The sequence below is a fragment of the Magnolia sinica genome, chromosome 18 (genome assembly GCF_029962835.1).
Source record: "Magnolia sinica isolate HGM2019 chromosome 18, MsV1, whole genome shotgun sequence".
NCBI lineage: Eukaryota > Viridiplantae > Streptophyta > Magnoliopsida > Magnoliales > Magnoliaceae > Magnolia > Magnolia sinica.
Window position 1 is genome coordinate 56732986 of NC_080590.1, and position 72089 is coordinate 56805074.

General features: G+C 38.0%; 3 long non-coding RNA genes across 5 annotated transcripts in view; all 3 read right to left on the reverse strand.

Annotated features, from left to right (window-relative positions):
* LOC131233470 (uncharacterized) overlaps positions 1–829 on the reverse strand; it is a 4978-nt gene extending 4149 nt beyond the window's left edge. The window contains exons 1-3 of one of the 2 annotated variants that reach the window (XR_009165257.1): positions 687–829; positions 532–629; positions 391–446 (exon numbers count right to left, since the gene is read on the reverse strand). This is a non-coding gene — a long non-coding RNA (uncharacterized LOC131233470). Of the gene's footprint in view, positions 1–390; positions 630–686 lie in introns of both variants that reach the window. The other variant, XR_009165254.1, reaches the window with a different exon arrangement.
* Positions 830–17178: 16349 nt separating this feature from the next.
* On the reverse strand, positions 17179–51143 carry LOC131233473 (uncharacterized). The gene is made up of 2 exons (XR_009165261.1): positions 51093–51143; positions 17179–17565 (listed from the first exon to the last, which is right to left on the reverse strand). It is a non-coding gene; the product is annotated as an uncharacterized LOC131233473 (long non-coding RNA).
* A 5541-nt stretch (positions 51144–56684) lies between these two features.
* LOC131233472 (uncharacterized) lies at positions 56685–58138 on the reverse strand. 2 transcript variants are annotated; one of them, XR_009165260.1, is made up of 3 exons: positions 58025–58138; positions 57753–57915; positions 56685–57490 (listed from the first exon to the last, which is right to left on the reverse strand). It is a non-coding gene; the product is annotated as an uncharacterized LOC131233472 (long non-coding RNA). The 2 variants fall into 2 exon arrangements; XR_009165259.1 differs by having other exon boundaries at positions 58014–58119.
* Between the last annotated feature and the right edge of the window lie 13951 nt (positions 58139–72089).

A 72089-nucleotide genomic window follows, 5' to 3' on the forward strand; every position in this document is an offset into this window, starting at 1 on the left:
GAATTTCTTATACACAAATTATATAGAATAACTGAATAAAAGAATACTTATTCCATACACAAACTATGGAATTACTTCTACCCAAATAAGATTTCTCCTGGGCATTTCATCAAACATCTAACAAGCATCATCCAAACAACCAAACTTAATAAGCCCATTTCATCAAATATATAACAAGCATCATGTAATCATACATGCCTTTCTTAAAACAACTTAATCTAAATCCTTCATTCTTAGTGACACAAACCATACTACATAAGGCCATAAATAAAAATTAATGCCTTCCCAAAAATCAAAGCCAATAGAAAAAAAAAACAACATTGGATGTAATAAAAAATCAAAGGAATCGTGGCCTGCAAGATGAATCAACCAGATCTATGAAGACCGTACCTGTACAAATGCCGGCATGAATAAAAACCTTGAGCATGAAATTTTTTTTGATGAGGCTAGCATTTTAATCCAAAATTAGAATAGATTTCCACTCCATTAACATCGATTTCAAGAATCATGTGATCAAATCAGAACCCTAACCCTTATCTCAACCCCGTTCGTCAATGCACTCAATGTATTCAACCCCTTGTATGCGGAGATGGGTTACCGAGTTGCTACAATTAAGCATAGCTAGCAGTCTGATCGAGAGGAAGAGAGAGAGAGAGAGAGAGAGAGAGAGAGAGAGAGAGAGATACCTTTTGGGGTTGTGAACTTGTTGTAGCCCGCGAGAATGGCAGCGAGATTGAGAGAGGGAGAGAGGGAAAGAGAGAGGGTGGGGGAGTGAGAGAGGGAGAGGGCAAGGGCGAGTGAGAGAGGGAGAATGAGAGGGAGAGTGAAAGCAAGGGCGGGAGTGAGGGATTTTCAGGGTATTTTACCCAAAAAAGACCCCGTCAATGCTTTTTGCTAGCGCGCCCAATTTGGGCGTCTTCTCACGGACGGACGCAGACGGTCCGGACAGGGGCTCCATGGGCCTACCATGATGTATTTGGTTAATTCATTCTAATCAATAATTTTAATAAATTATTTTAGTTTATGACACCAAATTTCTGGTATATTTAAGGCCCAAGTGGACCACACGATAAGAAGCAACTGTAATTTAATATCCATGTTTCCTACCTTGTGGTCCACTTGAGCCTTCGAAATAGCTGATTTTTTTTTTTCATCCCCTAACGTAATATTTACAAATTATATAGATGGCTTAGATATAACATATAGTTTTTTTTAGGCCTCATAAAGCCCCTTACAACACCATTAATTATTAATGGTGTATCACCTTTTTAGCTACGGATTAAAACCGTAGCAACTATAGCTAAGGTTTATATCCGTAGTAAAAAAGTGACGTTGTCTGAATCCTTTGCCCCTTTTTTTGGTAGTGTTCAAGCAAAGGCTGGAGAGTCGGTTCCATGATGTAGAAGATCTTCAGAGCAGTTAACAGGAATTTTAGCTTGTCCTGCCACCTAGTGAAATTTGAACCATCTAATCGGTCCAATCGGATCAGATCCTAGTTCATCAATTTGACTGATACAACGCTTTCAATGTTCATAAATCACGCTTTAAGATTGTTAGAAAATATTCTGTTGGATACACCAAAAATAAAATAAAATAAAATATGAATTTTGTTTCACTAGGATGAATCACGTAAAATGATATGATGTCCTTAAAGTGCAAAGTGCACCAACTAGTGCCACTACAGCTACACTACCCACACCCTCGCCTTCGTCCACGCCCGTGCTTGTGCCAGAGCCTGAGTGCATGCGTGCGTGTGTGTGTTCCAGTGTTACGCACTGGAACACGCAACCCAAGCATCTCCATCTCTAAAACATCTAAGTAAGAATACTACCCACACATCCACATATAAACCCCAAAAAGTTTTCTAACAATTTCGATGTGGGAGTAAAAGCACACATTGCACTTTTTAATTTGAAATTTTCGAAAACCGTTTTGACGGCAAAATCCCAAAAATTTGAAAATTTGAATATTTTCAAAAAACCACAATTTTTAACACCCATAGCAGCATAATTTAAAGTGCTCCCAACTCCATTAGGGCATTTAGTCACTATAGTCCATTGATCTAGACTGTTCATTATGCCCAATGTTCATGAGCTACCCTAATCTTAGTCTTTGCGTAATTCAATCAAACGCTAAACTGATTCCAGTCTTTGCTCAATTCAATTAAAGATAAGGCTACGTGTGTTAGCGAGGCCCGATATTCGGCTGGATAGCATTTGCGATTATGATACTGTGGAAATGCCAAAGTCGTACTCAACTCACCTCAAGTTTGATTGAACATGGTGCCCCATTCGATACTAAGACCAAATTCAAAAACTTAACCACCCTCTCAACCACCAGTTGTAACAATAGTTTGGCAATTTACAGGAGGGTAGGGGTTAGTCCTTCTGAATGAATTCTTTACCTTGTGTCTTAACAACTTCTTCTTTTACCAGTAATTGCAACCTTTGTATTTTTCAATGGAACAAAGATGAACAAATATTCAAACAATAAGAGGCTAGAAACAATGTCAATTTTATTGATGTATAATGCTCAATACAAACGATAAAGAAATAAATAAACTAGAGAAAAGAAATAGAAATTAGAGATAAATACTTGAATTGCCCGTGTGTACAGATGATCAAGGTGAATGTTTAACAGGATATAACTAGGGTTTGATCTTCCAAGTAAGGACTCAATTAATTGAGATCTGGCAATTGAAAGTTGTAGAAATTTATACTACTCCTAAGTGTACTACAATGATGGCGGTAGACAATAGCGATCTAAGCTATCTAATGTAGAGTAGGTCGCGGACAATTGCATGGCCAAGATGGATCAGAAAAGGCCTAGTCGACGATAAAAGTGATTCAAACTATCGGACCTTATATCGGGCACATCTCACAATCCGGAATGAGTTATCGGGCAGAAAAAACATGATTTTGGGGTAAAACGATCTACTTTAGCCACCCAACCCTACTATGCCGGGTTCCGCATGCCGAATTTTTGAAATAACCCTTGATTGATGGTCGTTTACCTATTTTAATTCCCTTTTTACTATAAATAGTAAGTTTTATTTTAATTATAAATCTTCATCCGTTGGGCTTTAGGAGTTGCACCCAACATGAAAAGAGCTTAAAATAATTAGGAGAACAACTTGGTGAAGCTAAATAGGACAGTTACTATTTTTGGCCGAAAACCTTGCGCACTAGTAGACATCACAACCGTCTATAAATAGTTAGTTATTATTTATAGTAAATTGTGAATTCTAAGAGTTTTAGTTGTAGTTTGCTTCTGGTTTCTCCCGTTGCTTGGTATCCCTATTTAAAGGGTTGTGAACTCCTTTATTTCATTCACTAATCAATTTCAAATTTTATAGAATTTATTTGCTATTTTGCTCGCTTTCTTTCTCATGGATTTGTGAAGCCTCTGTGAGGAGTACAGAGAAGTTCCATGGATTTGGAATAGTTATCCTCTTGAGGAAGACGGTGCTCGACCTCATCACGTTCATCCATGTGTTAATCAGTATCAAAGCGAGGATTCCCCTCGGGCCAATGGAAAACAACGAAGGTATGAGCAAAAATCCTGTGGATGGTGAACCAGGGATTTGTGATCTTGCAGAAAGAATGAAAGCTTTCCACCGGTAGAGTCAGTTAACCATGCAAGGGCTACATGCAACCCTTTACCATCTTACAAATGCGCTACTTCCGCCCTAAGCCCTAGGCGGTGTTCCACCACCTATGGTCACTCCACCGTCCATGGTTGCTGTATGACACAACCTTGATTTTTGTAGAGCACTACCAGTGGCAAACCATAAGGCTATACTAGATGATTCAAGTTCTAACGACGAGTACCTTAATGAAGGTTTTGCCCAACGACCAATCCATAGAGGCGATCATCTAGATCGTGTTGAAAGAGACTATCAAGGTAAGGCTGAACTTCTTAGTTTTAATAGTTTATTACGCATAGAAGATTTCCTCAATTGGTTAGCTGAAGTAGAGATAATTTTGATTATATGGACGTGCCAGATCATAAAAAGGGAAAATTGCTAGTGTTTAAATTAAAATCTGGTGATTCTGCATGGTGGGAGCAATTAAAACTCTCACGAGCCCGCCAGAACAAGGTGCCCATCTCATCATGGCCACGGATGAGACGTCTTGTTCGATCACGATTTCTCCCCAGTGATTATGAGTAGATATTATTTCAGCAATACTAGAATTGCCGATAAGGAAATTGAACCGTCACATATCATACTAAAGAATTTCAGCAGTTGGCAATACGGAACGATCTGTCAGAATCTAAGTCACAGAAGGTTGCATGATTTATAAGAGGGTTATGATCTACAATTCAGGATTGAGTTCAGATGCACTCAGTCGGGACCATGGATGAAGTAGTTCGGTTGGCAGGTAGGGCATAAATGTAGCTTGCAAGAGTTTCGAATCGGCCTTATCGTTCAACTCCACCCCCTATAATGGGCCCCGCGTAGGATCCAGTGCTGGCACGAGAAAAAGAACCAGTATGAGAAGATCATCAACCTCCTACAATCGCAAACCATGATACAGGGAGCGGCTCATCTAGGCTTTAACGTATAGCACCCACAATAGCAGGCTCGAGTAGAATTTCAAATCCTTACGTTCGACTAAGGTCGAACAATTGTTACCACTGTGGACAACCGAACCACTTATTAAGCACTTGTCCTCAACGTCCCATAGCACACTTGACCATAAACGAAGGGGGCACTGAATGTGAGGCCATAAAAGAAGACCCTACCTTTGATGAACATGAACAAGCCACTGAGGAAATAGAAAATGAAGATGAATTTACGGGCGAGGATCGTAGCGAATCTCTAATTGTGAGGTGATTACTATAGACCCCACGAAAGGAATTACATCCACAACAACATAATATATTTCGTACATAGTGCACTGTTAATAGAAAGATCTATGATGTGATCATAGACTGGTAGTAGCGAGAACATCACCTCAAGAGTGATGGTGGACAAGTTGCAGCTACCAACGATAAAACATCCTTCCACTCAATTGGTTAGATAAAAAAGGTGGATGAGACCAAAGTAACTAAATAATGCACTATCTCGTTTTCAATTGGTAAAAATTATAAGGATCAAATACGTTGTGATATGGTTAATATGGAAGCATGCCATATGTTACTCGTTCAACCCTGGCAGTCAGACCATGATGCGACCCATCGAGGATGAGACAATGTCTACATATTCGTCAATGATAGTCAAAAAATAATCCTTGCTCCTATGGCACCAGAGAACCTCCCTGAAGCCTTTAAAGTGGAGGGGAGTTCCCTCTTAACCATTCAAGATTTTATGGAGGAATCCAAAGAAATCGGTAAGGTGTACACCATAGTGGTAAAGGGCGATGAATCACAATCCTCAAACATTCCTTCAAGTTTAAGACTATTACTAAACGAATGCAAAGAAGTTTGGCTTGAAGATTTACCTGATGGATTGTCCCGCATGAGGGACATCCAACATCACATAAACCTCATCCCTAGGGCTAGCCTGCCCAACCACCCTCATTATCAGATGAGTTTGAAGGAGTATGAGATACTTCAAAGGCAAGTGGAGGAATTCATTCGCAAGGGTCTTTTGAGAGAGCATGAGCCCATATGTCGTACCAGCATTATTAACGCTAAAAAAAGATGAAAGCTGGCGCATGTGTATTGATAGCCGGGCAATCAACAAAATTACCATAGAAAATCGGTTCTCAATACCACGGTTGGACGACATGCTCAATATGCTAGAAGGGGCCAAGGTGTTCTCTAAACTACACCTAAGGAACGGGTACCATGATTCGTATCCCACCAGTGATGAGTGAAAAACGACATTCAAGACCAAGGAAGGGTTGTCTGAGTAGTTGGTCATGCCCTTCAGCCTATCGAACGCACCAAATACTTTTACACATTTGATAAATCAAGTTTAAAACCGTTCACTGGCCAATTTTTGGCAGTATATTTTGATGACATATTGATATATATCCAGGATAAGACGGATCACAAGAAACATCTCAGGCAGGTGTTGCATGTCCTACAAATCAATAAGTTGTACCTCAACTTAAAAAAGTATAGTTTTTTAACGGACAACCTATTATTCCTAGCATTTATTATAATGTCCATGGGCATCCGTGTGAATGATGAAAAGGTGCGAACCATTAGGGAATGTCCGATCCCAACAAACATTCATGAGGTGAGGAGTCTTCACGGGTTGGCGACCTTCTATTGTTGATTCGTGTGAAATTTTAGAACAATAGTTATGCTTATTACAGATTGCATGAAGAAAAGACCGTTTCAGTGGACCGATGAAGCTGACAAGAGCTTTCATAAGATCAAGCATCGTTTGTCCACAAAACTGCTCTTAGGGCTTCCTAATTTTGACAAGTTGTTTGAAGTTGAGTGTGATGCTTCATAAATTAGAATTGGAGGAGTATTATTATAGGAAGGTAGGCTGGTAGCCTTCTACAACGAGAAGCTCAATGAAGCCCGAAAGAAGTGGTAAACATATGAGTTGAGTTGTATGCAGTTGTTTAAGTGCTGGGACATTGGCGGCATTATCGGATTCAAAGAGAGTTTGTTCTATACACTAACCATCAAGCATTAAAGTTTATTAATAGTCAGACTAACGTGAATCATGTGCATGCTAGATGGGTTACATTTTTATAAGAATTCACGTTCATTCTGAAGTACAAGTCAGGGCAGCAGAATAAAGTGGCTAATGCACTTAGCCATCATGCATCACTACTTGTTACAATGAGCAACGAGGTGATCAACTTTTACTATCTCAAAGAGATGTATGCCAAGGACGAGGCTTTCAAAGATTCTTGGGATAAGTGCCAAGAAAGCCACCTCAGTGACCTTCATATATGCAATGGTTTCTTCTTCAAAGGGAATCGATTGTGCATCTCCTAAAGTTCTTTGAGAGAGCAGATTATTTAGGAGCTACATGGAGGTGGCCTTGGTGGACACCTTAGGCGAGATAAGAAGTGAGCTCTTATGGAAGAGTGGTATTACTAGCTGTAATTGGTACATGATGTGGAAAAAGTCATACAATGTTGTCATGTTTGTTAGACCTCTAAGCGGTAATCTTAGAATACGGGCCTCTATACCCCGTTAATTGTGCATGATGGTCCTTCGAACGATTTATCTATAGACTTTGTACTTGGTCTCCGACGAACACAACTTGGCATAGATTCGATGTTCGTGGTGGTAGATCGTTTTTCTAAGATGACGCACTTTATCCCATGCAAGAAGACCCTCGATGCAACACACATAACGAATCTATTCTTCAAGGAGGATGTATGACTACATGGGGTCCCTAAGACCATTACTTCTGATCATGACACAAAGTTCATTAGCCACTTTTGGTGGACTTTATGGACTCAATTCGATACACAACTTTAATTCAGTATCGCCTACCACCCATAAACTGATGGGCAGACCGAGGTTGTGAATCACACGTAGGAAACCTCCTTCCCTGTATTTTAGGAGAAAAACTGAAGCAGTGAGATTTGGCCTTATCTCAAGCAGAGTTTACATTCAATGACATGGTGAACTGCTCGACAGAGAAATCACCGTTCCAGATTCTCTACGGACGAGTGCCTCGCCACACACTTGACTTGGTCCCTCTGCCCAAGATCCCAGGCACGAGCATTGTAGTAGAACATATATCAGACATAATCATGGGCATCCATGCAGAAGTGCAAACCAAACTACATGCCTTGAACGAGAAGTACAAGGAACGAACGGACAAGTGTCGGCGACAAAAAGTGTTTGAGGTGGCGATCGCGTTGTGGTTCATTTACACAAAGAGAGATTTCCAACCGGGACGTACAACAAGTTGAAGAATAAGAAGATTGGACCCGTCCCAATCATCTAAAAGATCAATGACAATGTTTATGTTGTTGATCTTACAGATGGCATGGTGATCTCACAGACTTTCAACGTCGCGGACTTGACTGAGTATCATGAACCAGAGCAGGACAAGAACTCGAGGATAAGTTCTTTTAAAGTGGAGGGGACTGATATAGAGCAGGTCACGGACAATTTCATGGCCAAGATGGATCAGAAAAGGCCCGGTCGACGACATAAGTGATCTGGACCGTCAGACCTTAGATGGGGCATATCTCACAATCCAGAATGAGTTGTCGGGTGTAAAATATATGATTTGGGGGTAGAATGACCTACTTTAGCCACCCAACCCTGCTATGCCAGGTTGCGCAAGCCACATTTGTGAAATATCCCTAGATCAACAGTCGTTTCCCTATTTTAATTCCATATTTACTATAAATAATAAGTTTTAGTTTGATTATAACTCTTCATCCATTGGGCTTTAAGAGTTGCACCCAACATGAAAAGAGTTTGGAATAATTAGGAGAACAGCTTAGAGAAGCCAAATAGGACACTTACTATTTTTGGCCGAAAACCTTGCGCACTAGTAGACATCACGACCATCTATAAATAGTTAGTTATGAATTCTAGGAGTTTTAGTTGTAGTTTGCTTTTGATTTCTCTCCCATTGCTTGGTATCCCTATTTAAAGGGTTGTGAACTTGTTTATTTCATTCATTCATCAATTTCAAATTTTATAGAATTTATTTTCTATTTTGCTTGCTTTCTTTCTCGTGGATTCGAGAAGCCTCTATGAGGAGTACGGAGAAGTTCCGTGGATTCAAAACAGTTATCCTCTTGAGGAAGTCAGTGCTTGACCTCATCACGTTCATCCCTGTGTTACTATCCTAAACCTCAAAAATTTTATAGCATTGTCGAATAAAAGTAGAAAGAACAAAACTAAGCTAAGATAAAATAAAGATAACATTTCTCTATGAAGATAGATTGTATTTAGCATGGGATCGGAGCTCTTCATCACGTTCTCCTTTTATAGCTTCTAAAGGTAGAAAAATTCATGTTGGGTTTCCTTTTCGATATGGGATTATCAACAACTATAACACTCAATTCTTCTTTGATCATTCCTGTCTGGCTAAGAGATTCAGTATATCAGAAATCATTTTTAGATCTCTTACAAGCATGGCTATGGAGGTCTGTGTATCTTATGAGATTGGACACGTTTGACCCGAATAAAGACCGAATCCATTGGTTCTCATCTGCTATGATATTGATCTAATTCCTGAATATTCATAATGTCATGAGGGCACTAAACGTCTTTGGAAAGATCTACCATTTTGGAAGGACTGCGAGATACGACATTACCGAGCATATCTAGATTCATGATGAGATCCTTGCATCAATGGGTCTTTTATAAACGTGTTGAATGCATTGCCTTAGTCATGCGCCACATGAATTAAGGCTACGTATCATTTGTCTCTTTGTCTTTTCTACAAACATGCTACGGTTCTATGCCACTTTACTTTTGCCTGGCGACGTGTCGTTGAAGGATATGGGGTAAATGATATCCTCGGGCGTGAGTATGATTTTTTCATTATTAGGCATGTGGTGCCGATACGTGGGGGTTTTTTATTGGTCCATGAAGGCATACTAAAAATGGGTGTAAATAATACCCTTTACATCCCTTTACATCAGAAGATGTGATCAGATGTTTGACGTTTGAAATTCGGTAGTCTCTCTAACGCATGATACATGGTGGTACATGGTTTGCACTCATATATTGTACGCTTTAATGGCTATATCGAAAAGCACTTGTCATGATTGCCATCCTTTAATCTGAACTTGAAAATCGACGACCATTTCATTTTTAAATGATTTCATTTCTGTCCCAAGTATCTTTGCACTTTTTCTGTCATCTTTTATTCCTTTTCTCCTTCTCTACAATTCTGTTTCATGGCTTGTTCTTCATCTAACAACTTTGAATCTAGATCAGCGGTCATGGAAGTCTCAACTCCTAAAATGCTCGGCCCAATCATCACTCATCTTGGAGACTTTATTTTCCTTGACATTCTCATTCCTTACAACTCTCTACTTATTAATGGGCTTATACTTGGCACATCATTCAATCCGGCCATGATTAATGACCTAACCTCTTTTTTTATTTTTTTTCCCTATATATACTGAGGGGTGGTTTCTCCTTCAAAGTCCCTATTTAAGATGGTCTCTCTAGCCTCCTTTTGCTTCTAGGAACATGCTTTAGCCTAACCCAACTCTTGATTGGATCCTTTGGCTAGGTAGGTTTTAGTTAGCAATTTGACCACGTTGGAGAGATGTCGGGATTTTTTACTGCATTCAACTTTCCTATTTTGATTCAGCCATACATTCTCACTTGTTGGCTATGACCATTTGTTTTTGGAGTCAATCATCCAATACTTTCACTTTCCCTATAGGTTCATAAGTCCCACCAACCTTGATGTCTGCGCCATTACTAGCCTCCTAGCCATGGGAGAGTACATCAAACCTACGAGTTCTTGGTCCACCTCTCCCACTAACCAGGGTGACAGTGTTACTTACACCACTTATCTTCATGAAGAGATGGGTCAAGGCCTTATCTCCCACTAGGAACATTGCACCTTCTTTCTGATGTAGCTATTGTAAGTGCCTTGATTTGTCAATAACATATGTTTGCGTGTCTTAAGTCGGTTGAGCCCCACAAGAAGAGGAAGACAACCTAAGACTTGAAGACTTGTAGCATCAAGGCATGAAGACACTGGTAAATTAAGGTGGCTTTATGAACTTAGCCCTAAACCCCTTTAGTTCCAAAATAACCTACCTTTAGATGAAATAATTCAATAGGAAAACCCTGGTTTTTATCATCCCAAGCCTTAGGAATTAATTTAAACAAGTTCATCTAGGCTCATAGAGGTTAGGAGCTTTTGATGATTAGGAATCAAAGAACTCTAATCAAATCGACAGTTCCATTGATTTGACCAAAACTGCCCAAAAGTGCCCAACAACCGAAACAATTAAATTTGAGACTTGTTAATTGAATCGACAGTTCCATCGATTTGAGTTGATTTAATCTACAAACCTGTCGATCGAATTGGCAATGCTATTTATTTGAGTTGATTGAATTGAGAGGGTCGTCGATCGAATCGATGACTAGCCATTATAGATCAGTTGGAGCAATTTTTTAAATAAATTTGGCATTCAGACCTTTGTAAAATGCATGGATTTTTTTATGGTTTTAGAGCCATTATGTATACAACTCCTATTTTCCTCACCTAAGCTATAATACATTTAGTTCATATCATCTTCCTTATGATTTGTCACTCTATATGAGCATTTTGTGCTCTAATTGAAGATGTACATGTTCTCTTACATTCTCTAGAGGTTAGACACCAATTCTATAGAAAAATTCATTGTTTATCATCCTTTATAATATTCATCTATGTGAATCCCCTCTTGGAATAAACTATACCTTAGTTGTAGGAGATTCAACACCTATCCAACTCTCTCATCACCTTGGCATCCTCAATAGGAAGATCCATTGCAGGGTTGTTGATCTCGGACCTGAAGAAGATCCACTTCAAAGATTATGGGATGTAAAGAGAAGTTAATTCAACATTGAAGAAGCATCTTAAAACTTGTGTTATCAAGGGGCTCATCAAAACTTACAAGAGTTTTTGTTTAAAGTCCATTTATTTGAAGTCAAAGTCCTTATGTAGGCCATTGATGGGTGTGTACATGATTTGTTCTTATACAGAACCATTCAAAAGTTTAAGACCCATACTCGATTAAGTCCTCATGTAGGACACCGACGGGTGTGTACGTGATAAGTCCTTATGTAGGTCACCGATGAGTGTAAATGTATAAGTCCTTATGTAGGCCACTGGCAGGTGTGTACGTGGATTAGTACTTATGTAAGACTAATCGAGTAAGACCTTTTATAGGCCACCAATGGGTGTGTATGTAGGTCCTTGTTTAGGATTGTAAAGGTTAGTGTGAACCTATTAAAAACCATATGAGATGGTGAAATTCAGAAAACTCGAGTTTGAGTTCCTCATCTGGAAATGGAGTAGGCAAGTAGCCAAACCACTATATATTTTTATCTTTTTGATTGATGATGTCTTTCTATTTATGCTTATGATTTGATTATTTCATTTTATATGGATACATGAATAGATTGTATGATAGGTGTTTATTTGAGTGCACATACTTGATATCGATATCTCACATCATAGACTACTTTACACATATAATTGTATCTTTTATAGTGCCAAAGCTCTCAATGCTATATACTATGCGATTTCCCAAGATGAATTTAAAATAATATGTATATGTGAAACAAGTAAACACGGATGTGATATTTTAGAAACCACCCATGAGGAAACTAGCACAGTTAACAAGTCCAAGCTTTATCTCTTAACCACACAATTTGAGAATATTATAATAGAAGAGCATGAAACTTTTAAGTATATAAACTTAAGATATTTGTAACTCCATTTAAGGTTTAGGAGAAGGGATCCCGAAGGCCCATATTTGTAGAAAAATTCTTAGGTCTCTACCGGAGAGATTCACATTTAAAATAACATGGATAGAAGAGTGTAGGAATATAAATTGCATGAAAGTAGAAGAACTCGTATATTCCTTACAAACATTTGAACTAAACTTTAAGACCATCTGTAAGAAGAAACTCGCTGTCCTAAAGTTTTCACATAAGAGTAAGAAAATAAAATCTAAGGAGAATAGTGATGATGATGATGAAAAATGAAAAAATGACCTCATTGACTAAAGAATTCATGAGGTTTTTAAAGAAAAATATAGAGAAAAACTGTGACAACTAACAAGTAGTGAAATAAAAAATGGCTACTTATTGTATTTGTTATAAACTGAGAACATAATACAAAATGAAAAAGAAGGAAAAAAATGAAAATAGTGTGAATGCCATTGATATAAAATTGAAAAGCTGGAAAAATAAGTGAAAAGGAGATAGGTTCGAAATCAGTAACTTGTGTTGACCTGCACACTTTGAATTAATGGTTATGCTTAATATTATGGAGAAAAGGTTTACTTTTATATTTATGAGTGGATGACACTAAGTAGACTAGGAACTTAATGTTTGGATACATTTTATTGATTAATTGATAAGGGAGAACTTAGTTCATTTGTTTACTAATGATATTAGGTTCTATATTATCAATCTTTTATTCTTATATTTTTGAATTTTACTCAAATGTTTAGGATTGCACAAAATATTATTTTCTGAGAAAAGTTTGAAATTTTAAATTTTGGAAGATTAATTTCCGCATGTTTTTCTCAAGACTAGTAAAATGCTAGTTTGGGGGGGTGTTCAATGTGAAATATTATATATTTCACCCTTATTATGCATTAGTTTTATTAGCATAAATGCGCTTAATCGATCTAATTACACATGTTTTCATATGTACAGTGATTTGGAGAGCTAAGGTGAAAATAACAATTAAAGAGAAGATTTAATGCTTAAAAGAATGACCAAGCAAAGATTTGGAGATTTAAAAGTAATGAAAAATTTATATGCCAAAGATCTAAGAAAACTAAGTGTAAAGGAGAGAGAAAATACAAGCAAAATTACAAGTCTTATAACATAAATAACAAAATATTTGGTCCCACCTAAGGTCATTCGGTTTGATCAAAAGTGCACAAAACAGTCTAGAAAGAATTGTGATTTTCATAATTAATTCGGCTAGACACTTTGATTCGACTGAAGCTAAGTTTGGTCTTATCGAATAAAGGTTCAGTGCGACTTAAGGGAGACAGATACTTCATATATATTTTATATGAAATTCTGCTGCAACCAAGAAATAATTTGATGCGACCAAAATTATGTTCAGTGTGTGAGACTCGTATCCTAGTCTGTACCGTTCCGTAGACTGCCGCAATCCTCCCGGTCGAATTTCGGTAACCCGCGACCTGTAATCGGCATTTGTGCATGACCCTAAGTCGTATCTCATAAATCTAAGTCTGCTCGACCCGAAACTTTTACTAGTGCAACCGCATCATTGTCACGATTTCAACACCGCGTCTTGCGCACCGTTGCCATACCTAAGCCAGGAGTTGTGGGCCCGTGTTTATTTCGAGGAGAACGCTGCACATTTGTAATCTTAAGAAGAGAATCTCTACAACCCATCAAATCAATCAATCAATATACAAGTCAAGTACACATCCATCACTCACCCATCCCTCTCTCAACCAAAGTCAACTCTTAAGTCAAGTACACCCATCACACCCATCCTCTCTCCTTACATCACTCTCCCTCTCTCTCATTTCTCTGTTCACTCCCAAGCAAAAAAGAGAGCAACCGTCCAAGGTTTTTCAAGGAGAGAAAGAAGCTAGGTGTGGCCCACTTCCTACCCCTCTAATCTCCCATATCCACCCTTTAATCCTCATCTTCCACCATCAAAGGGAAAGCCTAGGAGCTAAGGAGTCCAAGAAGCCTAGAAGAAGCGGACGGTGGGTGATTTTTGGATTTCCATCCTTAATCTCTATTTGAGGTCCCACATGTGGTGGGATCCATCTTGTTGTGTGCATGTGCATGGAGGAGCTCATAGTGGCGGAGCTCCTCCCATCTTCACCAATCTCTCTCTCTCTCTCTATCTCTCTCTTTCTTTCCCATGTGTTGTGGACCCCACGTGGTCTGTATTCTATATCCATGCCGGCCACCCGGGTGACTCACCTTGCGAACGTCCAGGCAGTGGCTCACCGTGATGATTTTATCCACGCTACCTGTTCAGCAGGGCCACCTTGCCTGTCCATTTGGACAGGTCCTGGATGAGAGGAAAATACAAATGCCAGCTTGCATCCAAGCTGGTGGGCCACACGTGTGGTCCCACCTGATGAAATCCACACCGTCTAGACTTTGGAAGGTGGGCCCCATTGTAGTCAGCAGCTTCAATTGCTGCATTGGTGTCAGTAATTGAGGGTCCCATCATGAGGTTGTGTTATATCCTAACCGTCCATCCGTTTGGACACATGGGGCCCACCCCACACGTGTGACACGTGTGGGCAGGTGGGACCCCACCTTGATGAATCTGTTCTAAATCCTCACCATCCGTCCACCATCCAGGGTCTGGACGTTGGACCTTTTTAAAAATATATATATAATATTATATTATATTATATATATATATATACATGTATGTATGTGGTGGGCCCATGTGGGACCCACCTGCTGGACAGATTGGCTGGTGTACCTCACACCAGTTATATAGTTGAGGTATTGACGTCAGAAGGTTTTGTGGATCCCACTTGAATTTGGATACACCTCATGTGATGCATGGGACCCACCGCTGATGTATGGGTCTTATCCACACCGTCCAGATGAGTGGACGATGGGCCCCACCGTTGATGTGTGTATTTTATGTTCGCGCCATCCATCTGTTGGGCCCTCCTATGATGTATGTGTTACATCCAAACTGTCCATCTAGATGGTGAGCTCATCTTAAGGCTTGAGACTAAAAATAAGAAAAATCTATTTTTCAAGTGGATCACATTGCCAAAAACAGTGGGGATTGAACATTTACCATTGAAACCCTTTCGGGGTCACAGAAGTTTTGGACCAATGTGGAATTTGTCTTTTCGCTTAATTCAGGTCCTTGTGACCATATGAACTGATTGGATAGAAATAAACGTGATGGTGGGCCCCGACCCAGTGAATTGTTTAATAGCGAGAATCATTGTCATGCCCTAAACTCAGAAACCGTGCTCACAAAATTCCCGATCGCTGAATCCGGTGCCGACATCCTCCGTAGTACCCCATTCTCAGCTCTCAGCGTACATGCGCCAGATTCCGATCCTGGGATCCTATAAGGAGGATTTTCTAGCATACATTTATCTCGTAAGAAGCATAACTACAAGTATACCCAAATCACAAGAACAACATCGTCATCACATATACACTAATATAAACTTTGAATACAATGCTGAAAGAGAAATACATATGTCAAAATAAAACCAAAGCTCCAGAAGTCAGCTACATGCTCTAAGCTCCACGCTGCTGTAACCTAACATCACCTGCATGCATCTATCGTGCATAAGCTTATAGAAAGCTTAAAGGGTAGTGTAAGTGTGTGCACAAGGTAAGTGCCAAGTATTCAATATAATGCCATAATCATACAACATCGAAAATACTAGTAATATCATAAATTATACGATATTAAAGTAAGCAGATATACTGACAAGTCCATAATATATCAACTTCATCTGGGATATACAATGAAAAGACATAATAAGCCAATGTCATATACTGAGAAATTAATGTAAATTGGCTATGTAATTTGGAAACATAATGAACCAGATATCAGATATCGAGGATGCAATACAATATGCAATTTGGAAAAACTACGAATACCATCAACCTCATCTAGGTCATATAAATGCAGAAACATAGCAACTCAGAATGTCATATGTTGAGGACGTAATGCAATATGTAATATATGGTACGATTGAAATGACCAAGCTGTAGTATGAATTCGGGATGATAGTACATGGTATCGCAGGCTATGGGGCCTATCACAAAGGACTTCTATCCAAACCAATTCCATACCTAATTTTAGATAGATAGACTCAATGTGGTAAGCTCCTGATCTCAGGTTAGTCGCGCCCCCCAACCAAAATCCTGGCCATTGCGAAAGTACACATAACATTATTTGCGCACCACCAGCCCAAGTGGATAGTGGATGAATAAATGATTATAATACTAAGTATGCAACTCCTGCTCCACAAATCAGTACTGTACATCTCTAGGATTATCATCGCACTACAAGAAAAATGGGCAAAGGCTACGGCCAAAAACCGTAGGAAAAGCCCTTTTGCTACGGATATGATCCGTAGCACATCCGTCGCTATTGGTGGGGTAGCTAAAGGTCTAGCAATAGACTATATCCATAGCAAAAGATACCAATAGCTACGGATTATATCCGTAGCAATAGATACCAACATTTACGGATTATATCCGTAGTAATAGATACCGATAGCTACAGATTATATCCATAGCAATAGATACCAATAGCTACGGATAATAGCCGTAGCAATAGATACCAATAGCTATCAATGATATCCGTAGCAATAGATACTAATAGCTACGGATTATATCCATAGCAATAGATACCAATAACTGCGGACAATATCAGTAGTAATAGATACCAATAGCTACGGACTAAAGCTATAGCTATAGCTACGGATTTTATTCGTAGCTATTTGTTAAAAAATTATAATAATACGACCTGTTTCCATTACAAGAACCTATTGTGATTGATAACTCATCTAAGCTTAATGTTGATAGAAATAGTACATAAAATGCAATCAGAAAAAAAATGATGCATTTATTATAAATAGTAATCAAATCATACAATGCATCCTACATTCACATTTCTAAATAAACAATACTTCACTTTGCTTAACCTATCATAAGAATTACAACTAAGGCGTGCCCTCATGTGCAAGAAATAAATACACTCCAACACAATAAACACCCTCCATACACATTCAATAATGCTCATGTTTTTACAGAATTTTCTTCCTTCAGATGGTCAATTTCAGCAAATGCAGAAGATAGAGCTTCTTCTTCCCTTGAAACTGCATATGTAACTTTTGTGGACTTCGACACAAGATCACTTTCAAGTTCTGAAACCCTTCCCTTGAGAAAATGAATTTCATCCTCCACTGACTTCTTTAGCTTGTCGGCCTGCATAAAACAGCATTTGTAGACACAATCAAACAAACAAGCGTTTGTATACATCTCAAAAGGAAGAAAGAGAAAAAAAATAACACATATATATGAAGAAATCAAAAATGTACCTACAAATCTTTTAAACTATGGTGAAATCCAACATGAGTAATGTGTTCATACCTAGGATGGACTTTGAAACTCAAAACTTAGGTTTAGGTTAAGGTTATAGGTTTAGGTTTAGGTTTAGGTTTAGGTTTAGGTTTTAGGTTTAGGTTATAGGTTTAAGTTAGGTTTAGGTTATAGGTTATAGCTTTAGGGAATTAAGAATAGGATAAGGTTTAGGTTTAGGAAATTGGGATCGGGTTTAGGTTTAGGTTTTGAAGTTTAGGTTTAGGTTTACGTTAGGGAGTTGATATTAGGATTAGGTGTAGGTTTAGGTTTAGGTTAGGGAGTTGAGATTAGGATTAGGTGTAGGTTTAGGTTTAGGGATTTGAGAATACATTTAGGGTTTAGGTTTAGGTTTAGGTTTTAGGTTTAAGTTAAGGTTAGGTTATAGGTTATAAGTTTAGGTTATAGGTTATAGGTTATAGGTTATAGGTTATAGGTTAAGGTTTAGGTTATAGGTTTTAGTTTAGGTTAAGGTTATAGGTTTAGGTTTAGGTTTATGTTATAGGTTTAGGTTAAGGTTTAGGTTTAGGTTATAGGTTAAAGCTTTAGGGAATTGAGAATAGGTTAAGGTTTAGGTTTAGGAAATCGCGTTCGGGTTTGAGATCGGGTTTAGTTTGGGTTTTCAAGTTTTGGTTTAGGTTAAGGAGTTGAAATTAGGATTAGGTGTAGGTTTAGGTTTAAGGATTTGAGAATACATTTAGATTTTAGGTTTAGGTTAAGGTTATAGGTTTAGGTTAGGTTTAGGTGTAGATTATAGGTTATAGGTTATAGGTTATAGCTTTAAGGAATTGAGAATAGGTTAAGGTTTAGGTTTAGGAAATCAGGTTCGGGTTCGGGATCGGGTTTAGGTTTGGGTTTTCAAGTTTAGGTTTAGGTTTAGGTTAGGGAGTTGAGATTAGGATTAGGTGTAGATGTAGGTTTAGGGATTTGAGAATACATTTAGGTTTTAGGTTTAGGTTTAGGTTTTAGGTTATAGGTTTAGATTTAGATTTTAGGTTTAGGTTAAGGTTAAGTTATAGGTTATAAGTTTAGGTTATAGGTTATAGGTTATAGGTTAAGGTTTAGGTTATAGGTTTTGGTTTAGGTTAAGGTTATAGGTTTAGGTTTAGGTTAAGGTTTAGGTTATAGGTTTAGATTAAGGTTTAGGTTTAAGTTATAGGTTAAAACTTTAGGGAATTGAGAATAGGTTAAGGTTTAGGTTTAGGAAATCGGGTTTGGGTTTGAGATCGGGTTCAATGTGGGTTTTTAAGTTTAGGTTTAGGTTAAGGAGTTGAGATTAGGATTAGGTGTAGGTTTCAGTTTAAGGATTTGAGAATACATTTAGGTTTTAGGTTTAGGTTAAGGTTATGGGTTTAGGTTAGGTTTAGGTGTAGGTTATAGCTTTAGGGAATTGAGAATAGGTTAGGTTTAGGTTATAGGTTTTGGTTTAGGTTTAGGTTTAAGTTATAGGTTATAGGTTATAGGTTAAAGCTTTAGGGAATTGAGAATAGGTTAAGGTTTAGGTTTAGGAAATGGGGTTTGGGTTTGAGATTGGGTTTAGTTTGGGTTTTCAAGTTTAGGTTTAAGATAAGGAGTTGAGATTAGGATTAGGTGTAAATTTTGGTTTAAGGATTTGAGAATACATTTAGGTTTTAGGTTTAGGTTTAGGTTTTAGGTTTAAGTTAAGATTATACGTTTAAGTTAGGTTTAGGTGTAGGTTATAGGTTATAGGTTATAGCTTTAGGGAATTGAGAATAGGTTAAGGTTTATGTTTAGGAAATCAGGTTCGAGTTCAGGATCGAGTTTAGGTTTGGGTTTTCAAGTTTAGGTTTAGGTTTAGGTTAGGGAGTTGAGATTAGGATTAGGTGTAGGTTTAGGTTTAGGGATTTGAGAATACATTTAGGTTTTAGGTTTAGGTTTAGGTTGTAGGTTTAGGTTAAGGTTAGGTTATAGGTTATAAGTTTAGGTTATAGGTTATAGATTATAGGTTAAGGTTTAGGTTATAGGTTTTGGTTTAGGTTAAGGTTATAGGTTTTGGTTTAGGTTTAGGTTTAGGTTTTAGGTTTAGGTTTAGGTTAGGTTTAGGTTTAGGTTATAGGTTATAGGTTATAGGTTATAGCTTTAGCGAATTGAGAATAGGTTATAGGTTTAGGAAATTGGGTTCGGGTTCGGGATCGGGTTTAGGATCAGGTTTAGGTTATAGGTTTAGGTTTAGGTTATAGGTTATAGGTTTAGGTTACAGGTTTATCTTTAGGTTTAGGTTAGGTTATAGGTTATAGGTTTATAGGTTATAGGTTATAGGTTAAAGTTTAGGTTATAGGTAAAGGTTTAGGTTTAGGTTATAGGTTTAGGGTGTGGTTTAATTTAAGGGTGTGGTCCCTGCAAATACAGATATAAACACGGCCTGTCCAAATGGCCAGCCCCTCCAATGCTGTCCATAGGAAATGGACAACTTCATCATGGTGATACCTTTCAAGGACCCCCGCTCAACATCCGGATAACTTCGACGTACATCCGAATCTGCTTTATCAATTTCGATATAATACATAAACACGGGCCTGTCCAAATGGCCAAGCTTGTCCATAGGAAATCGACAGCTTCATCATGGTCATAACAGTGGTTCCCACCTTCCAGGGACCCCCGCTCAACATCTGGATAGCTCCGACGCACATCCGGATCTGCTTCATCAATTTCAAGATAATATATAAACATGGGCCTGTCCAAATGGTCAGGCCACCCATATTGTTGTCCATAGGAAATGGACAGCTTCATCATGGTCATAACAGCGGTTCCCACCTTCCAAGGACCCCCACTCAACATCCGGATAGCTCCGACGCACATCCGGATCTACTTCATCAATTTCGAGATAATATATAAACATGGGCCTGTCTAAATGGTCAGGCCACTTCATCAATGAATCATATAGTATGAAGGAAAGAAGACTCACCAATTTAGCTAGCAAGGAGAGAAAGTGTGAGTGTTTGGAATGTCGCCCTTTCTTTGAATAATGGATGCATATTCCACAATGCAATATGAGAATGAGTAAGTTTTTTAGTTTCTCTGACAATGCATATGGGCACAGATTTACAAATAAAGATTTTAAAGATTGTAAAAAAAAGTAAATGATTATATTAACTTCCAAGTATCGATTAAGAAGAAAAATGTAAATGATGATAGGAAAGAAATCTCGATATATTAAATCATTGAAGGACAATGAGACATACCAAGACTATGGGTGCCCAGAGAAAGATAACTGCACCAATGTTGTACATAGCTGCATTGACAGAAAAAAAAAATACAAATAGTAAGACTCATGAGATGAAATATGTACAAATAGTGACAAGACTAGCTGGTAATGACAGGAGGCTAAGACATCAAATTCTTTATAAAGAACAGGAAAAAATAAAGATAAAATAAATTGTTAAAAACCATTTCAATATTGAACCTTGTAGTGACAACATTGATCTGTGGGGTTAAAAATACATCAGCCTGCATATAAAAATCTCAAGTTAGTTAGGCCTTTGAGGTCCTCAAATGATAGTAGAAGAAGCCAGAAAACTAGTGAAATTAACCATCAAGCACTTTAAAAATCCCATTTTGACACATGTGAGGCAGTTCCCCTATTCAATAGTGGAGATTTAAAGGAGCATTTAAAAAAATAAAATTTTGAAAGATTTAAAGGAGATAATTGCAAAATGATCCACAACAATCCAGAACTAAACATACAGAAGTTTATTGAGGCAACAAGAAATGCATGAAGATGAAGTGAACTGCAGCTTCAGATCTAGAACTCATTGGTTGTCATTTTCAAAGCCACCCATTTCTTTAGACATTTATTGCCACCTGATAAATGTACCAGCTTGATTCTTGGGGATCAAAGGGGCGTTCATCCATAGGGGCCACCTTATGAATGTCCAGGGTTGTACATAAATGTGTGTTGGAGACATATCTAACTGATGAGCAATGAACTTCATTTGAAATTTTGTCTAATTGGCTGATTAGATTGTGAGATCTCTACATCAAACGAATACCAAAAGTAGAAAAAAATACAAAGGGCCTATTTGGATGACTCATTGTGGTCCAGGCAAGAAGTTAGAAAACAAAATGATCTGTTATAACATAATTCATTATGCTCAGAACAGTAGATCATTGGTTTATAACCTCACAATGTATTTATAGTAGAATTTTCCAGCACACTAGAGATCTCCAAGCTCAATATAAGAGTCCTTTGGAGGGGTGAGTATTTGGCTAGTGAGCCTACCAAAGCTCAATTCCATAGCTCACTGGTTAGGATTGAAAATTGGGCATGTACTGGGACCCAATTTCTAGACCTACCTCAACTCGGCAAACCCAAACATTTATCCAACAGCGCCTGTTTATCTGGATTGGATAAACATGATTAAGAGTGTTGATAAACAATTAAAGATCCCCACCATGGGACAATTGGGTTGGACCAGTTGGGATTGGGATGAGCCTGGCCCAAGTTTCATCCTAATCCATGGGTTGGGCAGAGACCATCTATAATTTCATTGATATAATTGAAAATTACATCTAGGGGACCACAAATGAAACTAGGAAAACCTAACAAATTCATACAAAATAGCAAGGAACCATAACAAAAATCATCCAAGATGAAAGATAGGTGAACCCAGTCTAACAGGAAAATTAAAGATAAAATCAAAAAATTGAATCTTGCTTACTGTTGCAAACATGTTTTGCCAAACAAATATGGTACTTGTTTACCTTTCCGAAATACATGCAAAAGAAAGCATCAAATGACCTTGCTTTTGTTAGATAAATAATGTTGGCTACGAACTCTGAAGTTGTTGCCATCATATATACTCCAACAGTACGACCATTATCACAGTCATCCCATCGTAAATTGCCAGAAAACCATGACATATCAATTTCATCTGTAGGCACTTCATCCATAACTACAGCTGACAGACAATACTATGATTAGAAGATCATTGGATTGCAGAAATGAGGATCTTATGTGAAAAGGCCAAGCTATATGTCCTAGAGGGGGGGTGAATAGGACAATGCCAAATAAAAACTTATAACAGCGGAATTTAAAAGTAAATGATAGCCAAAGTAAATTACAATGCAGTAAATTAAAATGACCTCAAAATTCAGATCTTGAGAGGTTGATACAAACGTTGTTCTAAGGACAACCTTACACCAAAAACAAAGTTTATGGTAGGACAACCTTATTTCTAGAAAGGTCTTTGTATCAAGTCTCAAATCGAAGAGGAATATAAAAAGAAATACAAACTGAAATGAAATAACTTGTAATTAAAAATGTATTGTTCTAGGGACAGCCATACACCATAAAAATGGCAGGGCAACCTTGCTGGAACAACTTTCAAAATGAAATTGAAAATCAAGCTTATAAAGGAACAACAGAAAGTAAATTCTAAGCTATTACAACATTCTCACAAAGCTTGAAATAATTACAACATTCACCACCATACATACATCCCACAAAAATTAATTAAAAGATTAAAAGAATAAATCAATCAACCACAACTCAAGGGATTATAGTGGTTCGCCTGTGTGTTCACTAACTGTTATCCAACAGCCACACAAAAAGCTACTCCACTCCTAAAATCCTCACACAGGGGATATTAGCGTTCACTAAAGATAGGTTTTCCCAGGTTCACCCAAAACCCTTACAATTGTGTCTTTATATGTGGGCTTACACAATTAAAAAAACCCCCACTTCTGAGTTTTCCTGGCTTTCCTCAGATAACCAAAATAACAAGATTTTTCTGGCAAATCTTGAAAGAAACCAAAATAATAAGAAAGGAATTTACAATATGTAAAATACATGAATATCTTCTTCGTTGTAGCAGCCCGATAGAACTAAATCAAAGTAGATGATTGAATGTCCAAGTTCAATGTCCAGTACTCGATTACAATGGTTCTAGTTCTAATAGATTTTAAATTAAACCAAATAGGGCTTGCCTTAATTGATTTTGATTCCAAAGAAAGGGAATAACAATTCCTCTTTTCAAATTAGATTGGAATAGTAGAAACAAAATCAATTAAAATAAAGCTAAGGAAAGAAGATATTAAATAAGCACACTTAGCTTGGATGGAGCACAGAATTATCTCTCAGAAGTTCGACGAAGATTGGCTTGAATACTATAATTAAATCGATGATTTCTTCTGAGATTCGTGCACTATTTATAGGTGAGAAGATCTTGTCTTCGACTAGTCTAGAGTGCTCTTCGACTAGTCGAAGCTCTAACAGATATTTGAAAAATTCGGCGGGATATGCTCAGACCGTTCTACGACTGGTCGTAGCTCTCCTACGACTGGTCGTAGGTTTGCTTCGACTGGTCGTAGGACCTGCAAAGGTTCCCTGGACTTCGAGTCGTAGATTTTACGACTGGTCGAAGATCAGTCGACACTGTTCCTACGACTGGTCGAACAGATTCCTGAACTAGTCGAAGGCTAACAGATTTTATCCGAAATATGTAACAAACTTACGACTGGTCGAGGATTTTCTTAGACTGGTCGAAGCAAGTCTAGGACTAGTCGAAGAAGACCTAAGACTAGTCGAAGAACAGACCAATCACATGTAAAATAACATTCGACTTATGTATCCGAAATGACCTACTTCTAAGGTCAACCTATGGTCAAACAAACCTTAATCATGAAGTATGGACATTGAAACAAGAGACCATGAAGAATGAGCCTTGAAGTCTTGATGTAGATTAAACCTTGAAGTAGCTCAATCTTGAAAGTGACTTGAGTTTCAGCTTGAGTCTTGAGTTCAGCTTGACTTTCAGCTTTTTCAATCAAGATCTTGAGTCTTGTACTTGAGAGCTTTGCTTGTTTATGCATGTTGATCCTTGAGAGAGCTTCACTTATGCAAGTTATGTATAACAGAGTATAATAGTGATTTTGGCACTACAAATTTGACAACACACAGGGATAGAAACTATAGCACTTACATTATGTCAAATGGACTAAATAGAAAGGCTCCAGAGTAAATATAACCACCCTGCCTGCTTGACAACACTCTCAAGCCTAATTGTGTGTGCCTGCAATATGAATGAAATATACATTCAGACAATGAAAAAGTCCAATCAATGTGAGAGAAGCAGAATACAAACCTGTATAAACATGTATAAATAGGTTGGAAGTGGGGGTAGGAGAGAGTCTGCCATTACGATGCCAACGCATGCATGACATCCACACACATTGAAGAAAAGGAGAACTAACAAAATGTAGTGCCTGGGAAATATATAAAGTGGAATTTGAAGAGAACACTTACCAGAGGTCAACAATGGCCCCCACATGTAGAATTCCTTAAAACCTAAATGGTATGCTGTACAAGCTTTAACAAACACTTCAAAAACCAGAACATGACATAACACAACATGCCAAACAGCCAAAGATACCCAACACCACACATTCTTCAAAAATCAAAACATGGACATGAACACAAACAAGCCAAAGATGTAAACACACATGCACACAATGATGTATGTGTTATATCCACTGTTATCCATCTTACATGATCATTTTATGGAATGAGACAAAACGAGGCAGATCCAAAGAAGAAAAGGATCATATCACAACTAGCAGTAGGGATTGAATGCTAGCATATACCCTGTAGGCAGACAGCCCAATGATCGCAACTGCAGCCCCGGCTGTTTAATGGAACAAAAAACAGTTGGTATTCAATAGTAAAATACCATGTGGTTCTAAAAGTGTGACTGACATGATGTGATGGGCTAGTGGTAAAACCAACAACACAGAAAGGAACTTGCAATATACTAGACACAACATAATACAATGAAGTTAACTCCCATTTGCATATGAAAGACCGCAGTAGATTATAGAAACACAACAGTATAATTTGTTCATATGTATTAAACCAATCTTCACCAGAAATACCATTATCCCAAGAAGATACATGTGAACCATGTAGCAAAAATTGTAAGCAAAGATTAAAGAAAATAGTTGCTTACTTGTGCTTCAACCCGCAAGTGCCTACATACAGTTCTCCAATAAAGAGTGACCTCTGCTTCCATTAGCTGAATGCTTGGGACACATTGTCCTGACAAGGATATTCAACAAACGATTTAAGTAAACAGAATTACAAAATACTGACATTGAAATGGCATCAATCCATTTTTGATAAACCATGTAAATGGTAGGTCTCAGCTCACAGTATGCATGCAAAATACATCAAGGGGGCTGGGTCCACCATATCGGATAATATCTAGTATCCAAATGGTGCAAACTGGAGTAAGTCCAATCTACATAGGTATAGAAAGGATGAATAGCAAAGATGTTTTCAAAAGACTGTAGGAGAACAATTCTAACCCTTCGCACATTTTTCCTAACCACCCAAATGTTTATGTTTTCAGTAAGTGTCCACTAGAATTATAGAATTTTGTTAATCGACAAGACACTCATCAGACTGTCCCCACTAGGTAAATGCACTGATCTAAAGAAAAAAAAAAGGTTGATCCACTCATCAAGCAGACCGAGGACAACATATGTACGTTATTTGCAGACTTTTTCCCTTTTTTCTTTTAACCATCCCTTTTCTCCAATGATTATATATATATATATATATATATATATATATCCCTTTCTTCCATACACATGAAGCCACCTAATGAATGGACCCACATATTCTTGGGGCAAGATATTCACTTGGTGGACCCACCCATCTAATGAAAAGCTGGGATCTCATGCACATGGAATATGTTACCACCTGTGCCTGCATGCGAAGAGGAATGTAGAGAGCCATATACAGGATTAGCAACCTTTGTAGACATGGCTACCAATCTTGTTTCACTTGGCAAAATCCAACTTGGAATTGGCCAAGAGTAAACTGTAAAAGTCAACTTGGCTGTGATTACTTGGTAAGTGGTACAATGACCAATGAGGATACAACTACCAATGAAAAATGAGTGTGAGGTCTTATGCATGCTTTATACTAAACATAATCTGTAACATCTTCTAGATTGGCTTAATTATGTGATACTTTAACTGTATAAACAAAGTAGGAAACTGTGAGACCTACTTATTATAGTGAACTACCCTCATGGTTACATTACTAACTAAAGAACTCAAGCTCTTCTAAAACCACATGGTAACACAAATGTCACTAGTGATTAATTGGGCTTAATTTTTTCAATTAATAGAAATGAAAGAATAAAAAAAAAAAAAAAAAAAAACAAAAAAAAAACAAAAAAAACAAAAAAAAACCTCACATTCCTAATCAAAGCAGCCTAAATTACAATTAGAATTCACCTAAATCGGCCTGATCATCTATTTACAATGAGTTGTTTATGTGAATTATTAGCAGTCATGGATGATAGCTCATTATATTATTAGCAGCCATGGATGATAGCCCATTTCCAATAAAATAAATATGGGCCTTTCATATCCATAACCATTATATGGCTAGTCAAGATCTGAAAAAACATGATTTTTTTTTTTTTGTAGTGATTGGCAATGAAGGGTGGGACCAGATCACAGATGGTTTAGATCAATGATCAGAATATTTATAGTGTGATAAATATGGGTGTTAATTTCACTAACCATTGAATGGGTGGTGAGGATTCTCCAAATAGAATTTTTTATTAGATGTGCAATCAAGAATGAAAACTAAATGATGGACAGTCTAGACCAATGATCAGAAGTGTGATCAATATGGGCCATTCATTTCTCTAGCAATTATGGATAATACATGCAAATTTTGCACACATGAGCAACATTAAATCCTCCACACCAAGATGATTGCATGATATGCAGTTGACATTGAGAGTTGTAGTTGATTAGGTGATGGCATGGGCCTCCAATTTGATATGTTCCTTAAGGCCCTGTTTGGTAGACACCTGAAAACGATCTCTCTTATTTAAGTAGCAATTATGTATTGGAGATCTTGATCTCGAATACATAACTACTGACAACTAAAATGAGATTAACTCAATTTTAGGCATCTGCCAAACAGGGTTTAGGACTCTCCAATCTTTTTAGAGAATCAGAAAGATTGGGTTGTCAGTTCTGGTTGACCAGCATCCACACGGTTTTATTAGGATTGTACTCAAATAATTAACTTTTTTTGGGAAAATATTACTCAGATAATCATCTTTAGCTTTCATTTGAGAATCGAAATTAATCAATCTTTATAAAAAGAAAAAAAGTATAGATCAAACAAATCATAAGCAAACAATCCACCAGCATATATATATATATATATATATATATATATATATATATATATATATATATATATATATATATATATATAATCAAACAGACATGAAATCAACCAACCAAAAAATAAAAAACAGATCTAGATCTATCATAAGCAGTATCAAATAGATTCAATGGAAAAAAACCACAACCCTAGCACATTGAAATCTTAACCAACAAATACAACAACGGACGTATTAAAATCCAATTGGAGGGAATATCTAAAACTGAATGCTGCCTTACCAAAGCTACTCAGACTCTTCACTAGTTTCAATTATTTTCTGTATTCTGATTTTGTTCATTATCCTCTCATCCCAAATCAACATTGAACATTTCTTCTGAAATTTCACATTAGCATGCTATGAAGGAACACCACCTGGTGGTATGTTGGGAATCAGTTTTGGAGATGGGAAATAGTCATGCCAAACCGATTGGATGATAAGCTACCATCCAACAAGTTGATATGTTCCCTAATTAGGGATTGATACGTTCACTAATTAGGGATTGATATGTTCCCTAATTAGGGATTCAGCATAGTAAATCCCTAATTAGGGTTTCAACATTGTAAATCCCTAATTCAAAATTCACCATTGTAAAATCCTAATTAGGGTTTCAACATTGAATATACTCGATCTCAAGAGACATTAAGCGCGAGATTGACAAAGAGAGAGAGAGAGACCTAAGAGAGGGAGATCGAGAGTGATTGTGCCATGTACGGAGGTTGCTTCACCGCTCAATTGAGAGAGAGAGCTCTAGTTCTCCCAAGCAGAACAGAGAGAGAGAGGGCCGCGATGGATAGCTGCTGGAGTTGCACAGAGAGAGAGAGAGAGTCGCGGTCAATAGTTGCCAGAGTTGCAACAAAAGGTGGAGTTCCACAGAGAGAGAGAGAGAGAGTTACGGTCGATAGTTATTGGAGTTGCAGCAGAAGGTGGAGCTGCACAGAGAGAGAGAGAGTCGGGGGCAGGTACAAGGAGATAGTCGTTGAGTTGTAGAGGGAGAGAGAGAGTGTGAAATACCCTCTTTGGGTGCGACTCTGTTTTGAGCGCGCGCCCAAATTTGGGTCGGACGGACACAGACGGTCCGGACAGGGGCTCTGTGGATGTGTTTGGTTAATCCATTCCGATAAATAATTTTAATAAATTATTTTAGTTGATGACACCAAATTTCAGATATATTTAAGGACCAAGTGGACCACACCATAAGAAGCTACTGTAATTTAATATTCATGTTTCCTACCATATGGTCCACTTGAGCCTTCGATCTAGCTGATTTTATTTTTTTCATCCTCTAATGTAATATTTACAAATATATAGATGTATTAGATATAACATAAAAAAAAAGTTAGGCCTCATGGAGCCCCTTACAACACCATTAATTATTAATGGTGTATCCACTTTTTAGCTACGGATTAAAACCGTAGCAATCATAGCTAAGGTTTATATCCGTAGTAGAAAACTAACGTGGTCTGTATCCTTTGCCCCTTTTTTTGGTAGTGCCGGGGTCTAGTACACTCCAAGCTGGGTACCGCCCCACCTGGCTGCGTAGCCCAACGAGTGGGAAAGACCTCACTACCCGCCTACCAGTAGTATACCAATGTCTACCCGGCTCGTCGATAGCAGACCCATTTGGGAGCTCGTCAAACTTAGCCTAGCTTACAGCCCCCACACTCGGCCAGATAAGGCCACACCCCCTCCCAATCGACCACGACATAGTGGGAGAGGTGGCCTACTAGTATTCGGCACTCGGGCGCTTATGTATCCACTCGGTCTAGATGTTGGGGTGTCTCCTGGCCACGGAGGTTTAGGGACTTTCACCCATGAACATCCAAAGTGCCTAAATGCTCGAACCAAACATTTCCAGTGTCCTATCTAGCCATCCACGACATGTCTGTGGAGGCTACGGCCTTAATGTCGCTAGGGCGTATAGTAATCACAATACACAATGCAAGATGCATAAGTCATACAATCCAGTCATGCATCAATCCTGCGCATACCGTGCACTCATGTGGGATAACTCCAACTATCCAGGAGTCCCATAAACCATCTATACTATGACATATGTAATGATTAATCACATCTCACAATAAACATGCAGATGATGTGTATGGGCATGTTTCATGATGTTATGCTATCACATACTCATAATCGGTATCAATAACCGGCATCAACAATCGGCCTTGACAATATGGACATTTAACCAACTTTGTCCCAAAGGAATGGCCCACACAGAGCTTAACAGTGGACCCATGACCTCACACAAAGGCTTAATATACAACACCATGGGCCTCACTCAAGAGCTTAATACACATCACGATGGGCCTCTCACATGAGCCTAATATATATCACAATGAGCTCCATCGCCTGGCCCTCAAATGCACCACAATGGGCCTCATCACATAGGCCTCATATACATCACATTGGGCCTTAAACAGGGGTTGAATACACATCACAATGGGCCTCAAATACGGGCCACATATACATCACATTAGGCCTCAACAATCATCATCAATATTCGACCTCGATAATCAGAATCGACCTCGACAATCGGAATCGAAATTGGCCTTGACAATTGAAATCGAAATCGGTGAGAATGGGCTTAACAAGGCCTAAGGGAAGGTCACAATGTGGACATCCAACCATCATTGCTCATCAATGTGGACATCCAACCATCATTGCTCATCAATGTGGACATTCAACCAACATCGCTCCCAAGCAGTGGCCCGCATAGAGCCAAACATAAAGTGGGTCCATGGCCTCACATAAAGGCCTCATACAATCATAATGGGCCTTACACATGGGTCTCATATAACACATTGGGCCGCATCACATGGGCCTAATACACATCACATGGGCTGCATTGCATGGTCCGCACCAATGGGCCTCACTACAAACAGGTGGGCCTTGCTCATGGGCCTCAAATACATAACATGTGGGCCCTACACATGGGTGTCATATGCATTAAATGGGCCACACCTCATGAGCCATAAATACATATCACAATGGGCCTTGCCCATAGGCCACGAACACATCTCAATGGGCCGTATCACGTGGGCCTAAAATACACAATAGATGGCCCTGCACATGACCCTCAAATAAATATCAATAGGCCCTCATTACATCAAGTGGGTTGCATCTCATGGGCCTAATTACATCATATAGGGTGGGCTACATCAATGGGCCGCACTGATGGGCCTCATACAGATCAAGTGGGCTACATCAATGGGCTGCACTAATAGGCTTCATACACATCAAGTGGGCCGCATCAATGGGCCGCACTAATGGGCCTCATACACATCAAGTGGGCCACATCATGTGGGCCGCTCTAATAGGCCAACATAAATCAAAAGGGCCCACATCATATGGGCTGCACCAATGGGCCCATATACATCAAATGGGCCGCAACAATGGGCCTCACCATCTACATCATCCATCTATTTTTAGAAATCATTTTTGGAATTTTATCTAAAAATGAATCATATCAAAAGATCATCTGGACCAAACCACAAATAATAATGGAGATAATGATTTTTTGCCGTTTAAAATTTCCAAGGCCTACCATAACGTTTATCTTCCATCTGACTTGCTCATAAGGTCACAAAGACCTGAATTATGGGGAAAAATAAATTTTACATTGATCCAGAATGTCTGGAATACCAAAAAGGGTTTTAATAGTAGTCGTTCAACCCCCACTAATATTTACAGCGTGGTCCATCAGATAGGTAGATCTGCCTCATTTTTCTTGTCTCAAGCCTTAAGATGAGCTCCCGATTGGAGGAACGGTTTGGATGTAACACATGACCCATGGTCAGGCCGCTGCAGGCCAACCAGTAGATGGACGGCTTGAATTTAAAGCATATACATTAGCAGTGGGCCTCACATAAGATGGACAGTGTGGATGTAAAACAAATGAGTGGCGTGGATGTGAAACAGGTAGACGACGTGGAATACACCACATAAATCACGTGGGCCCCACGGAACTTGCTGACATCCGACAGCCAATAGATGAATGGTGTTAATAAAAACACATACCTCACGTGGTTTCCAGGTGTGGGGTCCACGCTCTGCAGCATGGATAAAACACTTACATCAAGGTGGGTCTCATAGATAGATGGCGTGGATGAAACAGGTGGGACCCATAAAACTTGTTGCCGTCTGTACAGCAGCTAGTGGTGGGGTCCACATAGCTGAAACAGGTCCCACGGACTTGTTGACGTCAATAAAGCAGTTATATAGCTATGGTACGTGCAGCTTTGCTGCTATTAAAGAGGGCAGAGGTGGGTCCCATGTAAGGCCCACCATATCATGTGTATAAATATATATATATATATATATAATATTTATATATATCATCCTCCAGGCCCTGGACGGCCTAGACAGCACATACATCAGGTGTAGCCCCACACCAGGGGTGGGTCCCACCGTCCTTGGACGGTGGAGACGTCACATGCATCAAGGCGTGGCCCATCTAATGGATGGATGATGTGGATGGGTCCCATGGACCCTAATGATGTAAAAAGGCAGCTGCTCAACCGCTGCACATTACAACACAAAGAAGAAACAGAGGTGGGTCCCATGTGATGGGCTACCCCCCCTCATGTAATATAATATAATATAATATTATATTTCTTTTTTTTACTAGCTAGCACACCCACTGTCAGTTCACACTTCACTGTTAGCCACCTCCACCGTCAGTCCACTCTCCACTGGATCACGTCCCACTAGACGGACGGTACGAATGCATTCCATCAAGGTGGGTCCCACATTGACGTGGCCCACCTGTTTGGATCAGTCTGATATTTGTGTTTTCTCATCATCTAGGCCCATTGGATGGCCTGGATAAAACAGATGGACGACATCAATAAAATACATAAATCATGGTGGGCCACACCATTTTGGATGAATGAATGGAGTGGATTAGAATAAATACATCAAGGAGGGCCCCACCCACACGTGTGGGGTGGGCCACGTCCTAGATGGGCGGTTGGGATGACATATAAAACATCATGGTGTGTCCCATATAGATGGGGTCCACCGGTAGATAGCCTGGATGTAAACATCATGGTGGGCCACACACCTCATCATTATCATTACCATACAAAAAGAAAAAGAAAAGAGAGGAAGAAGTGAAAAAGGAGAGATTAGATGGTGATGGAGGGACCCCACCACTATAGGCCCTCCATGATCACAATACTACAAAAAAATGGGTCCCATCATAAGTGAGCCTTGTAATAGAAAATCAACGGTGGATCACCCACCTATCGGCCTCCTTCTTTAGCGTATTGGACTCCTATGCTCCTTGCCTTTAATTTTGATGGAGGTTGATGATGAATGAATGGTTGAGATGGGAGATGAGAGGGTGGGAAAGTGGGCCACTCTTGGATTTGGGAGAGAGAGCTTGGACGTTGGGTGTTGCTTGGGAGTGAAGAGAGGGAATGAGAGAGAGAGGGAAGTGATGGGATGAAAAGAGATGGAGTGATGGGTGATGGGTGATGGGTGGAGTGGTGGGGTTGTAAGAAAGGGATGGGTGGAGAGAGAGAGAGTTGACTTTGGGAAAGGGAAAGGGATAGGTTGCTTATACTTGTGGTATGGTGTGTACTTTACTTATACTTGACATTGATTGATTGATTGATGGCATAGGTTGTAGAGATTCTCTCAAAATTCACAACGCGTGGCGATTTCCTCGAAACGAACGCGGGACCACATCTCCTGGCCTAGGTATCGGATCAGTGAGCGAGACACAGCGTTGGAACTGCGGCGACGACACGGTCACTAGGGTACAAGTTTCGGGTCGAGCCGACTTAGATATACAGGGCTCGGCTTAGGATAGCGTGCAAACGCCGGTTATCGGTCGTGGGTGGCTAGAATTCGACCGGGAGGACTGTAGGAGTATACCGAATGGTATGGACTAAGATACAGGTCTTACAATCATTATCTCCACTATTATTTATGGAATGGTCCAGATGATCTTTCGATATGATTCATTTTTGGGAAACATTCTAAAATGATCTCTAAAATAGATGAATGGTGTAGATGGACCGGCTAGGTCAGTGGGCCCATTGGTGCAGCCCATGTGATGCGGCCCACTTGATGTATATACGACCTATGTGATGTATTTGTGACCTATTTGGAGAGGCCCAATATGATGTGTTTGCGGCCCATTTGACGAGGCCCGATACAATGTACATTGGCCCACATGAGTGAGGTCCGATGTAATGTATGAGAGGCCCATGGATGTGGCCCATTGTGATGCATATGTGACCCATGTAATGAGGCCCATTGTTGTGGCCCATCTTAATGTATATAAGGCCCAATGTTGCAGCCCATGAGATGCGTCCCACTTGATGTATAAGAGGCCCATTGTTGTGGCCCATTGGGATGTATCAGAGGCCCTGAGATGTGGCCCATTATGATGTATATGAGGCCCGTATTTGAGGCTCACTGTGATATGTATCAGGCCCATGTGATGCGGCCCATTATGATGTGTATTAAGCCGATGAGATGCAGCCCATTACGATGTGTAAGGCCCATATAATATGGCCCATTATGTAGTATATTTGGCCCATGTGTGAGGCCATGGGCCCACTATACGTTTGGCTCTATGTGGGCCATTCTTTAGAAACAATGTTGGTTAAATATCTACATTGATGGGCAATGATCGTTAAATATCCACATTGTGACCTTCTCTTAGGCCTGTTAGGCCCATCCTCAACCCAAATTACTGGGCCCCATTGATATTGCATGATCCATCTATTCATATTGGGATATCCCAAGATGTTGGGCCCCCATTAGTTGTTAGTAGGATTATTTCTTTTACCTTGGAGCTCACCTTGTGTATGTATTGAGCCTCATAAGGAAGTCCAGTTTATTGCGTGATAGAGAGGGTAAGGAAGCCCACTTATTTACTCTGAATCGACTCTGCCCTCGGTGGGGAATATTGTGACGTTCCGTCACTGTTGCACACATGGGCGAGCACACGTGGGTGGACACTGATGTGAGCAGGGCCTAAGGGCCTGGGTGAGCTACCAGTGATTGGTAGGCTACTGTGCTGGCAGGCTACTATGCACACAGTGAAGGCAGAACTTTGTCCCACATCGAAAGCATCATCTGATGTTGTGGTGGCTATGAGTTGGATTCCTTCCTTAATTGTCGTGACACGTTTTAAATCAGTGAGCTTCGGCAAAGCAATCTATATCACGTCTTACCGTAGACGGAAGGATATGCAGTATCAGGTTGGTGTATCCACTATTTAGAGCCTATCTTGATATTTGGACTAGATTCGCCGTCCTTCTGTGGACCCCATCGTTCGTATGCATGTTGTGAGGGGTGATTGATTAAGGCATATGGGCTGAGATGTTTATGGGACTCCTTGTGAGATGGAGTTACCCCCACATGATCGCACGATACGCGCAGGTTTGATGCATGGCCTATATACGGTTGACGGTATTTGTGGACTCGTCAAGATTTTCATATTGCATTGCATCCTCGGTATATGATATTGGCTTACTATGTCTTCGCATTGTATAACTAATATATATTGCTTCCTCAGTATATGATATTGGCTTATTATGTTTTTGTATCGCATAGCCTGGATATAGCTAATGATATTTATGGACTTACCGGCATGTTTCCGCATTGCTTTGATATTACATACTTAGCACTTACATTACGCACACACTTACACCACCCTCTAAGCTTTCTATAAGCCTATGCACAATTGATGCGTGTAGATGGCGTTAGGTCGCAGTAACGTTGAGCTTGGACATGCAGCGGTCTTCTGGAGCTTTAATTTTCGATATATGTGTATTTCCCTTTCAGCATTGTATTCAACTGTTTATATTAGTGGATATGTGATAATGATATTGCTTTTGTGATTTGGGTAAACTTGTGGTTATGCTTCTTACGAGATAAATGTACATGGGAAAATCTTCCTTGTAGGATCCCAGGATCGGAGCCTAGTGTGTGGGCGCTGGGATCCGAGAATGGGGTACTACGAAGGCTATCAGTACCAGATTCGATGATCGGGAATTTTGTGAGCCCGGTTTTCGAGTTTGGGGCTTGACACGGTGTGACTAAAGGATATCGTTGGCTGCAACTAAAGCATAATAAAAGTGTGGAAATTAAAGTCGGTTCCAAGTCGGTGTAGATTTTTCCTATTTAAATGGATATTTTAAGACGTTCTAAACATGAATTAAGATAGAAGGTGTAGAGCAAGGAGTTATGGAGCCTCTGTGAAGTCCTTCTTATCTAATCCTTCAATTCTAGTTAGTTTTTTATATTTTTTTGCTTGAGTTTTACTTCAATCATGCATATGGTTGGCTAATCTTTTAGCTAGATCTAAGAGGTGAAGCTTGTAATTCTTCTTAATATTTATTTTACTTTTATTCAAGTTATTTGACTTTCGTATTGAACAATTCATTGATTATTTTTTTTGAATGAAGAAGTAATTTTAGTTTACTTTAATTCATTGTCGACTCCGGGCAATTTGGATGCTTAGGAAGACTATTGATATTCTTTTACATGTTTTACAATTGTTTGTTCTGAAAAATATATTGATCTATGCTTGACTCCGTATATGATAGATGCTTTGAATTGCCTGTGATCAATACATTAATGCTTAATGAGGGAACTAATTGAATGAAGTTTAAATCTGTTCTGGAATATATGAATGATGAATTATCTGCTCCATTACCATCAAGATAGGATAAGACTTCGATTCTAGTTGTGTGATTTCATTGAATCAAGTAAAATAAAATTAAGGAAGCTATAAGTGGATCCTTGGCACTCTAGTATTCTACTCCTGATAGTTTCTTTCACAATTAATCTTTTAAACTAGATTTTAGTGGTTAGTTTAGATTATAGTTTTAATTCTAATGTATTTGTAGAAATCGCACAATAGCAAGTCCATGTGGGTACTGCCTTGGACTTACCAAGTTATTACCACGTCATAGCCTTGCACTTGGGGTTATCATAACAACACATCATGGCATATGCTGGTGATGGTCGACATTGCTATAGGATAAGCATTTTTGCTAAAGGTGTTGGAGTCATGTGATGAGGGAGTGTTATCATTATTTCAAAACTATAACACAACAGGCATTGACGTTGCTTTAATGAGGGAGTGTTGGATGTTACAAACATGCATTCACATATCATGCCATTCATAAGCTTAACAACTAGATAGGAATTTATTGTTTTGTTATGCTATCATTACTTATGCTTGATTATGTTGATAACATGTATAACTTAAAAAACAGTACTACTAAGTTAGTTACTCCCACCTAGGACGGTGTTTTAAAACAACAACTTGACGATATTATTGAAGCAAGTACCACCGAGGTCTAAGATGTGTAGGCTTACATCAACTCGCTTCATCGCTGGTGTTTTTAGGACGCTGGGCGAAAACAAAAAACTGTACAGTTTATTCATTTTGGACATGTATATATTAGAGTCTCGAGTTAGGTGGACTCTGTGGTTTGATTTTGTTGAATGCATATTGTGGCTTATGTAGTCTAAAATTGTGGCTTTACTTCTACAAGCGAAGTTTGAAGATATAGCTAATGTCCTAGAGAGGGGTGAATAGGAATTTTCAAAATTTAACTAAATGATTAACATCTACTTACTTTTAAATACATATGTAAAAGATTACAAGTAAGAAGAAGTACAAAAGCAAAGTCTACTTGGTGAAAACATCATTTAGGCATTTTGTCAAACATGTTTGCTGTCATGCCCCAAACTCGAAAATTGGGCACATAAAATTTCCGTTCACCGAATCCAGTGCCAACAGCCTCCTTAGTACACTATTCTCGGCTCTGGCACCCATACACCAGGTTTTGATCTTAAGATCCTACAAGGAGGATTTTTATAACATAAGTATGTTCATAATCAACATAACCAAGATTATGACCCACAAATAATAACCACAGGAACATCATCAAAAAATTCACTAAGAATAAAAACTTTTACAATACAAGGCACACAAGGGAAAGATACAATGGCTATAAAACTCTAAAAGAAATCTCCGTGGCATGCTCTTGCTCCTACTTAGCTACTGCCTAGAATCATCTGCACGCATTAATCGTGCATAAGCTTATAGAAAGCTTAGAGGGTGGTGTAAGTGTGTACAGGACAAGTGCTAAGTACACAATATCAAAGTATGCAGAATATGCTAGCAAGACCATGAATATCACTAGCCGTAACAAGGCTCCGCAACACAAGGCAGGAATGCCATCAGCCATACCAAGGCTATGCAATACCAATCATGAATGCTATCAGCCATCCCAAGGCTATGCGATGCGGGGCCTATATAGCCAAATGCAATATGCAATATGCAATGCAATCATGCCAGTCCTCATATCAATTCCACATATCAGTACAGTTCCTCTTTGGAAAATCATTGGAGTCAAATACACTCCACACTGACTGCCGCCTCCCTAGCCGTGCAGCCCAGTGAGTGGAAGAGACCTCACTACCCGCTTGTAGTCTGCCAATAACTACTCGGCTCGTCGGTAGTGGACCTATTTGTTGGCTGGTCAAACTTAGCTTAACATATGCCCCCCCACTCAGGCGGGTAAGGCCATACCCCCTTCTAATCGACGACGATATAGTGGGAGACATGACTTAATGGTATTCGGCATCGGCGATCATGTTTCCACTCGGTCTAGACGTTGGAGCATTTCCTAGTACCAAAAATGTTCTGTGACTTTTACCCAAGGACATCCTACGTGCCCACAGTGCTAGAACTAAGCATTTCTGTTGTCCAAATCTGGCCATCCAAGATGTGCCTGTGGATGCTACGGCCCTGATGATGCTAGGGTGAATAAAAATCCGTGCCATGCAAATGCGTGATGCATGAATCATACTAATCAACCATGCATCAGTCCTGCGCATACAGCGCGCTCATGTGGGGTAACTCCATCACTCAGGGAGTCTCATAAATAGCCTGCCCAATGGCACATACCATGGTCAATCACTCCTTAACCAAGCATACATATAATGCACATGAAAATGACTAAGTATAACATACGTTGATGTTGTACTCTCCTCTTAACAAGGTCTGGTCTAGGTACTTAGACGATTCTACATGGTATGGAAGAAACATAACCAATAGTGGAGGTCCAATGATTTGGGGTAGCCCACAAAGTCTAGGTAAGCAATACTATGGGCCCAATAGATGAGAACGGACCTAACAAAGGGCTTAGAGAGGTTCACAATGTGGACATTTAACCACTATTGTTCGCTAAAAGGCAGCCCAACAAGGAATCTAACTAAAACAAGGCCCATGCCCCGGATAAAACTATGAAAAGAAAATGAGCAACAATCCATAACATCTCATACCACATGATGGGCCTCAAGAAATGGCCCAGAGCCTACATACATCAAAGTGGACTCAATGGGGCAAACCATGGCCTAAGTATCATGGCCAACGAATACATACATTATGATGGGTCTCATGGGCAGCCCATATGCCCCAAAACATATGGGTAAGATACTTTTAACATTCACTTTATGGGCCTTATAGGTCAGCTTAAAAGTTGGTAAATTGGATGAGCCATAAAGATACAATCACATACACAATAGTGGGTTTTCAACCGGCCCACAAGGCCTAGCACCATGAATGGGCAACACTTGTGTTGAAAAAGTACTAAGGTTGGACGTCTAGCCCTTCTGGCCTGCCTGGACGTCCAAAAAATCTGGACAATAAGGTCTGAATTCAATCAAATGGGTAGTGAATTTAATCAAATGCGTAGTGGGTCGTACAAGACACAAATGAGGACCAAAACCTCAAAAAAATACAAGCATGGTGTGTATACATAACACCCTCAATCTGGTGGGCCTCACAACTCCAAAACATACAACTACATGCAGCAATTTCAGGCCCTTGCTGGAAGTCCAGCCCACCTAACTTCCTGGGCCTACTAGGGTCCAGCAAAATAGATTATCTGGATAAAATAAACACTCCATGGTAGCCCATACATGTTATAATGGGCCCCACCAGATGGAAGGTGAGATACAACACATAAATAAAAGTGGGCCTACTGCTGGAATGCAAGTCCAGAAGCACCTAACCCAGCTTGGGCGTTCCAAGGGGGCTTGGACGGCCTGGCAAAATACATACAAGGTGGGCCCCAACTCTGGACGTTCCACCAGGGGTGGGCCACGTCCGGGTTGGCCACATAATGGAGGATGGTGTGGATAACATACATCATCAAGGTGGGCCTGCAGAGCTAGGGATGACCAGCCCCTGCTGGACGTCAGCCTAGCTAGAACGTCCAGCAGGTGGGCTGCTAGCTCAGCTTTGGTAGCCCCAAAAATGGGTAGTCCGGATGGTCCACACACACCTGAGGTGGGTCCCAGCAAGGTGGACCACAATGGAGGTGAATTTGGGGTCCATAAACACCTGCAATAACAATTACAAATTCTGGATAGCAAGGTGCTGAAAAAGAATGCTGCCTGGAGTGGGCCCAGGGTTGGCTAAATTAGGGAAAAATGGGCGTATGGCATGCACTCTTAATTGTGCTACAACGTGGAGTCCACATGAGTGGGCCACCACCCCAAAAAATCAGGCTGACATTTATGTTTCCCCTTTAACAATGCTGTTAGACGGTCCAGAAATTTGGACCATCCAGCCCACCTTAGGCCCATCCTATGGCATCCACCAAGGGCTGGCTGATGGGAGGTTCAACATACATCAAGGTGGGGTCCACACCTCTAAGAAACACCCCTCACTAGGGAGAAAAAAAAAAGGTTACATGCAAGGCTAAATTCCATACCAAAAATCAGCAATCAACGACCCATAAAATAGCCTAGAAATATCTGGACAACAACATATTGCTGGACATATCAGTCCATAACTTACTGGACAAAGGGAAATACCCCAAATAAACTATGATGTAGCCTACCTTAGTGGGCCCCACAAACCCCCAGACCAAGACTCCACATCAAATCTCCTTACATGTCACAAATGGACAGTAAGTGGGACACCCAACATCCAAGAAATGGACAGTAAGGGCATTCCACTTTGCTGGACGGTCTGGACATCCTACGTACACCAGGTGGCCGCACACATTAGGGAAATAATAAGAGAGAAAGAGAGAGATGATCACGGCCAAAGGAGAAGGGCTTCGCCATTATTGAGTCCTCCATCAATCACAACCACACATCATAATATTTCATCAAGATATCACATAGATCTATACATGCATGGCCCTACAAATAAAAAATCTGAGGTGGGGATACCATCCCCACCATGGATCTAAGGTCTAAATGACCCAATCAAACTATGGATCAAGGAAAATCATCATGATGGGATCCATGGAGAATGGCCCCATCATGGCTCATGCATACACAAGGTGGGCCATTGGCCACACCGACAGGGTTAAGGAGGACCTCCACCATTGATTGGTGGGTCCTACAAGCTTCCAAGAATGAAATACTAGAATAAATGGAAGAAAAATCAGGAAAACTAGCCTAGGAGCACACCCACCTCTAAGATCTTCCTTCTTCCTCTAGCCTTAGGTTCTTTAGCTCTAATGGAATTATTTTAATGGATGAGATGGGTTTCAGAGGACTAGACTGAGGGGGATTAAGGGAAGAAGGGGATGGAAAGTTTGAGAAGGGTGGGACGTCCCAAGTTCTCTTGCAAATGGGAGAGAGAATGAATGAGGGAGAAAGAGAGAGATGGGGAGTTGTAGCAAAGTAATCATGGGTTTATAAGATACTCATGGGTCTTGGGAAGAAAAGCCATCATGGTACATGGGATAGGGAGAGAAATGATTATTTTTGAGAAGAAAAATCTGAAATGGCCTAGCTATATGTCTTAAAGGGCGGGGGGGAGGGAGGAGGGGGGGGGGGGGTGAATAGGACGATGCCAAAATAAAATAAATACAGCGGAATAAAGAAAGATAGATAGCCAAATAAACTAAATCAAATCACAATGCTGAAATAAAAGCAACCTCACTAAACAAGTATTGAGAGGTTGATACGAATTCAGTTCTAAGGACAGCCTTACACCATAAAAACCAAAGGTTTATGGCAGGACAACCTTATTTCTAGAACATCTTTTGTATCAAAAACTCAAACCGGAGAGGAATAAATAAAAAGCAAGGAATTGAAATAAATTGCAGGAATTTAAAACTAAATTATTACAACATTCCCACTGTGCTTGAAATGTAAATTTTACAACATTCACATCCACACATACATTCCACAAATCTGAATGAAAAAAGATATAAAACTTAAGTAAGCATTCAAACCATAAGACAAAGAGTTATAGTGGTTCGCCTGTGTGTACACCAACTGTTTAACAACAGCCACACAACGCTACTCCACTCCTAATATCCTCACACAGGGGATATCAGCTTCACTATTAAAGATAGGTTTTCCAAGTTCACCCAAAACCTTCACAATTGTGTTTTTCTCTGTGGGCTTACACAATTTAAAAAACCCTCTTCTGAGTTTTCCTGGCTCTCCTCAGATAACCAATACAATGAGATTTTTCTGGCAAATCCCAAAAGAAAAACCAAATGAAAGTAAATTACATAAATGTAAAATACCTGACTTTCTCCTTCGTTGTAGTAGCCCAGAAGAACCATGTCGGAGTAGAGATTTGAATGTCAAAGTTCAATGTCCAATACTCTCTTTGTAATGGTTCTCAGTTCTAACAGATTTTAAATTAAACCAATTGGGCATAGCTCTATTTGATTTTGATTCCAAGAAGATAGAATACAGCAATTCAACTTTTCAAATAAGATTGGAATACATGAACAAAATCAAATAAGGAAAGCTAAAGAAAGAGAATATTAAATATGCACACTTAGCTTAAAATGGAGCACAGACTTATCTTTTAGAAGGCCGAATTAAATTAGCTTCAATTTCATATTTTATTCTGAGATTTGTGCTCTATTGATAGGTGAACGAATCACGTCTTCGATTGGTCTAAAGAACTCTACGACTGGTCGTAGAAGCAACATATATTTAAAAATTCGGGCGCGATAAGATTTGGCAGTTTCACGACTGGTCGTAGGTCCCCTTCGACTGGTCGTAGGTTTCACACGACTAGTCGAAGCTAGTCAATCTTCAACGCTATACATTGAGTCGTAGCTCTACGACAGGTTGAAGAAATAGTCGACACTGTTCATACGACTAGTCGAACAAACCCTAAGACTAGTCAAAGCCAAACAGAAAATATTCGAATTTTACAACAACCTTACGACTGATCTAGGAAATTCTTAGACAAGTCGAATAGTGCTAGGATTAATCGAACAAAGTCCAGGACTAGTCTTAGAACAGCCTAAACTCACATATATAAAACATATGAATTATGTATCCAGAATGACCTACTCTGAAGGTCAACCTATGGTTAGTCATACCTTAATAGTGAAGTAAGGACATTAAAATTAGAGACAAGTGACCTTTGAAAGTAGCAAGGCTTGAAGTCTTAATGGAGATCAAACTTGAAAGCTTCTTGAGATCTTGAGGTTGAACTTGAAAACTTCTTGAGATTCTTGACTTGTGAACAGTGCTTGTTAAACAAAGCTGATCTTGAGTAGAGCATTGTTTTTCACAGATGCAAGCTACATACCAGTGTCTTTGGCACCACAAATTGGACAACAGAAAGGGCTCTAAACTATAGCACTTACAATCTCCCCCTTTGTCAAATTAGTGACAAAACACACTTCCAAGATATGTTACATAACACAGAATATCTGATTAAAGAATCATGCACCAGTTGTTATATCATGTACCAGTTGTTATCAACCGGCATACATGATCCTGCAAACCTGTAAATCAATATTCAACATAACATATAGTCCACTTCTGCACATACTCCCCCTGAGTAACATATAATGCTACTCCCTCCTCATAACATAATCATTCATTAGACACACATCACATCCATATCCATTCTCCCCCTTTTTGTCACAATATGACAAAGGAAGCATAGAACAAATGGCTAAGGAGAAATAAGGAAAGAGATATATGAGTGGAAACAAGACATGATATGATTAACTAGCATAAACAGCCCACATAATTCATATACAGAGCTAAGTCAAAAATAGCTACAGTTTCAAAACCAGTTAAGCTAACACAAAAGTAATAAAGTTATAACAAACCAACTAACTTAAAAGATCTAATCAGAACCAGATGAAGGAGCAGGGATGGAAGGATCAAGTTGATGCATGCCCTTATTCAAGCGCCTAAGATATTTGTGCATATACTTGAACTGTAAATCATGGGCAACAGACATGTTTTCTATCTTAACGTTCATATTCTCAACTTTATCTTCCAAAGCACATAGACGTGCATCAAACTCAGAATGCTCATAATCTGGATCATTTCCAAAATCAGATTTAAGTTCTTCAAATATATCATCCATGTTAATATCAGCAGGAGGATGATCACCAGCTTCTTCCTCATGGTCAGCTTCAACATTGCCACCACCAGCACCTTGACCAGGAAGGAAATCAAGCTTCATCTTATTGATATTAGAATTGTTAAATATCAGATGATGGATAGGGGCCTCTCCAACCGGCATATCGACTAATATATGTGTAGCCAACACGGTCATCAAATATCCAAAAAGAATGTCACTGGGACCAGGATGGAGTCGAAACTGAATAATAGAGTGACAAATTAAGGATGGTAGACAAACATGAGCACTGCTAGCAACAGCATGAAGAACACAGACTATGAAGGAAGTCAATTCAGATTTATTACCCGAACGAGGATACAAGTTAGACACAAAGATTTTGTGAAGAACTCTATATTTGGGTAACAGATATTTTGAAGGAAGCACATTCCCTTTATGAGTCCATTAAACATCTAAATTGCATAAATCTTTAGTCAGCATATGTTTTTCAGATACAGAGGGTTTTCAGATAAGTTATGGATAGGAATGCGCTCATCATTCACAGGAATTTTCATAAGAGCTGAAATCAAATGACAATTAACGTCAAATGGTCATTCTCTAGTGGCTATCTTAAAAGATAAATTTTCCAATGAAAAATCACATATGCATGCAAACATGGACTGGGCAATGGACCGGTATGCTGGCCCACCCCAATGTAATAAGTTATCCCAACCTACAGCTTGGAGCATAGGAAGGATCTCAAATGGAGCAACATGATTAATATCAACAAGATGTTCAACAATAAGATTACGTAATCTAATGTCCCGAACGTAGAATGGATCGTCCTCGGGAGCCCGAAGATGACGCTTAGTAATAGGGGCTGATCTAGAGGAAGAAGAAGGACCACTGGATGTTATTTTTTCTACCTCTAGATGTCATTTACAAGAAGGATTTCACTACCAAAAAAAGGGGCAAAGGCTACGGATTAAATCCATAGCCATAGACCTATGGCTACGGATTCAGTCCGTAGCTAGTCTGTAACACGACCGTCGTCGTAGGTGAAATAACGATAGGTCTGGAACCTATAGCTACGGATTAAATCCGTAGCTATAGGTCAATGGCTACGGATTAAATCCGTAGCAATTATATCTGTAGCAAAAAACTTAAACAGCTACGGATATTATTTGTAGCTGAAAGTCTGTAGCAATAGGCCAAAATTTAAAAGGCTACACCTGTCTGATTATTGGCTACGGATTTAATCCGTAGCTATATGCTAAATAGCTACAGATATAATCCATAACAATTATATCTGTAGCAAAAACTTCAAATAGCTACGGATATTATTTGTAGCTGAAAGTCCGTAGCAATATGCCAAAATTAAAAAGGCTACACCTGTCTGACTAGTGGCTACGGTCAATATCCGTAGCTATTTTGTACATTGAAAAATTAAATCATTTGTTCATTCAATTACCACCTGTTCATTCAATTACCACCTGTACAATCATTCATTCATTCAATTACAATCATTCATTCATTCAATTACAATTACAATCCTTCATTCATTCAATTACAATTACAATCCTTCATTCAATTAATTACAATTACAATCAATAACAGTTACAATTACAATAATGCTGAAAATACAAATCTTTGGCTTCATTAAAGAAATGTGCTCGACTTCACCCTGAAATTTCAACAACTTCGTATATTCCATCATCCTACAAACAGTCATGTCATTCATAAATTAGAATGCCCATTGGAGAAAAGAAAGACAGTGAAAGAAGTGCATCATGTATAACAACTTTTTTTTTCTTAATGAATTAAAAAAAAACTCAAAGAGGATTTAAATTGACACAAAAGAAATGGTCTCACCATATGATTATAGGTTTAGGTTTTGGTTTAGGTTAAGGTTATAGGTTTAGGTTAAGGTTAGGCTATAGGTTATAATTAAGTTTAGGTTATAGGTTAAGGTTTAGGTTATAGGTTTTGGTTTAGGTTTAGGTTAAGGTTTAGGTTATAGGTTATAGCTTTTGGGAACTTTATTACAGGTTAAGGTTTAGGTTTTGGAAATCGGGTTCGGGTTCGGGATCTGGTTTAGGTTTGGGTTTTCAAGTTTAGGTTTAGGTTAGGGAGTTGAGATTAGGATTAGGTGTAGGTTTGGGTTTAAGGATTTGAGAATACATTTAGGTTTGAAGTTTAGGTTTAAGTTAAAGGTTTTAGGAAAGGTTATAAGTTTAGGTTAGGTTTATGTTTAGGTTTAGGTTTAGGTTATGGGTTATAACTTTAGGGAATTGAGAATGGGTTATGGTTTAGGGAAATGTTAGGTTTAGGTAATAGGTTTTGGGATTTGGGAATAGTTTTAGGTTATAAGTATAGGTTTAGGTTAGGTTATAGGTTAAGGTTTAGGGATTTGAGTTTAGGCTATAGGTTTAGGTTTAGGTCTAGGTTTAGGTTTAGGGAATTGAGTTTAGGTTATAGGTTTAGGGAAAGATTAGGTTTAGGTAATAGGTTTTGGGATTTGGGAATAGTTTTAGCTTATAAGTATAGGTTTAGGTTAGGTTATAGGTTAAGGTTTAAGGATTTGAGTTTAGGTTATAGGATTAGGTTTAGGTTTAGGTTTAGGGATTTAAGTTTAGGTTATAGGTTTAGGTTTAGGTTTTATATTTAGGTTTAGGTTTATGTTTGGGTTTTGGGATTTGAGAATGGGTTCGGGTTTAGGTTATAGGTTTTGGTTTTGGTTTAGGTTATAGGTTTTGGGATTTGAGAATGAGTTCGGGTTTAGGTTATAAGTTTTGGTTTTGGTTTAGGTTTAGGTTATAGGTTTTTGGATTTGAGAATGGGTTATGGTTTAGGTTTAGGAAATCGGGCTCAGGTTCGGGATTGGGTTTAAGTTTGGGTTTTCAAGTTTAGGTTTAGGTTTAGGTTAGAGAGTTGAGATTAGGATTAGGTGTAGGTTTTGCTTTAGGGAATTGAGTTTAGGTTATAGGTTTAGGGAGAGGTTAGGTTTAGGTAATAGGTTTTGGGATTTGGGAATAGTTTTAGGTTATAAGTATAGGTTTACGTTAGGTTATAGGTTAAGGTTTAGGGATTTGAGTTTAAATTATAGGATTAGGTTATGGTTTAGGTTTAGGTTATAGGTTTTGGGATTTGAGAATGGTTTCGGGTTTAGGTTATAGGTTTTGGTTTTGGTTTTAGTTTTGATTATAGGTTTTGGTTTAGGTTATAGGTTTTTGAATTTGAGAATGGGTTCGAGTTTAGGTTATAGGTTATGGTTTTATTTTAAGTTATAGGTTTTGATTTAGGTTATAGGTTATAGGTTTATGTTAAGGTTTATGTTTAGATTAAAGGTTTTGGGATTTGAGAATGAGTTCACGTTTAGGTTATAGGTTTTGGTTTTGGTTTAGGTTATAGGTTTTAGGATTTGAGAATGGGTTCGGGCTTATAAGTTTAGGTTTAGGTTATAGGTTTTGGTTTAGGTTATATGTTTAGGTTTAAGCTATAGGTTTTCGTTTTGGTTTAGGTTTAGGTTATAGGTTTTGATTTAGGTTATAGGTTATATGTTTTGATTTAGGTTATAGGTTATAGGTTTAGGTTTTAGGTTTTGGTTGTGGTTTTAATTTAGGTTATAGGTTATAGGTTTAGGTTAAGGTTTTAGGGAAAGGTAATAGGCTTTGATTTAGATTATAGATTATAAGTTTAGGTTTTAGGTTTAGGTTTAGGTTTTGATTTATGCTATAGGTTATAGGTTTAGGTTTAGGTTATAAGTTTTGGGATTTGAGAATGGGTTCGGGCTTAGGTTATAGGTTTTGGTTTTGGTTTAGGTTATAGGTTTTGGGATTTGAGAATGGGTTCGGGTTTAGGTTATAAGTTTTGGTTTTGGTTTAGGTTTAGGTTATATGTTTTTGGATTTGAGGATGGGTTATGGTTTAGGTTTAGGAAATCGGGTTCAGGTTCGGGATTGGGTTTAAGTTTGGGTTTTCAAGTTTAGGTTTAGGTTTAGGTTAGGGAGTTGAGATTAGGATTAGGATTAGGTTAGGAATTGAGTTTAGGTTATAGGTTTAGGGAAAGGTTAGGTTAGGTAATAGGTTTTGGGATTTGGGAATAGTTTTAGGTTATAAGTATAGGTTATGGGTTAAGGTTTAGGGATTTAAGTTTAGGCTATAGGTTTAGGATTAGGTCTAGGTTTAGGTTTAGGGAATTGAGTTTAGGTTATAGGTTTAGGGAAAGGTTAGGTTTAGGTTATAGGTTTTGGGATTTGAGAATAGTTTTAGGTTTGGGTTTTATGTTTAGGTTTAGGTTTAGGTTTGGGTTTTGGGATTTGAGAATGGGTTCGGGTTTAGGTTATAGGTTTTGGTTTAGGTTATATGTTTAGGTTTATGTTATAGGTTTTGGTTTAGGTTATATGTTTAGGTTTAGGTTATAGGTTTTGGTTTAGGTTATAGGTTTTGGGATTTGAGAATGGGTTCGGGCTTAGTTTATAGGTTTTGGTTTTAGTTTAGGTAATAGGTTTTGGGATTTGAGAATGGGTTCGGGTTTAGGTTATAGGTTTTGCTTATAGGTTAAGGTTTAGGTTTAGGTTATAGGTTTAGGGATTTGAGAACGGGTTCAGGTTTAGGTTATATGTTTTGGTTATAGGTTATAGGTTTATGTTAAGGTTTAGGTTATAGGTTATAGGTTTAGGTTATAGGTTTTTGGATTTGAGAATGGGTTATGGTTTAGGTTTAGGAAATTGGGTTCAGGTTCGGGATTGGGTTTAGGTTTAGCTTTTCAAGTTTAGGTTTAGGTTTGGGTTAGGGAGTTGAGATTAGGATTAGGTGTAGATTTAGGTTTAGGGATTTGAGTTTAGGTTATAGGTTTAGGGAGAGGTTAGGTTTAGGTAATAGGTTTAAGTTAAGGTTATAAGTTAAGGTTTTAGGTCATGGGTTTTGATTTAGGTTATAGGTTATAGGTATAAGTTAAGGTTTAGGTTTAGGTTTAGGTTTAGGTTTAGGTTATAAGATATAGGTTTAGGGAATTGAGAATAGGTTAAGGTTTAGGTTTAGGAAATCGGGTTTGGGTTCGGGATCGGGTTTATGTTTGGGTTTTCAAGTTTAGGTATAAGCTTAGGTTAGGGAGTTAAGATTAGGATTAGGTGTAGGTTTAAGTTTAGGGATTTGAGAATACATTTAGGTTATAGGTTTAGGTTTAGGTTTTAGGTTTTAGGTTAAGGTTATATGTTTAGGTTAAGGTTTAGGTTTAAGTTAAGGTTGAGGTTTAGGTTATAGGTTAAGGTTTTAGGTCATGGGTTTTGGTTTAGGTTATAGGTTATAGGTATAAGTTAAGGTTTAGGTTTTGGGATTTGATTAAGTTTAGGTTATAAGATATAGGTTTAGGGAATTGAGAATAGGTTAAGGTTTAGGTTTAGGAAATCGGGTTTGGGTTCGGGATCGGGTTTATGTTTGGGTTTTCAAGTTTAGGTATAGGTTTAGGTTAGGGAGTTAAGATTAGGATTAGGTGTAGGTTTAGGTTTAGGGATTTGAGAATACATTTAGGTTATAGGTTTAGGTTTAGGTTTTAGGTTTTAGGTTAAGGTTATATGTTTAGGTTGAGGTTTAGGTTTAAGTTAATGTTGAGGTTTAGGTTATAGGTTAAGGTTTTAGGTCATAGGTTTTGGTTTAGGTTGAGGTTATAGGTATAAGTTAAGGTTTAGGTTTAGGTTATAAGATATAGGTTTAAGGAATTGAGAATAGGTTAAAGTTTAGGTTTAGGAAATCAGGTTTGGGTTCGGGATCGGGTTTATGTTTGGGTTTTCAAGTTTAGGTATAGGTTTAGGTTAGGGAGTTAAGATTAGGATTAGGTGTAGGTTTAGGTTTAGGGATTTGAGAATACATTTAGGTTATAGGTTTAGGTTTAGGTTTTAGGTTTTAGGTTAAGGTTATATGTTTAGGTTGAGGTTTAGGTTCAAGTTAATGTTGAGGTTTAGGTTTAGGTTATAGGTTAAGGTTTTAGGTCATAGGTTTTGGTTTAGGTTAAGGTTATAGGTATAGGTTAAGGTTAAGGTTTAGGTTTACGTTTAGGTTATAAGATATAGGTTTGGGGAATTGAGAATAGGTTAAGGTTTAGGTTTAGGTTTTGGGTTTAGGTTTAGGTTTTAGGTTTTAAGTTAAGGTTTAGGTTTAGGTTAAGGTTGAGGTTTAGGTTATAGGTTTTAGGTCATAGGTTTTGGTTTAGGTTAAGGGTATGGTCCCTGCAAATACAGATATAAACACAGCCATCCGACACAAATGCCAAGCCCTTCCAATGTTGTCCATAAAAAATGGACAGCTTCATCATGGTCATAATAGCGGCTCCCTCTTTCTAGGGAACCCCGCTCTTCCGAATAGCTCCTACGCACATCCGGGTCTGCTCCATTAATTTCGATCAAACACATAAACACGACTTGTCCAAATGGCCAGGCCTCTCCAATGTTGTCCATAGGAAATGGACATTTCATCATGGTCATAACAGCGGTTCCCACCTTCCAGGGACCCCCGCTCATCCAGATAGCTCCGACGCACATCCGGGTTTGCTCCATTAATTTCGAGCAAATTTATATAGCAAATTCGTAACCACTTGGTCTCAAATACTTACTTTATAAAAGAAAATCTCCCATGTTTTCTCAAATTTTCCATTTCGATCTTTTTTAGCTCAAATCCATGTCAATGCATGAGAATCATGCATAAACATGGATTATTAAGCAAAATACATGAGGGAAATTACAACATAGATATCATGCACACGATATCACATAATGTATTGTTTAATGAACTACACATGTGCATTCTTGACAAGAGACGTACCAGATGCTTGAATCTGAAATATGCAGCTCCAACCCTCCCACATGCAACATCTGGTTATCAGTATCAGCTAGGTGTAAGAAGCTAGAAAAACACACGCAGAAGAAATTAGTGAGAAAAACAAACATTGAGAAACATAAAAAGCTAAGAAAGTGGAAGACTTACTCATTAAACTCGGTAAGATAACATGCAGATCACTTTGATCACCTAAAACAAGGAAAGAAAGGAATACAAATTAGACTATCAAAACAAGCATGTATGGCATAGCCATCACTATAAAACATGACATTTCTCTAAGCAAAGCTGCTCACCGAGAATCCGTTGGTCATTCTCAGCATCAGCAAACAGGTCCCTTACATTCTTTTCAGTCTCTCCAACATATTTACTTAGGACTTAAGGCCCATTAAACAAAAGGCTAACGGTTAATTGAAAAAGGCCCATAGGATATTTTTCATTTTTAGCTGTCCAAAAATATTCATACCCCTCCGGCGCTGGCAGCCTTTTCTGGAACAATCAGAACTTTAGCCTTCCTCGGAACATCAATTGCTTGCGGCGTACAGGGCATATTTGAACCTGGCACCCAGACAAGTATGTATTATTGGCAGAAAAGACAACTAAAATGGTATTCTAAACCTTGCTTGAAGAGGAAGAAGAACTCACTCTATTATCATTTCCACCAGATGCTAGTTCATGATTATCATAAGACCACTTTAGCCCACATACCTAAAATGAGAAAACCAACCGTCAAAGCCAAGGAACAGTAGAAATACTAGATGAAGCATCAAAAGAAGAACTAATGCTTATCACAGATGATTTCCAATCTATAAGACAAAACAGTTAGCACATCTAATTTGAAAAGAAACAATTTAAAAGTAAAAGGAAGAAGAGTTTAGCACATCTACTTTAAAAAGGAAAATGTCTAAAGATCAATCATCAATTCAACATAGCCTTGTCCCAGCTATTTGGGCTCAATGAATCCTATTTAAACCGGAATTTCATGATAGCTTGGTAAAAGTTCAAAACCTGGCAGCCCACCTAACATAAACGCTCCTCCCTTACTCGAGCAGGGGAGCGGCTGACGTAATCACAACCAGGTGGTGTTGGAAAGATCAATATGATGATGAGAACAAATCACATACAGCTTATCCAACACACAGGTATAGCCCACTTTATGAGTAGACCTGCCTAATTTGTGCCACATGATCTTCGTTGTGGGGGGGCTAATATCCTGATCTAACAGCCTACCATTTTATCTATGAATGCTTAGTTTTTGAATCTTCCTTGAAAATGGTAGAACTTACAATCATGGAGGACAAACTGCTACATTTCTATCTAACCATGATAAGAAGTTTTTGAGGATAGGCGTGGCTTTGTGGGCCACAGAAGTTTTAGATCAAGCTGATTTTAATGTTTTCCCTCCATCTAGGTTTATTTGACTTTGTGAATAGGTTGGTGGAAAATAAACAGTCTAATTCGACTGATTTTGAATATAAATAGTCTGAATAATGATTGCTGATTTTGTTCTATACATTAGAACCAAAACTCTCTTCCACCACCTTTGGAGTTTCACAATTAAGACATAAGAAATCTATATGAACAAACGATTTCTATATGAACAACTACCCCTTTTTTCAGAAATGACCTGCTAGTGTAAATTAATAAAACAGGAGTCCAAAAATTCACCCAAACAGGTAGATGTCACTGAAGCATATAGGAAAACCGAGAGAGAGAATTTACCTGGATGACAACAATGTTATGCCTCTTACTATCAGCTTCTCGACGAGCAACTAATTGGATTGTTAGGATGTGTGTGGTAACCTACAAATAAATGGTTTTGAACATCAAGAGATTCATGCGTGGTGGAGAGTAAAAAATCAGAAGTAGGCAATAATCGGAATATGAACTAATACAGATGGGCAATAACACTTACTCAAATGACAATGGAAATCGTGTCAGTCCACTAAATGGGCGCCAGTGAACTTTCCGCGTTTTGTTGAGTCAAGTTGAGTTTCTTTCAAGTCTTGACTAAATTGAATTTTTCCCCCCAAGTTTTGATGGTATATGATCAAGTCGACTTGATTGCGCGAAGTTGAGTTTTCATGTTTAGCCAAGGTTACTACCATTGAATGCACCTGAGAGCCCTTACTAGCAATGTCAATAACCAAAATACATCTTATTTATTTATTTTTTGGGGGGATCATCATTTTCCTACTACTTGTATGAGAGTTTCATTCAAGCAAAAATTCAGAATCTTTCTGCTACTAATATCAGGCTACAATTTTCAGGCATCATTATTTTCCAATTTTGATGCATTTTAATATGTATTTGTGTAATTGTATAGGGATATTCTAGCACTTGGAAGCATACAAATATACAATAGAAGGCAAAAATCAGCAGCAACTCCCATTGAGAAAATGAATGAGACCCATTGAATTTTTTTTTTTTTTTTAAAGGTGAATACACACAGTCATAGTCTCTTTCCAACTGCATTTATAACTAGAATTTGGTGAGTCTTCTAATGCAAAAAACCATTCATTGAGCAGGGGATGACAAAAATAAGGGCAAAAAAAAGTGTCCTACAATCTGATTGTAGCTCAGATTGGGAAAACATGTTTTTAGAGATCCCTGTGCTAATAGTTTCCTGTCGAACAAGAAAAGACCATCCACAAGAAAATGTATAAATTGAAGAGACGTGTCTTTCATGTACTATCAAATGAAACTAATATAAAAAATAAATGAAACTTGCTTGAAGATTTTGAGATAGAAATTACATTTTTTCTGCTGTTGCAAGACAGGTTACATAAGAGTGCTGGCGGAGTGTATTGGTGCATGTCCCATTAGACAAATGATAGGAAAATATATTTTGGAGCTTTGGGGACCTCAAACTTCCTCAGCTTCCTTAGAAAAAGAGAGAGAGAGAGAGAGAGAGAGAGAGAGAGAGAGAGAGAGAGAGAGAGAGAGAGAGAGAGAACAACATTGACTTAATAAAATTGTTCACAAAAAAAAAAAAAAAAAAAAAATAACAACTAGATAAATCAAACCATTTTATTTGGAAAGACACACATGATTGAGGTGAATTCAGGTGTCAACTATCAAAGTCTAAGGCAGACGTTAATCTTTCAACGTAGCTATTCACTAGCTAGTGATATGGATTTTTTTTCCACAATATGCAAACCATTATTCTGTGTGAAGATGCCAAGTTAACATTTATGAATTATTAAGACTTTGAAGATGCCTATCAAAGAGATGATGAGACCATTGAAAAAGATAATGACAATAACATAAGTTGCATTAGTAATTACTACATCAAAGTTTACTCATACAACAAATAGATTTAACAATGCAAGACAAACGGATCAACAAATAGGTTCCACCAATGGACCCCACACGCTGGCCAATTAAGGCCTGTGGCAAAAATCCCATCCAATTGGACCATGGGGTCCACAATCCAATCAACAGTCCATCAAATGGCATAATTGCTTGTGGGACAAACAAAGCCAACTGGATGGATGAAACAACAGAGCAATTGGACTTAAGGGGCAACAAGTCCAATTAGCTAGGTATTTTTAGAGTTAATACAAATAATATATGCAAAAGTAGGGCTTTTGTACAACCATAGAGCCCTAAAGAGAGCCATACAGTTGTGGATAAACAGTTTTGAGAGTGTTTGGATCTTTGGATGGGATATTTAATAACATTTTAACTTTACTAATTGATTTGTAGTAGTTGAGGTATTTTAGGAATGTTTTGTTGAAGGACCAATAGGCTTTTAGCCTTGGCTTTAGTGAATTTTGATTGGGACTTGTGTCATTGGCTATATAACCAAAATCCAAGTAGTTAGCCTTGTTCTAATGTGTGGGGTTCAAACGTACCTCGTAGGGTGGAAGCTCTCTATGTTGGAATAGTTTGTTGGAATCTATGATAAAGATTAAAACAGAAATGTATCGAAAGATAATAGTTTGTTCAAATTATTTTAATGTACTGAAAAGGGATGTTGGCATAGTTCACATAATAGAAATACAAACCTGTGAAAAAATTCCGTCAACAATCCTGTATGTGAGAGCATGGTTACCATATCTAATAAGATTCTCTTTATCAATCAAGAAATCATGATCCATATCCAGCTCCCAGAATTTGCAGTATATCGCATAGAAATGTTCATAAGAGAAGTGCCTGTAAAAAAAAAAATTATAAAAAAAAAGAGGGAAAAATAAAACAGGAATTTGACAGATGAAGTTAACTCTTTTGCAATGAATCTTACAGCAGGAAGTGTTTCAATGGACAGATGCATTAGGTAGTGTCACCTTTAATCCATAGTGGTTGCATTAATATATAAGAATCAATTCTCCTATGCTTAACCACGATAAGAAATCATTCTATAAGAATCAATTCTCCTGTGCTTAACCATGATAAGAAATCATTCCTTAAGCCATTTTCCACATCTTCTGAATATATTAAACATACAAAACCATGATAAGAAACCACATTTTAGAAGCACAATTTGGGCCAGTTGCAATTCCACTCAGTGCAAAAACAGGTAACTTCCACACTGTTTGTAACCAAATAATAGGTCGATCCAGTGATGAAGATTAAAGCTTACATATTCACTTTCTAAGGCTTCTCGGTTTCTGTGTATGAATTCTTCAGGGGAGCCCTGTGTCATTGATTTCAAATTCAGTTGACTTTTGAAGGGCACTAGCTATCAGAAAAGTTTCAGTCAGGTCTCTCAAAAGAAACAATTCACTGATTAGAAGGTTATGTTCAATTTGATATAAGATGTTGTTTCAAGCAAGAAAATATTACTGATGCATTGAAATGGGAACTGCTCACATCATCTCAACTCAGTAGCTGAAAGCTTGATACATATAGGAACCTAACAACTAGTTAGATGGTTTCTGAAATGTCTTTGACTGACTTATAGTTTGAATCTATGAGTTTTGGTCATATCTTTTTTTTTTTGGACAAATTGTGGCCCCCACAATCAAATGACCTGTAATATCCCGTTACAACTTAAGAATTTAATAGGCATCTGAGTGACTTCTTGAGGTTTTTCACGATCATGGCCTAAATATCAAAGAACTCTAACAGCTCAGGCTACATGCAAACCAAACTCAAACTACTTCAGGAGTGACCAAGCCCATTTACTATCAACCGGTGAAGAAAAAGGGACACCAACTAGACAATCTTAACTGTTGGAACCACCTAACCATACCATCGTGTCCTATAGATCCAATGGCTCACATTGTTTAGGTCCATTTATGTGTTGGAGAGCCATCTTAGACCTATGCATGATACAAAAGAAAGAATCAAAGTTACATTACCTCCTTCAATAGCCATGACAAATTAGAGCAAGAACATAGAACAAATGCAAGTTGTGCGATTGAGGGACGGATTTCGTGAAAATAAAAAAGTTTGTTCACTAGCAAGGTTTTCCCCTCTTCTTTTTTTTTTCTTTTTTCTTTTTTTTTTTTTTCTTTTTTTTTGCATCAACTAAGGTGATGCAGCAACCCCTTTTTTTTTTTTTCAAGAGGGCCATGCCCATAATCTTTGATAAAAGAAACGAAGATGTACATGCTACACTTTCGGGTGGGCTCCACCAAAAACATCGGGCCTCACCTATCATATCGGAAAATAGAAGACTAGAAAGGGGAATGAAAAAAATCAGAGCATGCCAAGCAGCCACTCAAAATGCAGAAAACTTCAGCTTCTACGCCTCCTTGCCAACCAATAGCAAGGAGACAATTCCTACTCACCCTCCGCCAGCTACTACCCGTCACCCTGCATTATCCAGATACTCTAAATAAACAAACAAAAAATCTGCAGCCTAAGTCTCTGCAACAGATAGACTGGATCTGCCCTGCCCTCCCATACAAAGTCTTTGAACATAGCCCAATCTGCTACTGAGAAAATCATTTCCTTTGGCGATTGCATCTAATGATTGAGCAACAATGCAGACAACTAGCAAAATTTGGAGTATTTTACCATAACTCGCAAAAACATATCATGGTAATTCTTATGCAGACAACTAATATAGCTGAAAGACATTGAAAATGCTTCAGATTTAAAGAAACGATTTCCTCACATTTGAAGCACTTGAAGCGAGAAAAAAAAAACATTAAAATTAACAACTTGCTTGGGAGCAGGAAATAGCAATACCTGTAATATTACAATGATGACTTCCCAAAGTTTTAGTTATCGTCTATAAGCTTTGTAGTCACATGAGAACAAGTTTGACAAAATATAAGATAAACTTAGCTTGAGCTCTTTTTGGAATTGATGTAATTGTGGATACCATCAAACATTATTCATACTACTGACCTCTACCCTGAAAGAAACAAGTCTAATGAAAGATGGATTCTTCATCATCATCTACATGGGCAGGGGATACAGAGTTGTTGAACCTGAACAGAACATAATAAAGTATAAATGAAAATCAGTAAAAGAACAGATGCATGCAATGCCAAGCATCTACACTGTAAGCAACTATGGCACTCCTTATCCAGTAAATAAAATAACAACATGAAACATTCCTTGTTAAGCCATTTCATCAAACAGTTAGCATGCATGAAATATAGGAGGAATTTTTTATTTTTATTTTTTTCCTTACAAGAAGAAAAAGAAAAGGAAAGAGGAACAATCCACCACAACCAAATCTACCCATACCCTACTCATCTTCGAGCCTGCTGAGATTCAACAGCAAATCACCATCACCACATCTTCATCTAGCTGCCACAACTCTGCGGCACACAACTGCCGAGCCCATCAAAACCTCTGCTTCCACCCTCTCCATTTGGCATCACCATCACCATCACCACAACTCCACCGGCTGCCATTACAGATCCATAAAAAACCCATCAAATCCTATAAAATAAAAAAGGAGAAGAAGAAAAAGCATACTGTCTATGTAGGATTAGGGCATCGAACTGGGTGCTCACTTGGCAACCATCCTCGTTGAAATCCTCATATCTGATCCACTCGTTGAACTCAGAGGGTTAGAGCTACTCACTAATGCTGTTTAGGACATGCAGAAAAATAGAGAGAGAGAGAGAGGTTGGGAAACAGAGAGGGGAATGGGGCCAAGAGACAGAGATCGAGAGAGGGCGAGGGAAAGGGATAGGCTGAGTGCGAGAGAGAGAGAGGGTGAGGGAGCGTGGGAGATGGAGAGAGGGCGGGGGAAAGGGAGAGGCTGAGTGCGAGAAAGAGAGAGGGTTTGGGTTTTGGGAGATGCCCGCGTGGGATTTCTTTAGGAGAAAGGGCGCGCACGGGACGATTAGCGCGGACGGTTTGGGTTTTGGGGGTGACAGACGGCACCTTCAGTGCTTACTTTTAGCACTCGTGGGGCCCACCGTAATGTATGTTAGTTATCCACTCCGTCCATTCATTTTAACAGATCATTTTAACAATTGATTCAAAAAAGGATGCATATCGAAGCTGTAAACGTACCACATAACATATTAATGATAAATATTTATTTTTAATTATTTCTTATGGTGTGGTCCACTTAGACCTTCAATCTACCTAGTTTTTAGGCTCATCCACTGAAATTATATATAAGAATTGATGGGTGGCTTAGATAAAACACATACATTCCAACGGGCCTCATGGAGCCCTTTAAGCACCATCTATCTCTAATAAGATCATGGTGGGGATGTGGTTTTAGCTACAGATTAAATAGGTTTTAGCTACGGATTAAATCTGTCACATATTAGCTACGGTTTATATCCGTAGCCAAAAGCTTTCAAAGTCCGTAGCCTTTACTCGATTTTTTGGTAGTGTTTCAAAAGAAAAGAGAGTCGCAAAAGGTTGAGAAGTGGGTTTTCTCAAATAAGATTTTACCCAAGAAAAACCCCAAATCTCAACGAAATTTGAAAATAGATAAATTCAAGAGTCAAATAGAAGAAATCCAGACACAAATCTACAAGAAAAATGAAAATGGAGTACTAACCTTGAAGATTTTGAAGAATGGGTTCGACTGGTCGTGCATCGGCTCGAAGGAGAGAGAAGAAGAAATGAAGAAGATGAACCATTTTCCCAAATTATAAGATATTCACGCCATTCATGACTGGTCGTGGATGTACACGACCGGTCGTAGCATGACTGTCATGTAGATTCATGGTTGGTCGAGTACCGGCCAGAAAAACTGATTTCCATCATTATATTCAAAATTTTGAAAATAAATCAAACAATTATATATACTATGATACAAATAGGCATAAATAATCACTTTAAAATGCACATGCCAAGATCAAATTTCATTTTGTTAAACCTGTTTTTGTCAAGTGGTTTAGTGAAAATGTCAACACGTTGATTTTTGGTAGGGATATATTCCAAAGATATAACCTTTTCTTCTACTAATTCTCAACTATAATGAAATCTAATGTCAATGTGCTTAGTACGAAAATGCTGAATTAGATTTTTTGAAATATTTATGGCACTAGAATTATCACAATATAATAACATAGAATCCTGTTTAATTCCATAGTCACTTAGCATACATTTCATCCAAACAAGCTGCGTACACGCATTACCAGTTGCGATATATTCAACTTCAGCTGTTGAAAGTAATATAGAACTTTGTTTCTTGCTAAACCAAGAAACTAAACAATTTCCAATATAGAAGCAACCACCACTGGTTGATTTTCTATAATCAAGATTACCAGCCCAGTCAGCATCTGAGTACCCAACTAATTGAACACTAGTCTCATGTGAATACCAGAGACCGAGATTAACAGTACTTGCGACATATCGCATAATCCGCTTAACAGCAATTAAGTGCGACTCTTTAGGATCAGACTAATATCTAGCGCAAATACCAACACTTAGAGAGATATCAGGTCTACTAGCAGTTAAATACAGTAAACTACCAATCATACTACGATATAATTTCGAATCCACATTTTTACCTTTAGAATCTTTTGAGAGTTTCAAAGTTATACTCATACGAGTATCAAATTTCTTACCATTCTTAAATCCAAATCTCTTAATCAAATTCATAGTATATTTAGATTGAGAAATAAACATTCCATCAGGTTTTTGCTTTACTTGCAACCCAAGGAAATAATTTAATTCCCCAACCATGCTCATTTCAAACTGAGATTTCATCAAATCTGCAAACTCAATAGTCATGTCAGTACAGGTAGATCCATAAATGATATCATCAACATAAATTTGTACTATTAAAATGTGATCATCATGTTTTTTGATAAACAGAGTCTTATTAACACATCCCATTTGAAAATTTTGGCTTAATAGAAACTTTGTTTGTTTCTCGTACCATGCCCTAGGAGCTTGTTTTAAACCGTAAAGTGCCTTTTTAAGGCGATACACATGATTAGCATTTTTGGAGTCTTCAAAACCCATCGGTTGTTCAACATAGACTTACTCATGCAGATCGCCATTTAAAAAAGCACTTTTCACATCCATTTGGTAAATCTTAAACTTTCTAAAACATCCAATGGATATAAAAAGTCTAATTGATTCAAGACGTGCTACTGGTGCGAAGGTTTCATCAAAATCAATGCCTTCAATTTGAGTGTAATCTTGTACCACTAGTCTAGCCTTATTTTTAATTATATTGCCAAGCTCATCAGACTTATTCTTGAAAATCCATTTGGTTCCAATGATGTGTTTATCTTTAGGTCTAAGTACGAGATACTAAACATCATTTCTCATAAATTGGTTAAGTTCTTCTTGCATCGCAACAATCCACTTTTCATCAGCAAGAGCTTCTTTTACATTAGATGGTTCTATCTGGGATGTAAAACATATGAAGTTACATATATCCTCAAGTTGTCTATGGGTACAAACACCAGTGAGAGGGTTTCCAAGAATCTGTGTGGTTGGATGATCTTTAACAATCCTTAGTTCAGAATCAGTCTGATTAGATGAAGTATCGGATTTATCAATTACTAGTACTTCATCATTATCTGAACTTGAGACCGGTGTATTTAAGTGATCATCAATGACTACATTGATAGACTCTTGAATCACAATGGTCCTTTTGTTCAGAACCCTATAAGCTCGACTGTTTAAAGAGTATCCTAAAAAGATCTCTTCATCACTCTTCGTATCAAACTTTCCCAGATATTCACGATCTCGTAAAATACAGCACTTGCTGCAAAAAACTCAAAAATATTTGACAGTAGGCTTTTTATCGAACCACAATTTGTAAGTCGTTTTATTATTACCTTTACTAGTGTAAACCCGGTTAATGATATAGCAAGCTGTATTAACTGCTTCAGCCCAAAGATTCTTAGAGAGCTTCATACTGTTCAACATGACATTAGCTATTTCATGAAGCACTCTATTTTTCCTTTCAACTATTCCATTTTATTGTGGAGTTTTTGGCGCTGAGAATTCATGTAATATTCCCTGGTCGCTACAGAACTTCTCAAAACCGCTATTCTCAAATTCAGATCCATGATCACTACGAATCTTACTGACTTGAGAACCTTTTTCAGTTTGAATCCTTTTAAGAACCTTTTTCACTTCTTCAAAGGTTTCTGATTTGTCCTTTAAGAAGACAACCCATGTATATCTGGTAAAGTCATCTACTATTACTAAGATATATCTTTTTCCACCTCGACTTTCCATCCTGGTAAGTCCTACAAGATCCATATGGAGAAGCTCGAGTGGTATTGGAATTCACCTTTTTGTGTGAGTTCCTTATTTGTTTGCCAATCTGGCATTCACCACATATTTTATCTAACTTTTGTAGTTTGGGTAGACCTCTTATAAGTTCTCGTTTGCTCAATCTATAAAGATTTTGGTAGTGTACATGTCCAAGACGTTTGTGCCACAAATCAGTCTTGTCTGTATGGACCATGTAACACGATTGATTAGATGAGCTGGATTCACTAATAATATAGCAGTTTTTAGACGTTCTACGTCCATTTAGTATACTGAACCCTTGTTGTTTAGAATCTCACAGCTTTGATTAGAAAACCGAACACTATGGTTATTATCACAAATTTGTGATATGCTTAGAAGATTATGTTTCAGTCCTTCAACATACAAAACATTTTTAAACAAAGGAAGGTTATAGAGTTGAACTGTACCTTAGCCTATAATCTTGCAATTGCTTCCATCACTAAAAGTAACTGGCCCATTAGTCATATTTTAAGATCGGTGAATAAGGCCTTGTCGCCTGTCATATGCCTGAAGCATCCACTATCTATGTACCACTTTGAATGGCTTGTTGCTTTGAAAGTGGTGTGGGCAACCAAGCAGGCAACTTTAGGAACCCATTTCAGAACTGTTTTGGGTTTAGGAGTATAGTTGGTCCTCTTCTGACTGTTGTTATAAGAATGACCTACTGAGTTAGATTTTAAGAGCTCCTTGAGTAAATCCACTATCTTTTCAGCTAGTGGGTTTCTGTTCTTATTTTTGAAGTTGACAGAGCTGCCTCTAGGTTTTTGAAAAGCTTTTGTATTTTTAGAAAAACCTTGACTAGTATTTTTCCCTTTTGAGTTAGAGGACTCTCCTTTCACAAATTTAGGAGAAGTTTACTTTTGTTTAGGAGGAACATTTTTATCATAGCCCAACCCGGATCTGTCACCACATTTTCTAAATCCAGATAAAAGTTTTTCTAACTTTGGATCTCCTTAGGCATACCTCCATGTATCCTTTAAACTCAGAAGAGAAGATACTTCATTTTTAAGTTTCTCATTTTCAGATTTCAGATTTTCAATCAGGGAGGTTTTGAATTCTAAATCACATTTTGATTTTTCAAAACAATCTGAAATTTATTATTTTTCTAAAATAAGAGATTTAAAACATTATTTGAGTTTAAAAAACTTTTCTTTTTAAAGTTTAAGTTTGATAGCAATTTTACAACTTTCCTTGTATAGAGCATTGTAAGCATCTTGAAGATCATCTTCATTTTCATAATCACTATTCTGATTTTCTTCGCTAGTTAAATCATCATGATCTGAAAAGCGAATTTGGCTAGAGTCATAAGGGCTTTAACTTCATTGCCCGACTCGGTTTCAGAATCTTCTGATTCAGAAGAAGCTTCAAAATCAGATGATTCATCCCAAGTAGCCAACATACCCTTCTTTTTGGGTTTATCCTTTTTAGGACACTTGTTTGCTAAATGCCCATATTCTTGGCAGTTGTACCATTGACTATCTTTCAAAGACTTCCAAGTTTTAGATTGGGTTTTAATCTTTTCTTATCATTTGATTTTTGAAAATCAACCCTCTTTTTACTCTTGAAAATCTTATAAAACTTTTTCGTTAAAAGAGTCATATCATCTTCAGAATTAGAGTTTTCTTTAGAAGATTTAAGAGTGATAGATTTACTTTTAGGAGCTTTAAAGTTTAACTCATAGGTTTGTAAAGAACTAATTAGTTCCTCTACCCTCATATTGTCCCTATCACGAAGTTCCTAGATCGCGGTTACCTTAGAGTTGAATCGTTCAGGAAGTAAGCGTAGTATCTTTGCACACACTTTACTTTCTGGGATTTTATCGCCAAGACCCCACATTGAGTTTACAATGTCATTTAATCTAGTGTAAAAGTTCATAAACATTTCATTTTCCTCTATATGAATTTCTTCAAATTTGTTTATGAGGAGTTGGACTTTAGATTTTTTGACAATTGTAGTACCCTCATGTGTCATTTCTAATATATCCCGGGCTTGCTTTACAGTATCACAGGATATGATTCTTTTGAACTCATCCGGTGATAGTGCGCAAGTAATTGCATTTAGTGCTTTTGCATTGGCACTACTCTTATTTTTTTGAAGGGTGGTCCATGAGAAATATTGTGTTACTCTCATTGATTTTGAACCATCAATACTAGTCACTTCAGTGGTAGATGGGTTCCATTCAGTCACTGTGGCTTGCCACACACTCTCATCCATTGATTTGAGGAAGATCCTCATCCTAGCTTTCCAATAGGCATAGTTGGAGCCATCAAAGGGTGGAGGCCTAGTGACTGATAGGCTATCAAAATTTGACATCTTATATATAGCTTAGATCGTTAACTCAAGAATTAAATTCAAATAAAAAGCAATAAGAGCGAGCCATTAGGCTCTGATACCACTTAAAATGGCATAGCTATATGTCCTAGAGGGGAGGGGGGGTGAATAGGACGATGCCAAAATAAAATAAATACAGTGGAATAGAAAAAGATAGATAGCCAAATAAACTAAATCAAATCATAATGTTGAAATAAAAACAACCTCACTAAACAAGTATTGAGAGGTTGATACGAATTCAGTTCTAAGGACAACCTTACACCACAAAAATCAAAGGTTTATGGCAGGACAACCTTATTTCTAGAACGTCTTTTGTATCAAAAACTCAAACCGGAGAGGAATAAATAAATAGCAAGGAATTGAAATAAATTGCAAGAATTTAAAACAAAATTATTACAGCATTCCCACTGTGCTTGAAATGTGAATTTTACAACATTCACATCCACATAAACATTCCACAAATCTGAATGAAAAGAGATATAAAACTTAAGCAAGCATTCAAACCATAAGATAAAGAGTTATAGTGGTTCGCCTGTGTGTACACCAACTGTTCAACAACAGCCACACAGCGCTACCCATCTCCTAATATCCTCACACAAGGGATATCAGCGTTCACTATCAAAGATAGGTTTTCCAGGTTCACCTAAAACCTTCATAATTGTATTTTTCTCTGTGGGCTTACACAATTAAAAAAACCCTCTTCTGAGTTTTCCTGGCTCTCCTCAGATAACCAATACAATGAGATTTTTCTGGCAAATCCCAAAAGAAAAACCAAATGAAAGTAAATTACATAAACATAAAATACTTGACTTTCTCCTTCGTTATAGCAGCCCAGAAGAACCAAGTCGGAGTAGAGATTTGAATCTTAAAGTTCAATGTCCAATACTCTCTTTGTAATGGTTCTAAGTTCTAACAGATTTTAAATTAAACCAATTGGGCGTAGCTTTATTTGATTTTGATTTCAAGAAGACGGAATACAGCAATTTCACTTTTCAAATAAGATTGGAATACATGAACAAAATCAAATAAGGAAAGCTAAAGAAATAGAATATTAAATATGCACACTTAGCTTAAAATGGAGCATAGACTTATCTCTCAGAAGGCCGAATTAAATTAGCTTCAATTTCATATTTTATTATGAGATTTTTGCTCTATTTATAGGTGAACAAATCACATCTTCGACTGGTCTAAAGAACTCTACGACTGGTCGTAGAACCAACAGATATTTAAAAATTCGGGTGCGATAAGATCTTGCGGTTTCATGACTGGTCGTAGGTGGTCTACGACTGGTCGTAAGTCCCCTTCGATTGGTCGTAGGTTTCACACGACTAGTCGAAGCTAGCCAATCTTCAACGCTGTACATTGAGTCGTAGCTCAACGACAGGTCGAAGAAACAATTAACACTGTTCATACGACTAGTCGAGCAAACCCTAAGACTAGTCGAAGTCAAATAGAAAATATCTGAATTTTGCAACAACCTTACGACTGATCTAGGAAATTCTTAGATAGGTCGAAGCAGTGCTAGGACTAGTCGAACAAAGTCCAAGACTAGTCTTAGAACAGCCTAAACTCACATATATAAAACATATGAATTATGTATCCAGAATGGCCTACTCTAAAGGTCAACCTAAGGTTAGTCATACCTCAATAGTGAAGTAAGAACATTGAAACTTAGAGACAAGAGACCTTTGAAAGTAGCAAGGCTTGAAGTCTTGATGGAGCTCAAACTTGAAAGCTTCTTGAGATCTTGAGGTTGAACTTGAAAGCTTCTTGAGATTCTTGACTTGTGAACAGTACTTGTTAAACAAAGCTGACCTTGAGTAGAGCATTGTTTTTCACAGATGCAAGCTGCATAACAGTGTCTTTGGCACCACAAATTTGACAACACAAAGGGCTATAAACTATAGCACTTATAAAATCCATGATTGCTAGGCTAGGTAGGTTGAGCTATAGGCTAGGCTAGGTAGGGTAGGCCATAGGTAATGATGGACTAGGGTGATGTCATCACCTAGGAAAATGTGTACATGCAATAGGTGGGTCCTACAATCATGATCAACGATCCAAATATTGCATGGGCTGCAACTTTTGATCTACACGTCGGATTGACGCACGAGACACAACGTTGGAACCACGGCGATGATGCGGTCGAAAGGCATAGGTTTCAGGTCGAATCGTTTCGGGTTTATGGGGTGGAATTTAGGGATGATCGCAAATGCTACCCATGGGTCGTGGGTCACTGGAATTCGATTGGAAGGATCGCGGTACCTAACAGAATGGAATGGATACTAGGTTTTGGGTCTGACATTTGGTATAAAAAATAAACCAAATATATTGTTCAACAAAACATAACAAATAAAGATTTAAATCATTCACCATATTGCATAAGATGTATAGTAGTTCGACTACGTGCCTACTTCACTCCTAGCTGACCTACTATCTCCTAAAGTGTGCCGGATTTCACTATTCAGATAGTTTTAAATCAAGTTCACCATTAAACCTTCACAACCTATATAAGGTCTATGTTTTTCATCTGTCAATGGCCTACATAAGGTCTTACTAAGTCTTACACAAGAAGTTATGAAGTCCTACACAATGACAATAAAAACGTATTCTGTTGTAAGAGGCCTACACAAGGACTTGTCGAGTTTGGTAGTTCAAACTCTGAAGCCCAATCCCACACAAGGAATGGTTTTCGGACACTTTGCACTTAAAAATACTTTCTTGCCTAAAAGTATATGAGTCCCATTAAGCACCTTGATGAAAATCTTCTCGAATCTTGAAGGCGCTTCAACTTCCTTGTACCGTAACCGTACGATGATCTGTTGTTGAACATATCGAGGTTTTTGGGTCAAGGGTTTGGTGCATCCTAACTTGATATTGTTGAGTCTTTATGACTAGTTAGGGATTCCCATTATTGAGCATTCAATGCAAGCTAGCATAAAGATTTTTCCATAAGTGCGGTTCCTAAAGCATTAATGAATGTTGGAGTTCATTGTGATCATAAATTAGACACCTTCAATCTCTCTCTCTCTCTATATATATATGTATATATATATATATATATATATGTTCACTTGTCACCCCAAGTGCAAAGTTACGATGTAGTAATAATCTCGGTGAGACCGAGGTCGTACCCATAGGGACTTGCTTTATATGAATTTTGAAATAAAATATAACTCGAACTAGGATCTACTATTTAAAATATACATTTAAAGAGGTCAATGGTGAAATATCTATTAATGATAATGGAAACTAGAGCGCCAATGATCCACTTGTAGTAATCTTATTGCCACTTTACTTGTTTCAATTGTTAACACGATTTGAATTGAAGTCCTATCTTATTAGTTGGATGATAGAGTGGTTAAAACATCATAGATACATCAAAACAGATTCTGAACTTTTCATAGGATTGGTTCTCTTATAAAGCATCAATGTAATGATCGCAGAAAATTCAAAGTATCTACCTTGCTTGGAGTCAATGATAGATCAAGGAATTTTATAGATAACACAATTGTAAAATAGGTAAGATAATATTAAAAGCTATCCTAAGCATCCACTGTGCTCAGAGTTGTAATGGATCAAAGTAAACTGGAAATACTTCTTCATTCAAACTAAATATGTAATCCAAATAACTTGAATCAAAGTAAAATAAGCATCAAAATAAACTACAAGCTTCACCTCTTCATTCTAGCTAAGAGATTAGCCAATCAAAGATATGATTGAACTAAAACTCTTAAGGAAAAACATAAAAACTAGCTAGAAAAGAAGGATTGAAGAGAATGAAGAACTCCTTGAAGTACCACAACTCCTTGTTCTACTCCTACCCTAGTTTAGGTATTCTATATTGTTGTTCTTAGTGAGAATGTGTGAATACTCAAATAGTGGTCCCCGCATCCATCACCACCCAATTTCCATCAGATCCTGTTAAGAAACACCCACAATAAAATATTTCCCAGTGATTGTTCTGAAGCTGGTTTTGCATGAATCTGCAATGACTTAGGATATAACATGTGTCGCTATCCACTAGGGCCCACTTTCTATGATAATTGGATTACTTGGGCTTTCCATATATATTTAGGTTACCACCATATAGAAAACAAACTCTTTCCATTAAACTTTTAGCAAAGCATTTGTGTTGGATTTCAGATGCAGGCCTTGGCGAAGGTGATGGCAGTGATTGTCGATTCATTGGGCCATGCATCGATCAATATGATTGCAGCCAGGAATGTGCAACCAATGGCTATGATCCTCACAATGCTCTGTGTGCCTAACCCTGACAAACTTAGTTGTTGTTGCATTGTACGTGCATGGAAACTATAAGGGAGTTGGACGGAGCTGATTCCCATTTGTGGTTACTACGTGGGACTGAACTTGATTGGTGCATGCATGTAGATATTCTAGGTTTAGGTTTTTATCTTCTTCTTTTTTCCTATTTCTGATGTTATTTTTCTGGCACGTGGGAGATGATCATCTCTTGAGCTTTTTAATGTTATTTTCTGGCATGCATGCAGATATTCTGCCTTTCGCATGTTTTCTTTATGATATTTCATGTTTCCATTGCTTTGTTGTCTTTTACTAATTGCTAGTATATAGTATACCTTTCACTCTCTTATATTGCATTGGGATCATTGGGTCCTTACTTTCTTGAAGGTGGGGCTAATGTTACCTTGATCCAGACTGTTGGTTTGTTAGATTTCCATGTGGATGCGCCATGCCCCGAGACCTTTAAGACCAGAAGATCCTCCCATTTAATCTTTTGGACTTATTCCATTGAATAAGGATTATTCCTCCATTTCTCAACCATATCTATTTGTTGTTGGAATATGGAGTTTGGAAAACTATTTAGATAAAATAAAAATAAAATTAAAATGAGAAAAAAGAAAACTTATCAGTTTATAGAAGTTGAGGCATGACGTGAATCACTCAGCTTGAAATTGAATTTGCTCCCCTTAGACAACGTCCTAAGTGCAACAAGTTTCTAGAGCAATCGACCTCCAGGATACAATGATTATGACCCGATCCTAGCGTTGCACTCACTGTACATGGCCATGGATTCATTAAGACTTTAAAAACTCATCATTCTTCATTGATGCTTGCATTGTACACCATAGAAGAAGCTCATTTATATCAGTGCAATCGTCTACCTCGTGTCTCATTGTTTACCCATTGAACCTATCTAATAGGATCTCTACTCGTATAGGTTGGGTTGCCAACACTGATAGCTCATATATTAGGCTTAGCCCCATTTCCTTTGATGTATCATTGACTAATCTTTTAGATAGTCATTTGGTTAGAGGATTTAAAAGTTTTGACCCTTGGGCCTTTTACCTCCACCCAGCATTACTCCATTAGGCTTTCGCCTATTACGAAAATTCATCACTGCTACCTTCCATGTCTTATTCTCAGATTGACTAATAATCCTTTCAAACTAACTATAGATCATCACCTTAATAAGCTATTGCCTCACCAACTAGCTATATAGAAACTAGCCTCTAGTTAGGCAGATTCTTCATTTTGCTCCTTAGTCAAGTCTTCGGCAGTCAGTTGCAAACTCTTTAACTATTCATATCTCAAGCCAACTATTTTTTCAATTTCAAAGAGTTAACAATTATGACTCCATCATGCAACGGATATTGAGCATCACTTTTATTATGATAGTTGTCGTATCACCAGCTATGAATACAACCAACTTTCTTAGCCCTGAATGTACTCTTACTATTCAACCAACTTCACTGGCCCACCATTCAACTAATTGGTGGTAAAGTTAATCGAACTTATTGTATTTATAGTACAAAGTACAAAAAGGCTGGATTAATCTGTAATGCATAGACATATGACAACTAAAATGGAGTATCACCTTCATGTGATTATATTGCAACATTATCGTGTTATCACATGTTCCTTAACACATGAAAGGTTGGCCAATTTATCAGTTAGTGATTAGAATTCAATACAATCAGTGGATATTTGACAACTGAATATGTAGGAGAAATATCCAAGTTCATTATCAAGTATCTTGATCGACGGATTGAACAATGAGCTCCATAGGTGCATAAGTTTGGCCATTAGATACATTTGTTGATGGTAAAACAACATAATTCATTAAATGAACTTATAGTCTGATATGAATACCAATCCCAAATGTCTAAATCTAGCTCCCAATGATAATAAAATATAGCCTAAAAATCCCATTGATCTAAAAATCATCTTATGAATTAAGACCGCTAACAATATTCTTTCTAACTATTCATTTGATGGCTACCAATTTGATCATTAAAACATGCAATCAATTTGATTCTAGACACCTTGTCTCCAAGACCTAAACTCAAACATCTTACATGTGTCATGTAGGATATGTACATGAACTAGTAACATATATCACAAGGTCCTTGACCCCCACATTTTCAAATCTTTATAACTAGTGATGTAATGTTTGTTAGATATTTTCTGTTTAGTGAGGTATCCTAGTTTGATTTAATGCATGCCACATGTACAATTTCTAAGTGTCTATGTACCAAAGGTATTCACTTTGTGATGTTTCACATTACAATAGGCCAACTATAAGATTCAAACAGATCAACTATCAGCCTCACATAAGATGGATTAAGGACCACAAGACACATGCAATCAATCTTAACCATTTGTTCTAGGAAGTAAAACAAACTAGTAGAATTGAAGTGTGTAGACGTATTGGTCCAAAACTTATACTAGTCCACTTGTCAAGGTGTGTACAATACTAATGTAGAATATTTTTTTAATTGTACATTACAACCTATTTAATGAGAGAACAAGGGAGATATTTTGACTCATGGCATCACAAATAATTTGGATCTAATATGTATGGGATAGATTGATATGTGTTTATGACATAAAGATTATCCATTTCACACAGGGGTGATCACGTGATGGACATCCTTGTCTGACTTTTGGACAAAGCCTACTATTCAACCCCACTTGGTAGATGGCCAAGATCTCTCACACCACCATGCTAGCATACATACACCAAAAAGTCTTCCCAGCATGACTAGACCAGTATGATTTAATAACAACTATATATATATATATGTGTGTGTGTGTGGGTGTTTGTGTGGGTGTGTGTGGCCTACTTTGTAAAAAAAAGACCAAAACATGTGTTGAGTGACTCCTTAGTGTGCACTCGTGCAGTGCATCATGGTGTTTTCCTAACTATTTTTAATCATCTACTTTATCAACATAATTACTCATTTCATGCATATTCGTGCGTCAAAGATAAAATCAAAACATAGAACTGAGTAAAATAATGACATGTTCTATACTAACGGAATGGACAAACCATACATTCATCCGCCGCCCATCATCAATGTCATTAGTCATCTTCCTATAATCCACAAGATGGACGGGTAAGATTGTCAAATAGGAAATATATTGTTGACACACACATCATTGATAATGGGATATACTTAGAACAATCTTGATTACCAAATGTTGAGTGAGCCCACCTATATAGTTGTGTCATAAGTCACTATCAAAGCATACAATATTCAGTAGGGCCCAATGGACCCATTTCAGGAGGTTGGCCCTAGAAAGAATAGGTCATAAATGGTCCCTGAAAAATGATGCCTAACATTATGCAACCGTCCACTAATCAAATGACTAGCATCATTTGTAGAGATTCAAACTTTTCTAATGACCCACTCAATATGGGATCCATATTTGGAATTGTTCCGATCATCCATACTAATGACTCAATTTGCAGACTACAAACGGACAATAAGAACCAATGGACTGGATTTCCTATAATGATCCTAAGAACAAATGAAAACCACATAATTTGGTAGTAAAACACCCAAGCTTTGTGGGTTTTAGTAGAAAACTTTCAATGGATCATACCAACCTCCATTAATTGTAAAACCTCTAATAGAATCCTGATCACCCGTTTTGATCATGCACAAGAGAGACTAGATGACACATGTGAACCTTTGCATTTCTGATTTGGTGCCACATATGTGAACAGTTTCTCTGAGTACTTGTGTAACAAGA